At 44.6% G+C, this 69,051-nt stretch overlaps 3 protein-coding genes across 6 annotated transcripts; 1 reads left to right on the forward strand and 2 right to left on the reverse strand.

The window, feature by feature from the left end:
* Positions 1–581: 581 nt before the first annotated feature.
* On the reverse strand, positions 582–8,842 carry CCND3 (cyclin D3). Of its 2 annotated transcripts, none has more exons than XM_033919248.1 (5): positions 8,594–8,842; positions 4,732–4,947; positions 4,314–4,473; positions 3,916–4,016; positions 582–1,710 (listed from the first exon to the last, which is right to left on the reverse strand). In XM_033919248.1, exons 1-5 carry the CDS (start codon positions 8,789–8,791, stop codon positions 1,540–1,542), a joined length of 846 nt encoding a protein of 281 aa, XP_033775139.1. In that variant the 5' UTR covers positions 8,792–8,842; the 3' UTR covers positions 582–1,539. The 2 variants fall into 2 exon arrangements, with proteins under 2 accessions (XP_033775139.1, XP_033775138.1); XM_033919247.1 differs by having other exon boundaries at positions 584–1,710; positions 3,916–4,058.
* A 14,173-nt stretch (positions 8,843–23,015) lies between these two features.
* On the forward strand, positions 23,016–37,392 carry TAF8 (TATA-box binding protein associated factor 8). 3 transcript variants are annotated; one of them, XM_033917285.1, is made up of 8 exons: positions 23,016–23,171; positions 27,428–27,581; positions 28,055–28,153; positions 28,358–28,420; positions 28,808–28,932; positions 29,364–29,511; positions 32,977–33,119; positions 36,820–37,392. In XM_033917285.1, the coding sequence occupies exons 1-8, from the start codon at positions 23,085–23,087 to the stop codon at positions 36,961–36,963; spliced, it is 963 nt and encodes a 320-aa protein (XP_033773176.1). In that variant the 5' UTR covers positions 23,016–23,084; the 3' UTR covers positions 36,964–37,392. The 3 variants fall into 3 exon arrangements, with proteins under 3 accessions (XP_033773176.1, XP_033773178.1, XP_033773177.1); XM_033917286.1 differs by lacking the exon at positions 23,016–23,171 and adding an exon at positions 23,434–23,670; XM_033917287.1 differs by lacking the exon at positions 28,358–28,420.
* A 3,534-nt stretch (positions 37,393–40,926) lies between these two features.
* Positions 40,927–57,602, reverse strand: PIFO (primary cilia formation). The gene is made up of 6 exons (XM_033919111.1): positions 57,521–57,602; positions 51,053–51,195; positions 48,841–48,939; positions 46,347–46,480; positions 45,201–45,318; positions 40,927–41,763 (listed from the first exon to the last, which is right to left on the reverse strand). Exons 1-6 carry the CDS (start codon positions 57,540–57,542, stop codon positions 41,695–41,697), a joined length of 585 nt encoding a protein of 194 aa, XP_033775002.1. The 5' UTR covers positions 57,543–57,602; the 3' UTR covers positions 40,927–41,694.
* Positions 57,603–69,051: the final 11,449 nt, after the last annotated feature.

Below are 69,051 nucleotides of genomic sequence, written 5' to 3' on the forward strand. Positions count from 1 at the left end.
TGTCCTCCACATTTCCTTGTAGGTAACACTTGAGGACAGATGACAGTCTTTATGACTGTAGATGTCGTCATAAGGGTTGCCTGGTTCAGGGCAGAGAAGCTGGGAACTGTGAGGCATTTGGCTAACACTGCAGTCTTTCAAAAAGACCCTTATACATCTCCCTAACTCTATTCCTCAGATAAGCTGCTTTTATCTGTACCCTTCTCCACTGCCACTTCCAGACTTTGTTCCTTCAGCTAGCTGCTCTCCACCCCCCCTCCAAATGCCTGGAATAAACTACCTGAGTCTGTCCATCACACCCCCTCCCTTGCTTAAAAAGACAGAAAAATCCACCTTTTTGATATAGCCTTCAATCATAACCTTGCGCCCCAGCCTCGCTAACAGATTAACCATCTCCCTTACCTGTATCTCCCACCCTGGTATCCTGTTTCTTTGTCTTGTTTGTTTGACTGTAAGCTCTTTTGCACAGGGACTGCCTCGTGTGACTGTACAGTCTGGTAACACTCTAGGAATAGTACATCTTTATGATATAGCAATAGAATTTAAAAAAGAAGAAGACACCTCAAAATAGAAGATTGTTTCCAGAAGCTTTTATTAAAATTCAGTCCAGCAGTTCCAAGAGTGCCAGATTCCTGGATACCTTTCCCTGCCCCCACCTACCCAAAACAAACATTTTGTTGCACAGGTTGCAGGTTTGATTGCTTTTCCTTGAAGCCCAGAACCCACTCAACCACCCCTGTAGAAGGAACAAGCAGCTGTGAGGAAGCACCAGAACCACCACCTAGCTGAGTTACTATGATTATGGCTCTAAAATACTTTTCCCCCCCCTAATATGTAAACAAACATTAGGGGAAAGAAATAGTGCTTGCAAAGTTCTGTTACAATTTGCCTTCACCAGTTCATCAAGTATGTGAACGGGGCTGTACGATGCAGCCTGCGCAGGCGTGGCTAAGAACAGCCCTGATAACGCAACGCTACAGTCATCAGATGAAGCTCTTTGCTCTGCCATCCAGCATCTCCGGAAGAACATGCCTTCAGGTTCAAGGAGAGGAGGCTGAGCTGATCTGGTCTGGTCTTATCACTATGCAGAACAGGCAAGGGCATGGAGACCCACTACTCTTCCATCCATGATTGAAACCAACCAGCCCAAAGGACTTCAAGAGGGGACCTTTCTGAGGCTGAATCTCCCCCCCCCCCCCTTTCATTCCAGCAGATTGTGCCAAAAGCATTAAATCCCACATACATCATGGGTGAACACTGGTCAGGAGTTCCAGACTGCTGCTCCTTCACCTCCTGAAGACAAAACTCTCACCAAGAGGCTAAAACATTTAGACGTCATGTCCGAGCAGTCATGCTGAAGAGGAAAGGAGCAAAGTTTTACAATCAGAATTCCAGACCCAGTTGCAGCTTTTTCATTCTCATCACAACAGGTTAGAAATGGCCCTACCACATAAAGAGGGCCAGCTAATCTACCTACCTGTCACCCCCATTGCCCCTTTAGTATTTTTGTCTGTCACTACACAGATCTGGGTTTATTTATTACAACATGACCTTGGTGACATCTGTTGGTGTTTTCGTCAGTGGTAGCTTGTGGTCCAAATGGCATCCTGCAGCTTTTGAAGCGAGGACCTGCTGCTGGGACTGGGAAACGCGTCTCAGGTTCTCCGCTAAGGCAACCTCAATCTTTTCCTGACAGGCAATCAGAAGCTCCTGTAGAAAGAGAACTAGGGTTAGCAAAGGCCTCCCGACTCCTTCTGAAGGGAAAAGCTGTTAACATGGGGGTGAGGCAGGAGCAGGGCACTGACTCAGAACCACAGCTGCAATGTGTAAGTGCTGTATGATTATATTATGCTGAGATTCTTAACCAAAGTTTTACAAAATTTGTAGAAAAGGGCAGAGGAAGTGTGTCATAAAACTAGAATCCTTTCCAAGTTCCTGTAAAGTCACTAAGAGCAGCTAGTCAGATAATATCAGCTGCAGATTTAAAAAAAAAGGCTCCAGGACCAGTGAATCCCTTCCAGAGTCAGGTGAGAGCTCAGGAATCAGTAGTAGGGTTACCAGACACCTGGATTTACCCAGACATATGCCCAGGTGTCAGGATGGCTTTCCGCTGAAATTCAATCTTCAGGCTGGCCAATAGTAGCAGAGAGGCGAGCCTGCTGCCATCAGCCTGCCCTGGAAATCGCTTCTCTGGATCGACTTCCTGTTTATGGACACTCAAGAAAGAAAGCTTCTGGGGCAGGCCGACGGCAGTAGGCTTACCTTGCTGCCGGGTCCAAAGATTGCATTTTGGCAAGGAGGTTGATGGGGGAGAGCCATAGAAAGAGAGAAACAGCATTCCCTCGAAGGGAAGGAGAAAGAGAGAGAAGCAAGCACCCGCAGGGGGGGAAAGAGAGAGGAAAGCAAGCACTAAAAGGGTACAGAAGAAGGGGGAGGTGGGGCAGGGTCATACGCTCTTTTTTTTTTTTTTTACTTCTCAAATTATCGTAACCAGTAATACTGGAGTGGGATGGTCCAGTGACTAACAGAGTGGAGGCATTGAGATTTACACACCCACCATTTGTGCAGTAGAAGCAGAAATGGGGAAAAGATTAAAAGTTAAGGTTTTGCGAAAGATTGTGTTTCTCTCTTCAAATTTTCCGCAAAACCTTAAAAATCACTGTTTCATTGCCTTTTAGGTTATAGCTCCAATGAATGTGATAAGACCGAATCGAGCTCCTATTTTTAGGAGATGATTCAATATGTAAGACTAAGAGATTAGATTAAACAAAAATCACTAGGACCTTTCCTGGCCACAAGGGGCTGCTATTAAAACAACCAGATCCTCAGCTCATCTCCCACTCAAGCAACTTGTCACCAGGCCCTGAACTATAGTTTTGGAGGAATCCAACACCATCTTACAGTGCCTCAATCCCCCTAACACCTGGCTCCCAAAATAGAAACAGTACAGCCAGCCCAGAGCACAGGACGACAGCTTTCTTCCCTGCAAATAGAATTTAGACAGTGTAAGTAAGGGACAGCGCAAGAGAAATGAGCTCCACTGTCTCTTCCTAATAGAGAAAAAAAGGTCTACAAAATCCTAAGTGGTATGAATCAACCATTCACTCTCAAAGTATAAAATCCAGGGGGCACAATACAATTACATGGAAGTACTTTTAAAACAAAAAGGGGGAAATATTTTGTCACTCAAAGAATAGTTAAGATCTTTGCAGAGGATGTAGTAACAGCAGTTAGTGTAGCTGGGTTTAAGGAGAGTTTGGTCAAGTTCTTGGAGGAAAAGTCCATAGTCTATTGAGACATACATAGGGGAAGCCACTGCTTGCCCTGGCTTGGTGGCATGGAATGATTTTTGCCAGTATTGACCACTGTTGGAAACAGGAAACTGAGCTACATGGACTACTATTGGTCTGACCCAATATGGCTGGTTTTATGAGTGAGCTCTACTGTCTTTTCCTAAACCTCATTGCTAGAGTGTAAAACTGGGAGCTTTGTGCGTTAGGGTCATTGAAAAACACAGAAAAAAGTATGTGACGGTGCTCTAGAGCATCAATCTCTGAACCAGAAAATCCAGGGTTCAAATCCTGCTTCGCCTACTGACCCGTGGAAATCATTTCCCCTTTTGTTGCCTCAGGGGAAAAGTCTAGCTGCTACCTTAAGCATGGGTTTGGAGAAAACTGGGTGTGAGGAAACGAGATGAGAATTGATAAGCCACCTTTCTGTGGTTACAATCAAAGCAGCTTATATATATTTTGCACCTGGGACAACGGAGAGTTAAGTGACTTGCCCAGAATCACAAGGAGCTGCAGTGAGAATCGAACCCAGTTAGGTGATGCCTCCACTCCAAGGGCTGTGCCAGGGCTATAGCTTTGAGAGGAGAGTTCTGCTTGACAGTTTTCCCCACCCTGTAATACTCACCACTTCTGTGCCCGTAACTCCTGCCAGCAGCTCTGCCAATGTCTCACCAGACTTGCTGTTTGTGAAAATACCCAGGCCTTGCACTGCTGCACCGACACTGCCTGTAGCAATCATAGATGGAGGGTAAATACTGAAAGTAAAGTCTGCAAGGGAGAGAAACAAGAGCATAAGAAAAGTCAGACTGATGGTCCTTCATCTAACAGGGTCAAGTCCAGGTCATAGACTCCCAAAGAGTCACAAGAATCCATCAAAGTCTGCAGCAGGAGAGGATGGGACCCGATTCTAGAGAGACCGATTCTTGCTATAATCCCATCAGTGACAATACAGGAAAGAAGCTGAAAGACTAGATTACAGGCAGAGACAGATAAACAGGAAGAGGGTGGCTGATGAATTCATACCTACAGTGCAGAGTATGATGAAGGATTCAGCGTGTTTCTTCACCAGCTCACTCTCGTGGGTAGGAAGCAAGAGGTACTGAATGATGTGCTCCAGGAAGTCATGTGGCACCACAGCTGCAAGGTCCCACTTCAGCTTCCCCAGGACTATAACCTCCCAATCCTGCCACAATACAAAAATGCATTAGCAAGACATAGGTCCTCAGAAAGACAGTAGATGCTCTTGTGTCCCTCACTCCAAACTGTAGCTGGAATGAGAACATTCAAATGACATATGGACTGTCCAAGCCCCCAAAAACTAGTGAAGAGTTCACACCCTTCGTTCCAAATGTTCTTACCCCCCTCCACCCTTGGGATGGGGATGAGGGTGACAGGCAATTGCTGAAAGAGGGGAGGGGTAGGGGAGAAGAGAATCAGATACCCTCAGCTCATGCGGCCAAATGGTGTAATCGGTGTAAATGCTGATATTCTTGACGATCAGGGGGCTGGTTTCTTTCATCTTGGAGGCCAGCAACATACACACAGCACCCAAGAGCTGGAGATGGCACTTTCGGGTGGGCACTGAGGACAGATAGCGGTCGAGATAGTTCATGGCCAGTGAGAAGACTTCTTTTTCACATTTCTCCTCTTCACATACCTAGCAGAGTAGAGAGAGAGAAGAGAGTCTCACGGACTGACATAAGGTTCTTAGAACGAAGGCTGTGGAGTCTGTTAAAATGTACCAACTCTGATTCCAGAGTCCAAGTATTTGCTTATTTCTGATCTGAAGAAGAAAGGTTACCTTCAAAAGCTCGTCATAAAATGCACTGAGTTAGTCCTTTGGTTTTGGTTTTATTTCTATATATTACCTTGGAAAGTGGACTAACGCGGCCACCTCAGCTTCAGAATAAAAACTTAGATCATTGTGTACATAAATACTGTATGTCCATATCTGTCCTGGATCTAAAGTTCTATTTATCAGTACAAAATTTTAAAGACTAATTTCAGTAGGAGTCGGAGTTTAGCATTTGTCCCACAGGGGTCCTTAGGGATTTGAGTCCCCTCCACCCCACTTTAGGCTCAGGTCCCCTCTGGCAGAGATGCAAAAGTCTCATCAGGGGGAGATATGGCGAGAGAAATGTGTTAACCCTCTATGTCCTGACCTGGGTGCCCCCAAAGTTGGAGGGCTGGCTAGACCCCTAACATATACATTTGAGAAAAAAAACCTGATGAAAGGGGAACTGGGCACCCTAGGTAAGTCTTCACCGCTTCCCCAAATTAACTTTCAGGCCTCTAATGCATCCTCCACCGAAAGAAATCATTCTTTTAAATATTAAACTGGGGGGGGGGGGGGTTATATCGCATACTCACACAAATTAGGTTAATTTGAGGTCCTCGCCTCAAAAGCTGCAGGATGCCATTTGGACCACAAGCTACCACTGACGAAAACACCAACAGATGTCACCAAGGTCATGTTGTAATAAATAAACCCAGATCTGTGTAGTGACAGACAAAAATACTAAAGGGGCAATGGGGGTGACAGGTAGGTAGATTAGCTGGCCCCCTTTATGTGGTAGGGCCATTTCTAACCTGTTGTGATGAGAATGAAAAAGCTGCAACTGGGTCTGGAATTCTGATTGTAAAACTTTGCTCCTTAAATGGGCTGTTTGACAATTACCTACCTTCTGCAGGTGAAAGTAGAGGTTTCAACACTCCCAGTGCTGCTGCTGTAGGTAATGGTTGGGTCAGCCCTATTGAGAGAACGAGTAAGATCCCCTTGTGCTAGTTTTCCATCCTGTGATATATCCACTCCTACTCTAGCTGAGATTTTCTTTCATCATGTGCAATTTTTCCTTAAAGTAAAATAACGGGAGTTTGACAGAAAAAAGGGTGATTATCTTATCTGTCTATCTAGCCAGACGCCCAATTTTGGGTGGGCACAAGAAGCACACCCCCTGTCCTCTCTTAACTCCACTCTCCCACCTCCTTGGTACTTAGTAAGTCCTTCACTGGCAGCGAGGAGCAGCTCATACTTGCTCCAACCCTGAGTCTACCCTCTGATGCAATTTCCTGCTCCCACAAAGAGGAAGCTGGGTCAGAGAAAAGACGAGGGCTTGGCGCAAGCAGAGGATACAAGTTGCTACTCTGATTCCTATCAGTTTTTCCAGCTCTGGACCTTGTGTGATGTTTGCATGTAGATGTGGGTGGATGGTGGTTTTTCACCTTCTGCAAATGGGATGGGTGGGGGGGAGGGAATTTCATTTTTTAATATCCTTTCTGTTAATAGTGTTATGAGCAATTTGTTGAATATGTTTCTCCTGCTTATTGTATGTTACTATATAATATTTCAATAAAATTTTGGAACTAAAGAAAAAAGAGATACACTGTGGTTTTCTTTCCTTTGAACTGCAGTAGATTTTCCCTGGATGTTTTAAGGGAAGAGGCAGTCTTCTTAAGAGATTATTTTGGGGTTGTAGCCTTTCAGTTTGAAGGATTCTGGGCCAGATTCTTTAATATTGCCGGTGAAATATCGGCACATGCGCAGAATAGTCCACAGAAAAAGGCATGGGTGGATAGGAGGGGAAGAGAACTACCAGCAAACGCTATGTCATTGTGTCAATCATAGGCACACCAGCACTACTGGAAGGGAGGGGAGGTGCCATCGTCAGCTTTCAACAAGTGCGTATAAGGTACGCCCTTAATATGTGCTCGAGACGCATGCTTTTGATGGTTTTTTCCCCCAGCACTATATTACTATATTTAATGTGAATAGTGTGGGGTGGTTGTTTTTTTCTCATGAGCCACAGCCAGAAATATACGCCTGAAATGTTCTTTTCACAGTGCCACCCCCAAACCAGCTGGTAACTTTTGGCTTTTGCTTCAGGAAATTGGACTTCTGTCAGACTTACGTGATTTTGTTTCTTTCCAGTTTATGAATTATTTAAAATTTTATTCCATTGTTTTTACCCCTATTCTTTTTATTTTATTAACTGAATTCTATTGTGTAACAGTTCCTCCCTTCTATTCCTTTTTACATAGTCCTTTAATTCATTTACAAAGATGGTGCTCCAATCTGTAAAGTTAGGAATTTCTATGAACTATTTGACATGCTTCTCCTCTCCACGCCTTCCTGCCCTCCATAGTCCTCCCTACCTTCTTCTAACCCCTTCCTCTGTAATGTTGCCTAGAGCTTGTATAGTTATGTGCAAATTGAAGAAATAAAATCAATAAAAGCTGATGCTTCATTGTAATGATAGAGAATCGCCCAATATTCATGAGCCCATTTTACTACGTTTTGAATAATAATGACCTCGTTGTACTACATTTCCACAGCAGAATCAGAGGCTGCTAAGGAGCGTGGAAAATACCACAGTGAGCCTTTCTGGAATCAGGCGGTAAAATGCTGGAACCGGTTTTGCGCCCATCGTTAAAGGCACGGTAAGTTTTGAGAATCCGGCCCTTAGGATTTTGCTGTGTTTCTCTCTTGGGTCAGAGTATATGTGATGCACTTGTTGGTTTTTTAATTGTGTACAGTAAGGGCTCCTTAGCGTTTTTAACATGCGCGCGCTAGCCAAAAATCTACTGCCTGCTCAAAAGAAGGCGGTGGCAGCTAGCGCACTATTCCGTGCTTTAAGACCCTGGCACGGCTTTGTAAAAGGAGCCCAGAGGCAACGAGCCCTGCCACTAGGTGCATTAGATGTATGCTGAAGCCTGCATCCTTTGATGGGGTGATGCCACAGTTCTCGTCAGACCTGCTCCCCCTCCTTTCCCGAAGTTAAACAGGATTGAGCACTGCAAGGCCCTGTAAGCACAGCCCTGTTCCTCCACAGTGCTTACTTATCCTATCCCTCCCCCCCTCCCCCGCAGATTTCCTGTCAGAAGGGGGCAGGACACTGTGGTTGCAGCACTCGGTCATCAGGCAGGGTTGGCAGCACCCCAGAAGCAGTGATGAGGTGCTGAGCAACAGGGTCAGGGAGGTTAGAGAGGAAGAAAAGATGCTGGCAACCTGGGGGTGGGGTGAGATCTTAAGTTACCCCTGAGGGTATGTCATATTTCAAGGATCTGATCTATGTGTTTAAAAACCCCCAAAACATCTCACTAGAATTTCGCAGCTAAGGTGGAGCCCATGGGGCATATCAGCCTATTATCCTCTAACAACCCCCCCCCCCCCCTAAAAGAGCACCGAGGCTTCGGGGAGAGGGCGAAGCTGCCCAGGAAAGCAGCAATTTCCTTCCTCATGCATCAGAGGCGCGTTCACCGCTATGCCCCTGCCCCGGAGAGCTGCCTCCCACGCCCGGTCCTACCTCCAGGATCCAGACAGCCAGTGTCCTGCGCATGGAGGGCTTGATCTCCTGCTGCACGCACTGGAAGTAGGTGGTGCGCGGGCTGCAGCGATCCTCCTGCACCAGCAGGTTCTGCAGCACCCTGCGGTCCCGTAGTAAGTGGGGATCTGGATCGGCACGCGGGACCCGAACCGGTTCCTCGGCACACAGCAGCTCCATAGAGCGGACCCTGCAGAGAGCACAAAACCAACCGCACCCAGCTGCAGCCGGCAAAAGAGAAAAACCCGCGCTGCGAGGGAGGCGGGGCCGCACGTGCTCCGCCCACCCAGGTGACGCAGAGCGGGGCGGAAGGCCGCGGCCATGTTTATGAGGGGCGGACCCTCAACAAATCCTGCCCATTGTGAGCTTAATCCAGATCCATCCCCTAGCAGGGCTCCTGGAGCAGATGACATCACCCAAGCTGGGTGTGACGTCATAGGGCTGGCGTCACAGGAAGCAGTTGTGCTTATAATTCAGATTGTGCAGTGAGAGCAACCAATAGGCTTTTTCCTGTATTTGCCTCATAAGTGAGACCAGAAATTGCCCCTCCTCTTTCTTTTCAGAAAAACATCAGGAGTCCAAAAAGCTGCTTAAGCCTGTTTTATAAAGGCCCTTGTTTACAAATGGCAGTGCACAAATTTATATTTGGTCTGAAGCATATGTTCTATGTGCATGCACATAAATATTTTGTAACATAAATGTGTACTTCGCAACTCCACTCAAATTACACTCAAAGAACATTTTATAGCATCCCTCTCACCTGTTAAAGGGCACCAAGGCAAGAGGGAGCATTATAGGAAAACCTGGTATATATCCTGGCATGATGGTAATATAAAATGAAATTCTTTCGGAATAAGGGAGCAGATCAGAGACATTTACTATAACTCACTGACTCTCCATGTTTTGCCATATTGTGAGTGCCTTACTGGGTCAGACCAATGGTCCATCAAGCCCGGTCCCTAGTACCTGGCCAAAACCCAAAGAGCAGCAACATTCCATGCTACCGATCCAGGCAAGAAGTGGCTTCCCCCATGTCTTTCTCAATATCAGAGTACTACTATTTATTATATCTATAGCACTGAATGTCGTATGCAAAGCTATACATTTAACATACAATAGACAGTCCCTGCTCAGAAGAGCTAACAATCTAATTAGACAGACAGGACATGGACTATGGACTTTTTCTCCAGGAACTTGTTCAAACCTTTCTTAAAACCAGCTACGTTATCCACTCTTACCACATCCTCTGGCAACGCATTCCAGGGCTTAACTGTTCTCCGAGTGAAAAAAAATTTCCTCCTATTGGTTTTAAAAGTATTTCCCTGTAACTTCATCGAGTGTCCCCTAGTCTTTCTAATTTTTGACGGTGAAAAATCGATCCACCTGTACCCATTCTACTCCACTCAGGATTTTGTAGACTTCAATTCTATCTCCCCTCAGCCAAGCTGAAGAGCCCTAACCTTTTTAGTCTTTCCTCATATGAGAGGAGTTCCATCCCCTTTATCATCTTGGTTACTCTTTGAACCTTTTCCAGCGCCACTATATCTTTCTTAAGGAGACCAGAATTGAACGCAATACTCCAGATGAGGTTCCACCATGGGGCTGGATAGGATATATTTGAGGGTATTAAGGGAATTTAGAAAAGTTTCAGTAGTTCTTAGGGTTACCAAATGTCTGGATGTACCTGTCCTCTTTTTAAAGTACTGTCTGGTTGTTCGGACGGTGTTTTCCCCTGTCCAGTGTATACTTCCCTGTCCCCCACTTCTCTCCAACTCTGCTGAAATTTCATCTTTGGGTTGACCAACAGCAACAGCAAGATGAGTCTGCTGTCGTTGGCCTGCCCCAGAAGCCTTCTCTCTGGAGTGACTTCCTGTTCCTGTATAGGTGGGACACTCTAGAGAAATGTTTTCTGAGGCAGGCCAATGACAGCAGGCTTACCTTGCTGCTGCTGCTGTCGGCCAGCCTGATGATTACATTTTGGCGAGGAGGAGGTGGGGGACGGGGAAAGCCTTAGGGATAGAACCAAGCACTGTCATAAGAACATAAGAATTGCTGCTTCTGTGCCCAGCAGTCCGCTCACGCGGCGGCCCCCCAGGTCAAAGAGCAGTGCTCTAAATGAGTCCAACCTCACCTGCATACATTCCAGTTGAGCAGGAACTTGTCCAACTTTGTCTTGAATCCCTGGAGGGGACACCAAAACATCACTCTGCATCAATAAATTGAGTTACCCTATTCAATCTACTATGAAGATATTGGGTGTAACATTGGATCAGAGCCTAACCATGAAAGACCAAGTTGACTCCTTCATCAGAAAGAGTTTTTTCACTCTATGGAAGCTTCAGTCCATTAGAGCATATTTTGACATGTCAGCTTTAAGAATTCTGGTACAATCCCTCGTTTTAAGTCAACTTGATTACTGTAATATCGCCTATTTGGCAACTGCCCAAAAGAATATGTGACAATTACAACTGGTGCAAAATGCAGCGATTAAACTGATCTTCGGACTGAAGAAGTCCGATCATGTAACACCTTACTACCGACTACTGCATTGGCTGCCGATGGAGGCGCCTGTGAAGTTTAAGTTTGGTTGTTTTTGCTTTAAGGCACTATTCGGTCTAGCCCCTAAATATATAACTGACCTTTTCTCTTTCTCAGCCATAAGAGAAGCTCACACTTGAACTTTGTTTCCCCTCCAGTTAGAGGATGTAAACTTAAAAGACATCATCAACACCTTCTCTCACATCAGGCAGCACTATGGGGTAAAGATCTAGGGAAAATGCTTGAGTACCTGATTGTAAAACTGCTTAGAAAACCTTAATAGGCGATATATAAAATCCTAATAAACTTAAACTTATCAATTGCTTACGCCTACTATGTATGGGGAATTTAGGAAACGCCTAAAAACATATCTGTTCCTGAAGTATTTAGGCAGCTGACCTGTACAATTCTTACTCCAAAATAACTGTTAATCTATACCTATTAATCACTAGCTCTTAACTCTGTTTATTCCACTCAAGTTATAACATTTTGTAATCATTGTAAACCGCATAGAATTTCACGGTCCTGCGGTATATAAACTGTTATTATTATTTTCCCCTATAACAGACTCTGAAAGAGGGTTCCAGTTTTCTACCACTCTGGGTGAAGAAGAACTTCCTTACGTTTGTACGGAATCTATCAACTTTTAACTTTAGAGAGTGCCCTGTGAGGGGGGGGGGGGCGAATGATAGCAGAGATAAAGAGAGAGAGAGAGAGAAGCACCTGCAGAGGAGGGGGTTATTGGAGGGAGTGCGAGAGAGAGAGAATAAGAGAATCCATGGGATGTTGAAGGGAGGAAAAGGGTGGAGCGCCAATGCCAGCCCCATCTACAATGAATATGCATAGCACAGATTAGCATGTATGGTTTCAATGGCATACAGTGCCATCTCATGTACATTCATTGTGGATAACCTGTAAACCAGATTGGCCAGGTGTGACCTGAGGACTGGGTTGAGAAACCAGTGCTGTGAAGAAGCACAGTGCTCAGGATGTATCCCCGAGACAGAGATTTCTGTTCAAACATAGAAACCTGATGGCAGATAAAGGCCAAATGGCCCATCCAGTCTCCCCATCTGCATCATCCACTGTCTCCTCCTTTCTTGAAATTAGACACAGTCTCTTTCTCCACCATTTCTTCCGGGAGACTGTTCCACGCATCTACCACTCTTTCTCTAAAAAAATTATTTCCTTAAATTACTGCAGAGCCTATCACCTCTTAACAATCTGGAACTTCTCAAATCTATCTTTAGATCAAATCCAGAATCCAGTGGGATGCAAGAAAGCTCTGGTCATTCAGGTCCTTAAGTGACAGCAAACGCAGATCTCTGCAAATTATGTCACTATTAGTGGGGGAGGCTGATGGTATAGATGAAAGAGTCTCTTCTTCAGCTTACACAGAAGTCTACATGCTGAACTGTAAGGATTGCAGTGCTCTGGCAGGGAGAGAAGAAAAGCTGGTTTGACTTGGCCACTCTCTGGCACAAAGAGAAAGCAAGAGCACAAGGAATGGCAACTCAAATACAAGTTGCAAATAAGGAAGGCAAAGAGAAACCTTGAAAAGAAGATTGTGCTGGAAGCTAAAACATACAGTAAAAACTTCCTTAGGTATATTAAAAGACACTAGGAAAAGAATTGGTTAGACCGCTAGACAATCGAGGAATAAAAGGGGCTCTCAGGGAAGACAAAGCCATAGCAGAGAGATTAAATGAATTATTTGCCTCAGTCTTAACACCGAGGAAGATGTGAGGGAGTTACCGGTGCCTAAAATGGTATTTAATTCTGATGAATCAGAGAAACTCAAACAAATCTCTGTAACACTGGAAGATGTAATGGGTCAATTTAACAAATTGAACAGTAGCAAATCACTTGGACTGGATGGTATACATCCCAGAGAATTAACTTGCAAAGCTATTGTTAGTAATATTCTATTATGGATTAAGAACTGGTTGAAAGAAAACAGAGTAGGTTTAAATGGTTAATATTCTCAAAAGAGAAGGGTAAATAGAAGGGGTTCCCAAGAGTTTTGTGCTGGAATTGCTGCTTTTTAACATATTTATCAATGATCTAGAGATGAGAATAACTAGTAGGATAATTACATTTTCTGATGACACAAAGTTATTTAAAGTTGTAAAATTGCAAGAGGACCTTGAGAAACTGGGTGTCAAAATGGCATATAACGTTTAATGTGAGCAAGAGCAAAGTGATGCTTTTGGGAAAGAGGAACCTGAACTATAGCTATGTGATGCTGGGTTCTACATTAGGAGGCACTGCCTAGGAAAAGGATCTAGGTGTCATTGTTGAGGATACTTTTAAACCTTCAGCTTAATGTGCGGCGGCAGCTAAGAAGGCAAATAGAGGTAGGTTATAGGGATAGGATTAGAGAATTAGTCAGGGGCACTGTTCAGGCAATTGGGCCACCGTGGGTGCGGACCGCTGGGCAAGATGGACCTCTGGTCTGCCTCAGCGGAGGCAACTTCTTATGTTCTTAATGTTAGGAAAGGAATGGAAAATGTTATCATGCCCTTGTATCACTCTATGGTATGGCCACATCTTGAATACTGTGTGCAATTCTGGTCGACATATCTCAAAAAAGATCTAGTGGAATTAGAAAAGGTAGAGAAAAGGACGCTGAAAATGATCAAAGGGACGGGATGACTTTCCTTTGAGGAAAGGCTAAAGCGGCAGAAGCGATGTCTCAGGGGTGATATGATAGAGGGAGTGGAAAGGGTAGAAGTGAATTGCTTATTCACTCTTTCTAAAAATACGAGGACTAGAGGGCATGCGATGAAGCTACTAAGTAGTAGATTTGAAACAAACTGGAGAAAATATTTCTTCACAACATGTAATTAAACTAAAAGCAGCATAAAATCCGTTTTATTACTTGAGGCCTGAGTTGGTCACTGTTGGAAACAGGATACTGGGCTTGATGGACCTTCAATTCTTATGTTCTTAAGAGCAAACGCTTATTACGAAGAGAGGCCAAAACAGGGATGATACTGGCTAAGTACAGCTGAGGAGCCCTGATAAGCTCTGCTCATAGCTGCTCCCCACCCTATCCTTACCCTCTAGCTCCAACCTCACCCATCTGAACCCCTATCTTTGCTCTCACTGTATTATGTACTATTCTCATATCAATTGCTTATCTACTACTATTCATTATTTCTATAGCACTACTAGATGTACAGTTACAAAGAAGAAGACAGTCCCTGCTCCAAAGAGCTTACAATCTACAGTTAAGGGGAAGGGTTGGAGGGCAGAGGGGAGCACAGGACAATCAAGCCAAGGTGACATCACTGATGAGGTTGGCTCTTATTGGTGGAATGAGGCATTATGACATCACAAGCTCAGCTCTGCTTCCCAAAGACTGAAACTCTTCACACTACTACCGTGAATGATTTCTATAGCGCTACCAGACATACACAGAGCTGTTCAGAGTCACGAAGGAAACAGTTCCCTGCTCGAAAGAACTTACAATCTAAGCAGACAAGACAGACAAACAGGATGTCATATATACAGTTAAGGGGAACGGTTAATCAGCTGGCTGGGTTGGAGGGCAGAGGAGTAGGGTTAAGGATTGAAGGCTGCCTCTCTTTTGGTTTTCTAGTTTCCATTCTCTTCTTTTTTTCTCTCTGTTGTTCTTCTTTCACTGCTCCAGGTTCCTAAGGGCAAGGCTTCCCACAATTACCCTCACAGTCAGGCTAATTGGGCTTTCTGGATAGGCATGACATAGATACTGGAGACCAACTGGCTATAAGGTCTTTAGGCCCAGTTTGGGAACCCTATGTGCCCAGTTCTTTCTGCTTCACAGTGGGGATGAAAAGTGGCAGGAAGGGGATTTAAGGGCATTAAAGTTTGGGGTGCCACACTGGAATGACTGAAAAGTGTAATCTCTAAAAACAAACACTGCAGGACCTTCCTATGGGCTTTACAAGGGTTCAGAATGAAAGGCCTTTGAAGCACTACTACTAAGCGTTTCTATAGTGCTACTAGATGTACACAGCACTGTACACATTATATTCAGGTTCTTTGTCCCTAGTGGAGGCAGGGGGCCCCTCACACTCTCCTGGGGTCTGACATGTTTGTCTTACAGAATGCAGCACTGGAACCCCTTGAATTTGACGTAAATTGTTCTGACCTTCCTTCACCAAAGAGCTTACATTGAGACATAGAAATTGGTCTTTAGAGTAGTGCAATAGCAAGGACAGATAGGGATTGTGACTTATTTTTTCTTTCTTTCTGGCACCTGAAATTAAGTTTGCTATAAATGTCAGGAAATTTCCTGTGCTTGAATTAAAAGTAGTTTATTATTGGTTTTACTTCAGAAAACAAATCTAATTGCCCCATGTGGATAAAAACAGTCTTTTAAAAATAGACGAGTAATATTTTTAACGGTGGTTTGCATATCAGGGTAAAGTCAATCAAGGTGTGGCTTTTCAAGCTGACATGCTGGTTTCTTTCGCCTCCGGAGGGAGGGAAGGTTTTGATCTCTCTCTTCCTTTGCACCAGTCACTGGTGCAACTGATGCTGCTTTAGAAACTTTGCAGTAAACCTACATGTAAACTATAAAACCCCAAATCTTTATCAATAGCAGTGAGGACTGTAAGAGCATAGAAATAAGCCAGATCTATTCACCCAGCTCACTAATTCAACAAACCACACACAGATATGCAAACAAACATGTCCACATAGGCACATATGCTGGCCCACGCACACACTGGCTATACATACATTGCCTGGAGTGTGTTTTTATGTTATTAAGGAATTCTAATCAATGCATATGTTCAACAGAAGAGACTGGGGAGCTTTTAGCACACTCTTAGTCTAAACAGGTGCAGCCCACTGCCTTCACGTTCAGTTAAACCTTCTGCCAACTCAAGAGACCATAAGCTGCCAGGCTGTTGTGGTTACATACAGCCAAAAACAACAGGTGTCTGTACACAGCCCTCAGTCAGATGTTCACACAGCAGGTGATAGACAGAGGAAGCAGACCTCCTGCCAACTTACCCGCCAGCGAGCAGAGAGACCCCTCTCTTCAAGCCCAGATAAGCCAGTTTCAACCATCTATTAAAACTACATTCAGATTTTTCAAAGCATCATTCAATTACTTTTTTCTATATGGGAGGGAAGTGTGGGGTTTATACAGGATGGTAGAGAGCCCTAGTAGAAACCAATTACCTCAAGCTGTGTAGACATACCCTGTGTCCACAGCAATAGATGTAAAGCAGAACCACTGTGGGAAGGTTCCCCTTATTAGTCAGCATGCAAAAATCAAAACAATTCTAATTCTGGAGTCATCACTACCAAAGAACATTAAACTGGGTCTGCTTTGTGTTTTGCTTGTTTGCAGATCATGACCTCTTGCTGTGCTTCATCCTCAGATGTCCATCTCATACTGCTTAAGGGCCAGTCTTGCTTTTGCTCTGTTCCTTCTCAAACTCCAGGAACTCATTCATATATCATAAAAAAATAAGCTCTTAGGTGTGTATATTCACAGGAAATTTTAAGCATGTTTCCAACTGCACAAAATGCTCAGGTGCTTACAAAATTTCTCCCAAAGTTGTTCAAAGAAGAAAGAGCAACCCCCCCCCCCAAAAAAAAACCCCAAACCCCCAAACTAAAACTCCAACAACAAACAAACATGACAACTAACATAACAGTACAGAAAAAGCAATCGGCTGGTTCCCAGTTTCTAATCTAATGAGGTATGATGGGATATAAATAAAGCTATTATTATTATCTGCACAGGTCCCATGCCTGCAACATATTTTGCTGTTATTTCTCTTCTATCCCTCAGGATTATACAAAATTTGCCCCCCTTTTTTGGGAGGGGGGAGGTAATTGACCTGTTAGTTCTGGGAATTGTGTATCTCTGATATTTTGTATTTGACACGGTGCACTTGGAAATGCATTTCTCTAGTGTTATATTGCATGCAGAGTCTTGGGATCTTTCTATTTCTAATTAGAATTTCCTTAGTCTGTGTATGGTGATTGTTTTGTATGTGAGATCAAGATGAAGACTGTGTTACGTCTATAGGTTCTCTGTAAGGAAGAATTACAGGTCAACTCCTGCCTGGGCAAATCACTTAACCTCCATTGCCCTAAGTACCTGAACTACAGAAAGGCGGTATATTAAGTCCCATCCCCTTTCCAATCTGCACCTCCTAGAAGGAGGTGCATTATTGTTCTATGGCCCAGTGAAATATCAGCAGCCTTTTCAGGGGAAGGGTTACTGCCATTATGCTATGACAGGATTGCTGTATATATGCTGAGGTGGGTTTTTTTGTTTGCGGGGTTATAAAGTACCTGGTGATGGACGATGTTTGTGTTTCTGTTGATAAGATGATATCACTTTACCAACTCCTGTTAAATCCAGCAAAAATTACTTTAAACATCAGTCTAAGACATCTCACAGCTATGGCTATGGCACACTAGAGCAGTGAACATCTGATGGAAGTGAAACGTGGACAAGCCTAAACTGTTATGGTTAGGAAAATTGCATGTCTGAAATTTTGGAAAAAGTGATATAAATAAATAAATCTTGCCAGGTATTTGTGAGCTGGGTTGGCCACTGTTGGAAACAGGATACTAGGCTTAATGGAACTTTGGTCTGTCCCAGTGTGGTTATACTTATGTTCTTATATGCATGAAGGAAATAAGGTGACTAACTTAATGCAATTTTTTATTAGCTTTCAAAGGTAACCTTTCTTCCTCAGATCAAAAATAAGCAAATGTTGGCAACAAATCGCAAAGCGACGGTCCTACTCCCACTTCATACCGAGCCACTGGAATCGACTGTCCCCGCAGATCGGATCCCTTGAAGGACTCCTCAGCTTCAGAAAAGCAATAAAAACAGACCTCTTCACCTAAACCCCTACCCTTGTATATTGGTACCAGAACAAGTATGTGTCACATAAGGATAACTTTTTGTGTGTCAAATTATGATATAACATGTACCGAAAACCTTCCACTGTAAAGATAACTATAGCAAACTGTATATTATGGGGCTCATAATCGAAACAAAAATACATCTAAAAACCTGCCCAAATTGCCACTTAGACGATCTAAAAGACAGGTTGTCCAAGTGCCAATATTGAAACGGATTTTTAGATGCATCCAAAGACTTTTAAGGCCTCTGAATCCCGCTGTGTGCCCAGAGCAGAAAGGGGTGTTTTTGGAGGAGTGGTTAGGGTGGGATGTAGGCAGGATGTGGGCTGACCTAGACTCAGTCATCCTGCAGGAATAATCGAAGGTTTGACGAGACTGATTAGATGGAACATTGTGACTTAGGCGATCTAAAAACAGGTATAAGTGCCCAAAAGTTATCCAAAGTGACCAGATAACCACTGCAAGGACAAAGTACAGACCCCCACACACTCCCCCCGTGTTCACTGACCCCCTCACACTGCCACAAAAATCAGAATAAAAACGTACATACCTGCCTAATAGAGCTGCCCAGAGGTAGCTTAAGTAGTCGGGGGGGGGGGGGGGGCTAGTGAACCATAGAGAGGAGGACCCAGGCCCATAAGCCATTCTAACCACTACGTTCAAGGTGGAAAATGTGAGCCCACCAAAACCCTCCAAAATCTCACTCTACTGCCATATAGGTGCCACCTGCAGCCATAAGGGCTATTGGGGTTGTAGATAGGTGGGTATAGTGGGTTTGGGGGGGCTCACTATAAGGGAGTTGTTGTGAGATGTTTATGTGGCACCTTTTTTGTGAAGTTCATAGCAGTGTCCTCTAAGGTGCCCCATTGCTCTGTTGCCATGTCTGGTGGCCAGTCCATCACAATGCTGGCCCCTTCCATGTCCAAAAGGTCTTGTTTTGGGCGTTTGGGACTTGGACAGATTTTGGGTTGAGAATGTGGTATAAAGATAGACGTAGTGGCAGTCTGGACGATCAAATGCATGGATGTACAGAGACGATTAAAAAAAAAAAAAATCTTTTAGACTGGACCTTTTAAAGCTGCCGACTTTGGGCGACTAGCATCCCATGTCCAAATCGGACTTGGACGTTTCTTTAGATTATGCCCCTCCATGTATATCAGTATTAGACCCTAGTATGCATCAAGTTAGGATAAAAACTTGTACGGAAATTATGTATGTTAAACCTGTAACCCGTTCTGAGCTCTTTGGGGCCAATGGGATAGAAAATTAATTTTAAAAATAAACAACTATCAGTCTATATAAGTGAAACATGAAAGCATTCCAATGGCAGTTCTGACAGGAAGAAGGAAGTCAGGGAATAGTGATATATCCTGTGGATTTACATATAAACCCAATTGATAAAATGATTTTTTTTAAACTGCGTCAGTTATGACATATAACAAAATATTTTATTTCTGAGCACTTTAAAATTTAAAAAGTACTTGTTCTATTCAGGTTGTTTAGATAGACAGCTACAATTCATTAATTTTCTCTAGAATATGATGCTAAGTTGCTTTTTAATGCAAAATAATTCAATCATGCAACATCTTTTTTTGGGTCAACTTGCGTTGGCTATCAATTGCAGCTTGTAGTCAGTTGAAGTTTTATATGCTAGGATCATAAGACCTTATTTGGAAAAGCTCCACAATATATGTCTTAATTGATTTATATAAGCAATCTCGCTCTCTCCATTGTGAAAAACACAAAATACAGTTGTGCTTTTACTTCCTCTTTTTCCACATAAGCTTCAGAAAATAAATAAAAACCCTGTCATTCAAGAAATCCATCAAAACAAATTAACACCGCAGGAAGCACAGAAGTAACCCGTTCAACTCTGTAACTCTTCTGGAAATGTCCAGATAACCTCTTATGTAATCCGCCTTGAACTGCAAGGTAATGGCGGAATAAAAGTCACTAATGTAATGCAATGTAATTAGATGTGAATTGAACTAAAAGGTGTCTTGTCATCAGTTAAAACCTTTTTTTTTTCTTCAAATTTTATAAGATCAAATTGATTTTTATTAGATCTGCAAAACTTAATGAATGGAGACATCTCAGAAATGACTGTTAAACTCTTAGGGCCAGATTTTGCAACCAGTATTGGCCAGTGCCTCCAAAACCGGTGCTGGTCGTATGTCAGTCATGTACAGGTGCCGGTTACAGAATCGCAACCATGTCTAGACACAGGAAATGTAGGCCAGGGTTACTGCCACCTAACGTTGGGCATACCTATGAATATTAGGGCTTCATTGTAAATCCCCGATGAGCCGATAATGTGGTGTTTGCAGCCTCGAAGAATGTTAAGAGACAGCCTCATAATTCTGCTGTGCATGTGGTTTTGGGGATGTTCCTGCAGACATCACCACTGAGTGCATTTTTCCTGCTTTCAGTCCCTACTAGTTTTGGCAAATGAGATCCAACAAAGAGTACCTACTTATAACAAAATAATAAGGGAAAAATGAAAAGATAAACAATATCAAATAAGAAAGACAAAAGTAAAATGCTTAAAGAAATTTGCAAATGAACAGTCAGCCCCACAATGAGTTCCTGGGAGGAATTTCATAGCTCTGTTCCTGCTCTACTTAAACTATTACCCTCGAGCTGGACAGATTTAAGCTCCTGGGAGTGTGCTTGTGAGATGCATACATATTTAATAAAGTATGTATGTACGCAAGTAAGGATATTTGCTTAGATTAACACCTGCCCCATCAATTTACCATGAAGGATCAGATTATAGTACGTTAGTCATCAACTTATAGCTTGTTTTTTTGTTGTTTTATTATTACTGGTTCACTTTACCAATTGTTAACTGAGTTGAGCTATAAATTTAAGGTTTAGTTTAGTTTATCAAACACACTCAGGCAAAAGTAACATAGTAAATGACGGCGGATAAAGACCCGAATGGTCCATCCAGTCTGCCCAACCCTACATGCTCCATAAAAATCAATAATTTAATTAAAATTGTCCTTTTCTTTAGATATTTCTGGGCCAGAGACCCAGAGCCCTGCCTGCTAGTGTGCTTAGGTTCTATCTACTGGAGTTTCCATCACAGCTCACCCCAACCCATCTTAACCATTTCAGCCCTCAAAGCCCTCCCCAGCCCGTCCTCAACTGAATGCCCACATATGGGACACACCATACTAGACTGCCCAGTACCAGCCCTAGTTCCTTCAATATATACCTATTATTTTCTGATTACAGATCCTCTGTGTTCATCCCACGCTCGTTTGTACTCTGTCACTGTTTTCTTCTCCACCATTTCCCTCGGGAGAACATTCCACAGATCAACCATATTCTGTATATGGTGCTAAAAAAACTGCTGACTATAACGGCGCTTAGTATGCTTCTACGAGCTTTGTTAAGAACATACGAATAGCCTTACTGGGTCAGACCAATGGTCCATCAAGCCCAGTAGCCCATTCTCACGGTGGCCAATCCAGGTCACTAGTACCACTAGTACCTGGCCAAAACCAAAGTAGCAACATTCCATGCCATTGATCCAGGGCAAGCAATTCTTCCCCCATGTCTTTCTCAATAACAGATTATGGACTTTTCACAATCCGCATGCATTTTAACAGCTTTAAACAGTTTAGTGTCATCTACAAATTTAATCACCTCACTCGTTCCAGTTTCCAGATCATTTATAAATAAGTTAAATAGCACCAGCCCCAGTACAGATCCTGCGGCACTCCACTGTTTACTCTCTCTGTTTTCTATCTGATAACCACAACTGAACTTTGCCACCTATCCTATGACACTTTAATTTTCTCAGGAACCTCTTGTTAGGAAATTTATCAAAAGATTTCTGAAAATCTAGAGGGGCCTTAAACAAGCTGGGCCAATCAGAGCCTCAGGCCCCTCCACAGATGCACCAGGAAGGGTCCTAAGGCTCTGATTGACCTTGTCACCTAAGGCCACTCAAGATGCCCCGGTAAGGGAAAGGCTCATTTTAGACGATGCAGCAGCTGGGAAGAGGGTGTCCACGTCCTCCCTTTTTAGGTAAGGGGGAAGGGTGCGGTGGAGACGGATGAGGGGGTAACTTGAAACGGGAGAAAGTGGGCATCTCTCCCGCTGTGGGGGGGGAAGGGGGTTGTCGGGTCGCAGGGGAGGGATTTTGGGGCAGCAGGAGAGAGTGGGCCTCTCTCCTGCTGCAATGGCTGGGTCGGTGGGGATTTAGGATAGGAGAGAGTGGGCATCTCTCCTGCTGCAGGGAGTGGGGTGTTGCTGCTGTTCCTGGGGGGGGGGGGGAGATTGAGTTTGCTGCCGCTGCAGGGAAGGAGTGTTGTGATGCAGTGGAGAGAATGGGCATCTCTCCCACTGCATCACAACACAGGGCTTTTTAACAGTCTCTGACACTGACTGGTACCCCTGGACTACTCGCTTATTTTTGTTACCAAAGCCCATGCCGCTTTTTGAAAATGGCTCAGCATTTTTTAAGAAATCATTGGAGGGCTAATTTTATTGTTAAAGAGCCCAGTTTCATGTCAGTGTCGGAGACACTAAAGACAGAGATAATCCCTTTTGATAATCTGCTGCTAAACTGTGTACAGGCTAAACCTTTAGTGAGGGCGTTAAACTTTGGAGAATCTTGCCCTGCAAGGCCATTAAATTCTGGTGGGGGGAAAGTGCTTTATGTATTACTAGATTACTTCTGTTTCTTTTCAAGTTCTGCTTCCTATTGTATTGCTCCTCTCTTTGGATTTCCTACTTCCAACCCTTTTGTTCCATCCAGTTAGTCTCATGTAAAACCGGTTTATCAAATTGTTATTAAAGTTGAAACAAGGGGAATTTTTTTTTTTTCTTTCAAATACTGCTTTGTTTTGAGGTCATGGATAAAGTTTGAAGGCCCTTTTTAAATGGATAAATCTGTAATTGATGGAAGCTGGTTTCTCCCTGGCCCTGAGTTTTGAACAGCCATTTATCACATAAAAGTCCCGGATGCATTTGGCCTCTCTTGGCTTCTTTGCAAGGAAGAAGCGCGCGATCTCTGGAGGGGCGGACTACATGACCCATGACGCTCCAGGCTCGACGCATGCGCAGCCCCTCACCACACAACAAGATGGCGGAGGCTCCAGCGTCCAGCAGCGTCTCGAGCTCGGTAAGCCCCGCGCCGCTCAGGGAAAGGACGCCAATGACATCCCAGGCGGATTTTCCCGCCTTCCCTCGTCGCATTTATTGACACTGCGACCGTGGAGGTGGTGGGGGAGGGGGGGAAACAAAGCCCGCATCCCATTGGCTGGATTGCCTCAGTGCGGGCATGCGCGTGCCTAATCGCTTACGGGCTTTGCCAATGAGCAAGTCGTGACGTACGAGAATTCTACCGGGCGTGTGTGGAGAAGGACGCGTTCTTATTGGATGGATTAGGTCACGTGAGGAGCTTGGCTGCTGGGGCCTCCATCTTGTCCTTTGAGCAACACCTGATCCCACCTCCCATGAGCCATGCTCTCTGACCTCCACTGGGGGGCCATTGCATGAAGATGATGATGACCCAACCCCACCTTGGGTGAAGCTCTTCATGGAGGGGATTAAGAAATCCCTTGAGCCCTCAGTCATGGGAGCCAATGTTGAGAAAACTCATTGACTATGTCCAGGGAGGGGTAATTTCCAATCATTTTCAAAAGTTGGCTCCTGGAAAACACTTTATGCTACATATTTAATAATAAATGTATTCTTGTATACCTCCCAACCACGAAGTTCCAGGCGGTTAACAACAAAGAAGAGCTGTACAATCAGTGATAGGTACAACAGGTTAATAAAAATAAATGACAAGGAGAAAATGACATAGTTATTTAACAAACTTATCAAACAAGTGTGTTTATAAAAATTGTCTAAAAACGTTATAAGAATCTGTTTGACAGATAAGAGTTCAATTTGCCTAGCTGAAAGGCAAATGCCCTATTCAAAAATGTATTGTAAGGACTGAAGTATACATGAACGTTAACTTATTTCAAGTGGTTTTTGAAGTATAAAAATTAAATTGAGAGGCTAGATATTCCGGAGCCAAACCAAAAAGAGATTTAAAACAAAGACAACCAAATTTAAAAAGAATACATGCCTCAAAAGGCGATTTCTATCCCTTGTCCCCCAGGAGCTCAGGTTTAACATACATAATTCCTGTAAAAGTTGACAATACAAGTTGGTATCCATGACATCCTGTTTAGATTGTAAGCTCTTTCGAGCAGGGACTATTTTCTTGCTCTTTGTGACTATAGCGCTGCATGCATCTGTTAGAAATAATTAATAGTAGTAGTAGTTTTTATTTTAATGATACATACTAGGGTCTAATATTAATATGCATAATATGCAGGCAAATACATGGGCAGAACTCCTTTCAAGGATAGAAAAGAAAATAATTAAAAGACGAGGGTTTTTTTTTTTCAAAGCATAGATATTGAGATCTTTAAGTCTGTCCCTTTATGCTTTATGATGAAGACCACTGACCATTTTAGGAACCACCTTCTGGACCAATTTCACCCTGTTTGTCTTTTTGAAGGTGCAGTACTCCAAATGAAGACTCACTAGACACATACAGGCATTCGCACTTCCTTTTTATTTCCTGCACTCAAAAAAGATTCATTATCAAGCTGCCACCGAAGACCCAGAACTGAGTCAACTGGTCAAAAGCATCAGCCTCCTACATGCACTTCAGGAAGCTCCTAAAAACATACCTTTTCCCCCAAATTCAGCAGCCCTTTTTAGATCCTCTCAGAAGCTACCTCAAACGCTCATAGCTCACTGACACTGGTCTACTATATGCCTCCCTCTAAACCTTACAGTTTACTGCTGTTGTCAAATTAAACGACAGCCCCTTGTCACCAATATTTCTACCACTTTGTAAATATATACTGTCACCATCTTTGTAATTCCGCTGCTGATCTTCTCGAGTCTTCTTGTAGCTCACTGACACTGATGAGTTTGTCTCTTTGTAAACTGCACAGAACCACAAGGCTTATGCAATATATAAATCAAAACTGATGTTATGTTATGGCTGTTCCTTTCCCTAAGAGCCAAGCATCCTTCTAGCTTTTGCCATTGCCTTTTCTACTTTAAGATCATCAGATATAGTCAACCCCCAGGCCCCCCTCCCCACTCTTCTTTTGCACACAGAAGTACTTCTTTCACTATACTGCACTGCAATGACAGAAGGAAGTTCACTTATGTTCAAAAAAGTTAGGTGCCTATCTGTAATCTAGAAAATACGTTCAACCATAGTGCATATTGGATTTCTCCATAGGATCCCCAATATTTCAGAGGAAAAGGCAATAGATTCACTGCAGAGAAATGAAGCAAACCATTTTTCTTCTGTTTTACCCGTGCGCATTTGACTTACTTCCTTCTGCCACTGCAGAACATTATATTGTATTGCTGTCTTAGTTTTTTGCAACTCATATTCATAACTCTGTATTTTCTATCGGTAAATCTTTGCTACCAAATTCTACACCATTCTTCAAGCTTAGCTGGATCCCTTCTCATATTATCCACACTTTCCAAGATGACTTCCCTATTGTAGATTTTGGTATCCTATGCAAAGAGGCAAACCTTACTTGAAGGTCCTTCTGCAATATTGTTCACAAAAATAGTAAAAAATCTGGACTGAGGATTGTTCTCAAACGCTATTTTCCATCTTCCATTCAACCAGTTTATAGCCCTGCCAGTCATTTTCGGGCCTGTATCAAGGGCTTTTAGGGCCATATTCTATAAATGGCACTATAAGTTAGGTGAAAAGCAAAAATGGGAAGACCCAATGTTCCACAGAAAAAGGAGCAATCCGACAACAAAACAAACTGTGGTCGGAACACAGTGTTCTTGACCCTTTATTTCTTCAATCGATGTTAAGAAAAATATCCATATCAACTGTATTGAAAACTAAGTTAGCTGGTAGTAGGAGCCCTACCGCTGCCTAAGTTAATTGTTTTAATTGACCTTAATTGGCATGATAATTGACCGCAACATTTAAAACTGATTAAAACCTGTTAAAAAAAAGTCGGTGCTGGGAGGTGTCCAGAGGGTACACCGTCAATAACGCGCAGGACATTGGCGTACTGACAATTCCGCTCGGTCAAATGCGCGCAGTGACAAGTGTGCGCATGAAGGGGGGGATTGTCGAGGTGTAAGTGTAGTGGGGGGTGGCAGCAGTGTTGTAATTCAGAGTGTGTCGGCATTGAACCCCCCCCCCCCGAGTGCGTCATTGTAAAGGTTCCCCCCCGGAGCGAGTTGTAAGTGTAGTGGGGGAGTTCCTCCCCTCAACGAGAGCGTGAGTATGTTGGAGGGATTCCCCCCTCAGAGTGCAAATGGGAAGGCATAGGGCAGTGTGCATTTGTCCTGTGCGCAAATGTTGGGGCGGAATTGTCGGCGTGCCAGTGTTCTCCATGCATTTGACGGGTCACCATCCAGAGTGCAGGTGCTGTAATTGTGTCTACACCAGGACGACTAAGTCTAGGTTGGCCTCTATCACGCCCCAACCACTTCTCCAAATATGCCCCTTTCAGCTCTTGGTGCACAGCAGGATTTAGAGGCCTAAAAAGTCTCGTGACATGTCCAGAAAATCGGATTGATTATTGGCACTTTGACAACCTGTCTTTTAGGTCATCCAAGTGCTGTCTTGGGCGGGTTTTTAGACGTGTTTAAGTTTTGATTATGAGCCCCGTAGTGTCTTCCAAAAACATCTAACTAGCTAAAAGTGAAACGCCAAAATGTGGAGTTTATAAGCACCTGGAATGTAGAGTATATAGTACATATATTTATTAACATAATGTGCTTGAGCGATTATGAAGAAATCTGATACTCAAAAATTATTTATATGAAGAGCAATTCAGCAAAAATGACAAGGCATGAGATACACTTACGTCAAATGCGTCACACGTGGAGAGGCATAAAATTGGCACAGTCTAGGCTTCTTTTCTACACAAAATGGGAGAAAACCTTTAGTAAACAGACCACTTATTTGTATATTAATTTTCATTAGTATGCAAAAGCTATACAAGAAAAATAATGGCCCTCCTCTTCTTTCAGTTGCATCTTTTTATTATGGCTGGGAGTCTTGAAAGATGGATGTGGCTGGTCCTCTGTGGACCTCTGAGAGGGTCTGCCTGTCCTTGAGAGTTATGATGAAGGAAAGCTGATGTTAGCAGCATTTCTGCAGTTTGCATCAGGCCTCGTCACAGCGGGATCTGCAACTGTTCTTTCTTGCGCTGCATCCAGCTTTTAACTGTCCTGCTGGCCTGAGAACTGGGGTTGCTAGTGCCCTCTGTCTTTTGTATCTAGTCTGTGATGTGGATTGATGAGGATAGCAGTGGAAGATGAAAATAAACCACAGTAACCTCTGATCTGGCATTTTTTCCCCCCATTTTACAGAGATCTGGAAAACACTCGTCCAATCCAACAGATAATTATTCCCTGGCTCGGAGGCGAACTCTGCAAGTGGTGGTCAGCTCCCTCCTGACAGAGGCAGGCTTTGAGAGTGCAGAAAAGGCTGCAGTTGAGACTCTGACTGAAATGCTACAAAGCTGTGAGTTGTTGGTTGGGTTGGAAGAAAAGGCAGCTAGAGGGGGCAGGGTGTTGCACTGGGGAGACACATTGGCCTTCAGGGCAAAGCCTAGTGTCTAGGCTCTGAAGCACAGTTGTTATGTGGAGCTTATGTGTTGTTAGGCAGTGTTAGAAGTATGTAAGAGCAGGCTGCTGTGCTTGAATGGGGAAATGACTTCCCCACAGAGCTCCGTCCGATTGGGAGCTCACTCTTACCCCAGTATGGTCCTGATGAGCTCTGCCCCTCTCTGGGCCTTTCAGTGTTTCTTCTCTGTTCTAGAACCTGACAGGATCAGTTCATGGTAAGTGATAACAGAAAAAGGTGCAAGAAGCTGCTCAATTACTTCTGTCTCTATATGAGCCTATGTGCACACAAGTTTCTTTTTTTCAGCACTCCATAGACCCAGGGCACACTGAGTGTTACAAGCACCAATGGAAATTTTGTGTTTTTTCCAGACCTTTCTGAAATTGGCCGGAGTTCCAAGTCTTACTGTGAGCACACGGCCAGGACGCAGCCAACGCTCTCAGATATTGTGGTGACCCTGGTGGAAATGGGTAAGCACAGCTGTTCCCCCTTAGAAATCTCTGCTGGTATTAAATTTGATGCTTGAACTTTCACTCCATGTTCACTGTCCTTAAAAGCAAGATTTAGACATTCAGGCATCTTCACACCTCCCCTCTCCCACGCAAGGTCCACATCTGGCACATGGCTAGGGGAGGGCCCAGCTTCTGGCAGCTCATAGATTCCTTCTTTTTCAGGCTTCAACGTGGAAACACTTCCTTCTTATGCAAAACGCTCCCAGCGAATGGTCATCACTGCACGTATGCTGAGTGCTTGTTTGCTGTCTGAGTATTGGGTACTGGGGGGCCATTAACGTGCTGCCTGGGTCTGGGCTAGGATGAGGGGACCTAAGGTGCTGTCTGATCTTTGTTTTTAGGGTGGATCATCCTTATACCATTGGGTGCTGGGGGAGTATTGGGGTGTTGGTTCTTGGGTGGATCACCTATATGCTTTGGTGGGGATGGGGGGAAGAAATAATAGTGTAATGTCTGATTGTTGGTTTTAGGGTGCTGGGGGGTATCGGAGTAGTGTCTGGGTGTTGATTTTAGGGTGGATCACCCTTATGCTGGGTTGGGGAGAAGATGGTAGTGTGCTGTAAGGGTTTTGTATAGTGACTGTTGACCCTAAGATTTCTCTTTATCTCACAGCACCTGTGACAAATCAACCAATGACCCCCAAAGCCCTGAGTGCTGGACAGAGTAAGCAGCATCCCGCCCACATACCCAGCCACTTCCCAGAGTTCCCTGATCCACACACTTATATCAAAACACCGGTGAGTGAGGAAACTGACCTAACATTCTGTCTTGATCTCGCAATAACAGCAAAGCGGTTTACAATTTTAAACTCCAAGAAATGGAGCGAATCATACCTAAGTCTCGTATCTGGGGCTGCCTGCAAAATTCACCTCATTGTTGGAGCACATGTAGAGATGTGTAAGGCAGTGGAGGGATGTTTCTGTGTCACTTTATTTAGGAGCAGGTGGGCTTTCCTCTTTGCCCACATGCAGGGGAGAAGGCAGAATCCTCTGTGTCCATATGCAAGGGAGGAGGGCAGCTTTTTTTCTGTGTCCAAGTGTAGGGGAGAGGCAGCCTTTTTCTCTAATATATGCTTTTTTGAATTTGGGATTGTGTTTGTAGTCACTTTACATATTCCAGCTGTAAAAAAGGAATCGGCTGTGACCAGTGTTTCATTTCAACCCTTCAGACATACCGGGAGCCTGTCTCTGATTACCAGACCCTGCGGGAAAAGGTGGCTTCGCAGAGACGGGATGTGGAGAGAGCGCTCACTCGTTTCATGGCCAAGACTGGTGAAACGCAGAGTCTCTTCAAGGATGACATCAGCACATTTCCATGTAAGAACTCTTAGCATTCACAGACTTCTTCACCCACCCCAGTTCTATCAGAATGGGAACAGATGTGAGGATAACGCTGGCTTGGAAAATGAAGGCACAGTGGCACTTAAGCCTTGCACTGGCTAAGGGTAAATCCCAGCTGAGTCTCAGTGTGTGGGGCTGGGATCCTCCTGGGCCCAGGAGAAATGCTGCTATTGCTACCTCTGTGTATCACTTCTATAGTGCCACTAAACATGCGCAAGGCTGTACACAAACACCTAAGAGTCGGTCCCAATCTCTTTAAGATAGACAAACAGGACAAATAATTAATTAAGGAGTTTCATTTATAAAGGCCTGCCTGACCCATCCATTCTGTCCAGCAGTCGGAATCATTATGAAATCATTATTGAATCAACAAATCCAATAGTATTATTACAATGTTTATACGTTAAGTTCCACTTTACAGCATCATCTCCTCCCCTACTGAAATCCACATTCATAGCATATGATATGAAGGTGGTATAAAAAATACACATACTTGACCCTGATCCGTCCTTGCTGTTTTCAGGGCTCAGACCTTAAAAAGTCTCTCCTGCACTGGCCCTACTTCCCGGGTACTGGAGTTGCCATTGGAACCCAGTCCAGCCCATCCAAGACCTTAGAAGTCCAACTCCCAGCGAAGGTTCAAAATGGATAATACAAATAGAAAATAAAGAACCTTTAAAATAAGAGAAGAGCCATAACAAATACTTTTAATTCTTTATTTATCACATTTCTTATTTACAGTCAAGTATAATAATTATAACTTGAATCAGATCCATCATTTCCAAGAAAAAAGAAAGAAAGGGAAAAAGAAATATCTATTCATTTATATAGACCACAATAATTTGAGAGAGGACAACAGGAAATAAAAAAGAATTAAAAGGAGAATATAATAATCAAACAAGAGAACAGCAATACCCCATCAATTCTACAGCCAGTATTATGATAAGTTCCATATCTTAAGTTACAGATGCTGCATTCTCCCTAGATTCTACAAATTCTAACAGCTGTTTAGACTTTTAAAACCAATAGGAGGAAATTTTTTTTCACTCGGAGAATAGTTAAGCTCTGGAACGCTTTGCCAGAGGTTGTGGTAAGCGCGGATAGCGTAGCTGGTTTTAAGAAAGGTTTGGACAAGTTCCTGGAGGAAAAGTCCATATTCTGCTGTTGAGACAGACATGGGGATCAGTAGCATGGAATCTTGTTACTCTTTTGGGATTCTATTTAAAATGTTTCTACTCCTTGGGTTTTGGCCAGGTACTAGTGACCTGGATTGGCCACCATGATAACGGGCTACTGGACTTGATGGACCATTGGTCTAATCCAGTAAGGCTATTTATTATGTTCTTAAACAAATTAGGTCTTTCTGAAAGGAACAATTAGAATTCGAAATTTCCAGATGTCTTGGCAGAGAATATCAAATTTGAGCAGCTTGGTAGCATATTGAGCCGTGCACTGAAAATGATGGCAAATAAATGAGAATCGCTTGATCTAGATCAGTGGTCTCAAACTCAAACCCTTTGCAGGGCCACATTTTGGATTTGTAGGAACTTGGAGGGCCTCAGAAAAATAGTTCATGTCTTATTAAAGAGTTTGAGGGGAAGGGTTAATCTGCTGGCTGGGTTGGAGGGCAGAGGGGAGAACAGGACAATCAAGCCATTGTGACATCACTGAGGAGGTTGACTCTTATTGGTGGAATGAGGCATTATGACATCACAATCTCAGCTCTGATTCCCAAAGACAAGCAGAATGTCATGGATACAGTGGTCTCAAACTCAAACCCTTTGCAGGGCCACATTTTGGATTTGTAGGAACTTGGAGGGCCTCAGAAAAAAAGAGTTCATGTCTTATTAAAGAAATGGCAATTTTGCAGGAGGTAAAACTCTTTAAGAATATAAGAATTGCCACTGCTGGGTCAGACCAGTGGTCCATCATGCCCAGCAGTCCGCTCCCGTGGCGGTCTCCAGGTCAAAGACCAGTGCCCTAACTGAGACCAGCCCTACCTGCGTGCTTTCCGATTCAGCAGGAACTTGTCTAATGTCTTGAATCCCTGGAGTGTGTTTTCCCCTATAACAGACTCCAGAAGAGCGTTCCAGTTTTCCACCACTCTCTGGGTGAAGAAGAACTTCCTTACGTTTGTACGGAATCTATTCCCTTTTAACTTTAGGGAGTGCCCTCTCGTTCTCTTCACAATCTCTCTTTCTCTACTAAATCAGTTCCCTTCATTATCTTGAATGTTTCAATCATGTCCCCTCTCAGTCTCCTCTTTTCAAAGGAGAAGAGGCCAAGTTTCTCCAATCTCTCGCTGTACGGCAACTTCTCCAGCCCTTTAACCATTTTAATCGCTCTTCTCTGGACCCTTTCAAGTAGTACATGTCCTTCTTCATGTACAGCGACCAGTGCTGGATGCAGTATTCCAGGTGAGGGCGTACCATGGCCCGGTACAGCGGCATGATAACCCTCTCCAATCGGTTCGTGATCCCCTTCTTAATCATTCCTAGCATTCTGTTTACCCTTTATGCCGCCGCGCATTGTGTGGACAGCTTCATCAACTTGTCTCTTTCCTGGGGGGTCTCTCCAAGTACCGCCCCGGACATCATGTATTCGTCTATAAGATTTTTGTTACTTTACACTTATCCACATTGAACCTCATTTGCCATGTCATTTTTCGAGCATGTTTATGTCACGTTGCAGGTCTTCTCAATCCTCCTGCGTCTTCAGTACTCTGAATAACTTCGTATCATCTGCAAATTTAATCACCTCACTCGTCTTACCAATTTCCAGATTGTTTATAAATATGTTGAAGAGCACGGGTCCATCTTTCCTTTTGGCCAAGTCTTAATAATAATATTGTAATTTATAGCTAAAGAGACATATTACATTACATTACATTAGTGATTTCTATTCCGCCAATGCCTTGCTGTTCAAGGCGGATTACATCAAAGTTATCAAGAATTACATAAAAGTTTACAGGAATAGCATATGCAATGTCATAATAGCTACTTAAGAAGTACCAGAGAGTTGTCGAGATCTTAAGGTGATAAATGTTGGGTAATAAGAATTACCAAAGAGTTGTCGAGATCTTAGGTGATAAATGTTGGGTAATTAGAAGCATTTTAGATTTCGTTGGGTAGTTAGAAGCAAATTAGAGTGTATTAAGGGTATAGAGAGGGTAGGTGGGGTTTGGGTAGGGACTGGTCGTGCTAGATGGGTTTGAGACCACTGATCTAGATGATGTAGAGCCAGTTGGAAAGGAAATGAAAACAGAGGGGTGTGTGGGGGGGTGCATATTGAGTCTCAGTGCCTGGGGATGAGATCCTCCATTGGTGCAGGATAAATCCCTGCAGAGTTAGTGCCTGGGGCTTACTTTTTGGCTCATCACTGATACGGAAACTCTTGCATGGTGCTGGCTTCTAATTTTTTTTTCCCTTCTCTCACTTCCAGTGATCGCTGCTCGGCCGTTCTCCATTCCATACCTGAATGCGCTGCTCCCTTCTGAGCTGGAGATGCAGCAGATGGAGGAAACAGATTCTTCAGAGCAGGAGGAGCAGACAGATACAGAGATGCTCTCCATGCACATGCATGCGGTATAAACAACTCACCTTCTCTCAGATTTCTACTTTCCTTTCTGTTGCCTTCACTCTACCTTTTCAGCCTCTGCCATCTAACCATTCTCTGCAGTTTGTGCTGTTTCATCACTCTCAGACATTCTCAGTGACAACGCATGATGGTGGTGCCAAAATCACTTTAAATATTGAATAATAATAATAATAACAACAGTTTATATACCGCAATACCGTTAAGTTCTATGCGGTTTACAATAGATTAAGCGAGGTACAAATTGATTGAATTTAAGAGGGGGGGGAAGAGGAGAGTTAATAGGACCAGAAATGCGTTGTTGAGGAGAAAGTGATTAATAGGAAAGAGGAATCACATGGAGGAGAAAGAAGATGAGGGGTCAATTGTCTAGATACTTTAGGAACAGTTGAGTTTTTAGACGTTTTCTGAATTCCTCATAAGTAGTGGGCGAAAGCAGTTGATCTAGGTCTTTACCCCACAATGCTGCTTGATGTGAAAGAAGGTGTTCATGGTGTTTTTTCAGTTTACAACCTCTAACTGGGGGGAAACGAAGTAGGAATAAGAGCTTCTCTTGTGTATGTTGGCAGAGAAGGAGAAAAGGTCAATTATGTATTTAGGGGCAAGTCCGTTTAGTGCTTTAAAGCAGAAGCAGGCGAATTTAAACTTTATGCGTGCTTCCATTGGTAGCCAATGTAACTGCCGGTAGTAGGGTGATACATGATCGAATTTCTTTAGTCCGAAGATTAATCTGACCGCTGCATTTTGCATTAGTTGTAAACGTCGCATATTTCTTGGGGAAATGGCTAAGTAGGCGATGTTACAGTAGTCAAGTTGACTTAGTACGAGGGATTGGACCAGGGTTCTGAATGCCGACGTATCGAAATAAGCTTTAATGGATCTGAGTTTCCAGAGAGTGAAGAAACCCTTTCTGATTAAGGAGTCCACCTAGTCTTTCATAGTTAGGCATTGATCTAGTTATGCCTAGTAACTTTATGGTGGGCTGGATGGGGTGATTAAGTTCATTGATGCATAGAGGTGTTTTGGTGTCAAACGGATGTGGTGAAGCAATGAAGAATTTTGTTTTTTCTGAATTAAGTTTGAGCTTGAAGTTTGTCATCTATTGCTCCATCATGTTTATGGCTTCTGAAGCCTTGGGAATAGTTTCCGAGATAGAGTCAGCAAATAGGATTATAACCGTGAACTCATCTGCATAACTGAATAGTTTTATCCCCAGCTGAGTTAATTGCAAGCTCAGTGAGGACATGTAGACGCTAAATAGCAGTGGAGACAATGGTGACCTTTGTGGCACACCGGATGGATTGCTCCAGGTATCGAAAAGCTCATAATTGAAGCGTACCTGATAGGTGCGGATGTAAGGAAGCCACGAAACCAGTTCAGCACCTCGTCTTTGATACCAATGGCGTCTAGGCATTGTAGCATTTTCTTGTGGTCTACCAGGTCAAAGGCTGAACTCATATCGAATTGCATAACCAATGCATTGAGGCCTCTGCTAAACAGTAGGCGCAGGTTGTCTAAAATAGCTGCAATTACTGTCTCCGTACTGAATAAAGGTCTGAAACCGGATTGGGTTTCGTGTAGTGATTAAGATAGTCCATCAGTTGGGTATGTACTAGTCTCTCCATGATTTTTACAATAAACGAAATGGATGCTACTGGTCTGTAGTTGGTTATTAGGGCTGAGGGTTCTTTGTGATTTTTTAGAATTGGGGTTATTATTATGTGACCGTTATTAGAGAGGAACTTCCCATTTTTTAAGTTGTGGGCCATGTATTGTAGCTGTGATAGTTTGAATTGTAATGGTGCCGCTTTCATAATTTCTGGGGGGCATGAGTCCAGAACGCAATAAGTTTTAGAGTATTTGTTGTAATCACTCCATTTTAGGTCTTGAAAGGAGCTCCAGATCATGTCTGCTAGTATGTCATTTCCTTGGGTGTTAGCTATTTGATGATCATTAGAGTCGTTTGTTGAGCACTGGTTTCTAAGGTTTTTAATTTTTGAATCAAAGTGCAGTGCTAAGTTATTCGCAGAGGGTAACTTAGTGTTGTGTGTGGGTATGGTGTATCGAGTGGTGTTGAATAAATTGACTTCCTCATATTGAGTTCTTACTTCCTTACTGCCTGGGAGGGGCTCCAGCCCTCTTAAACCATGTTCAGTGAGTGGGCTGGCCACTAGAAATTTAGGCAGCATTTGGGCCATTACAGGCGGCAGTATTCAACAATAGTTAAGTGGGTAGATAACGTGGAATCCTAACCATGCCTGCTTAGCTGTGTGGGTGCCAGCGCTGAATATTTGGGTACAAGCAAACCCTACCCTGGTGGTTTTGATGGCAAAATGGTTAATATGACCTCTTGTGGTAGTCTCATGATATTACCGCTAAAGGTTGGGGGCAGCCATTTTGCACTGGAATCAATAAGGGCTGGTGGTGAGTGGGATTTGCTCCTACCCTGATCTGGCTGGTATTGAACATCTGGAGCTAACTTATCCGGCCACAGGTAACGCTTAAAAAATTGCTGACTGCCACCAGCTGAGTATTGACTGTGATGTGTTCAGCAGGTTCACTCTGAGAGGTAATGCTTTCTTTCTGGGATAGGCACGTGGGATCTCTCGGAGAGAGAACGAGATAATGGTTACTGGGGATGGGCAGACTAGATGGGCCATTTGGCCTTTATCTGCCTCATGGCACCTCCAGATCTGTTCACTGCAAGGCATGGGAGCAGGGCTGAACTGTGAGCAGTTATTGTCATTAGCATACCATCAAACCAGCCTTGAAAATCACCTGACGAGCTGAGGACTGTTAAAATATCTTGCCATTACCTAGAGACAATAAGGCCTGGATTCACTAACCTGCCCAATTGGGCCGATCGGGGTCCGATCTGGGCAGGTCTGATGAATTCAGGAACAAAAAATATGCAGATGGGGGCGATCAGAGGAACCCCCCATCTGCTTGCACGGATCACTCTATAGCAATCCCCGCGCATGCCCATCTGAGACGCGACCTTTTTTTTTTTTTTTAACTTAAAACTTTAGTTTTTAGCCCTGCGAGCCTGTGGTTTTAACCCACTTTAAAACCACAGGTTAAAACCACAGGCTCGCTGGGCGGGGAAGGGCAGGAGAACGGCGATGTGGCAGGAGAGATTTGGGGAAGATCAAGGCAGAGCAGGGCAACATGAGTGCAAGCAGCAGAGATAAGAAGCAGGGCAGAGCAGGGCAGCATTCGGGGAGAGCAGGCAGGAGAGATTGCAGGGCAGAGAGCAGGGCTTCCAGTCGGAAAGACGTTTTCGACTGGTCCCCAGCAGTCGCTTCTTCAGGTGATCGGCCAGCCCAGTCGGATCGGAAATTTGGTGTAGTGAATCAGGTCGCTGTCCAATTTGCATGCGTTTCATCTCATTTGCATGCACGGATTCAAAGCGGATCGCAGGAGAGGTAAGGCTGGATGGAAATTTGATAGTAAAGGGGTCATAAACCGATCAGTATACGATTGGTTTGCTTTGTGAATCTAGCCCTTAGTTGGTTGGTAATGAGAGATCAGTTTTATTTTTGTTTGGATTTGGGGTTCATGGATATGGCAGCTCCATATAGCTAAGTCTAGTGATCTACTTTATTCTGTGCTGTATTTTTCCTCTCCCACCAGCTTTGCAGAGTTCTTGCTTCAGACACATCCAACTGGTCTCTACTTTTTATGTCACAGGATGATTCCGGAGCAGAGAAGGAAAATATGTCAGTTCTGCAACAGAACACTGCACTGCAAGCGGGCAGAAATGGGGAAGAAAATATGATAGATAACCCTTACCTGCGCCCTGTCAAAAAACCCAAGCCACGAAGGAAGAAGTGAAGGAGGGGGTAAGGGTGTTGGCACAGTGAGCTTTCCACAGCAGCAAAAGACGTAAGAGGGGTGAGTCCTTGTCGGAGCTGGAAAGGAGACCAGGATCCTGCTGCCACGATGGAGTATAGTCCCTACAACCATTCTTTTCTGTAGGCATCGCAGCTTAGTTTTGTAAATATGGATTGCACATTTTATAAACACACAGTAAACAAAAATGCCAATCTTAAGCAGAGCTTGTAAGGTGCAGAATGAACTAAGAAGCTTGTGGATACTGTGGATTCATTGTATAACTGATACCAAACTCCTGTGAAATTCCTCTGTGTCTTATCTCTGTTCTGTACCTTATTTATTACATTTAGTTGGATATTCAGAAAGAAATACCATGAAGACAAACCATAAGCCAAATACCTGAACATTAAAAATCAAATCATAATACAACCCTGCATGAAAAATCAAATTTAATATATTGCTCCAAATGAACAGTTAAAAAGTGATCTAAGCAGTGTGTCGGCTCAATTGTCAGGAATTTTGAAATGCCTGATGCAGCTATTTCCAGTTCTTCCAGTATGTACAGCTGATGCCTCTGAATCTACTGGAACTAGGTAAAGGTTTAATTGTACAGATCAGGTCGTCTTACACAGAGAAGACCACGTTTGGCTCAGACCGAAGACTGGAATGGACTCTTCGGCTCTTTATGAACAGCAGAGTTTTTCTGGAGTTTCAGCCACAAGGTGTCGTAGGCCAGGTTCATGAAGACTAACACCTGGGCCAACTGCATGGATGCTCTTTACCAGGGTAAGAGGCTTTGTATGTGAGCTGATGCCCAGAATCTAATGCTGCTGCTAGAGCTAATTAGTGCTGCACTAGCATTGGCTTTTATCTGCGCACCCTAAAAATTCAACACTGTGCTATAAACCACATCCCGCGTCAGTTGTAGAATACAAATAGCACCCATCCGCCTGACTAAAATTTAGGTACGGCCATTTACTCCAAGAAAAAACCCGCATCAGTGTCTGGGCCTAAGTTGTACATGGATCAGGCGTATTTTGTAACTGTGCGTCTAACTTCTAGGAGCGCCCAGCCCAAGCCCCTCCCCTGGCCACACCTCCTTTTCAGATCTACCCAATAGAATTTACATGCAGCACTTAGAATGTTGTGTGGGTGAATTCTAATTAGCCAATAATTGCTTGTTAACTAATCAGAATACGCACATATGTGTGCATGCAACTTTAGAATCTGGGGAAAAGTATTTAAATACTATCCAATGGATGGTAATGAGGTCATTTCCTCTTCCCTCTCAATGTTCAAAGAACAGCGGACAAAACAAAGTTGCCCTTACCACTTCAGAGCTGGCATTAGGGTGTTAGAAGAGAGGATTTCTTATGAATTTGGAAGCAGAAGGAAGCCCAGAATAGGGTTGCGAACTCCCTAGACTCGCCCCCTGCTCTTTTTGGGAAATCCACACATGCACTGGGATTGGCCTGATTCCAATTGGCCAGATCCCTTAGGCCACCCCCTTGGGGTGGCAGTTGAAGGAATGCGTGCTGGCTTCTGCATTAATGATGCAGCGCAAGGAGGAGAGGAGCGGCTCAGGCAGCCACGACCTCGGCATCCCCTTCAGTAAAGGTATGTTTAGCATTCAAGGGGGAGAGGGGGAGAAATGTCTTGCCTCCCTAGTCCACCCAAATTGGAAGGCTGGCAATACCCCTGTTGCTAGTATGGAGGGGTTTATGAATCAGGGTTAAAACTTTATGTTGAAGAAAAATGGGGCCGGTGGTGGGGTCATAAGGTGAAAATGGCGGGCAGAAGGGAGAAGCCAATTGATAATGTTTTGGACAGTTTCTGTATTTTATAAGTACACATAGGCATAGAAGATCACTTTTCTGATTGCATTAACTCTCAGGGAAATCACATCCACCAGCTCTTTAAGGCAGAGTCCTGTCTTACAAACGAAAAAACAGGTTCCACACACAACTGTGAATATATTTAAACAAGAGGAAAAGACCTCAGAAGCCTGCACCATGTAGAATAAGAAATTCACAATGTGGTTATTTGCAGGACAGGTTCTCTATCATCGGTCAATAAAAACTTGAACTCTCCCTGCAGAAAAAACTTTGCTTCTATTGTTTTAAAAATCATTAAAGACATATATGCTGAGATTGAGGCAAAGGCGCCCTCTTGTGGCATCATTAATTAAATTAAATTGGTTCGATAGCTCTAAATGAAATCTCCCCATGTACCTTTTCAAATATTAAGCTCATCAGCAGGCCTGCGTCCTGTTCAGTTGGCTAGAGCTCAGCTCTCAAACTCTTTCCCTTTAACCATGACATGGTGAACTCAAGTCAGTAACAGAGGCAGTTCCCAAAGGTTTGGAAAAAAGGATTTGTCCTTTGTTCAAATAACCCAAACTTGACCCTGCAATCTGCTTACGCTCTTGGCCAGTGTCCAGCTTGGGCCATTTATTGAGTGCTGCCCCTTTGATCTTATTAACCTTGTAGTTGTGCCATCGACTTGCGTTCGAGTCCTAGTGACTTGATGAACTGCATCAAGTTTTTGTGGCAGAATACAGAAATGGATTGCTGGGCCTTTCTTTGTTGTCCCATTGCCACATCAAACGTAATCCTCCGATTCCACCACTGCCCGTCTGCTGCCCAGATGGGTTGTACATCGTTACTCTGACATCTCTGCTGAAACCTGCCCGCCTTGGGGACACTGCTGGTAGTGAAACTACTGATGGCATACGTTTCAGCTTCACAGATGTGTGCAAGCCCCAGTGGCACGACAAGCCCATGTACCATGACTGAAATTGGCTCCCTTAAGATCATCCAATATGGCTGTCCTCAGATCTCATGCCTCCTGTCACTAACCCCAGTGTCTAAAGCAGTGTTTCTCAAATTGGTCCTGTGGAGTCCCCCCTTGTCAGGATATCCACAGTGAGTATGCTTAAATCAGCTTGATTTGCATACACAGCCTCCTGCGTGTACTCCAGGACTGAGTTGGGAAACACTGATCTAAAGCAAGTCCCGTCTCCTTTCCAACCATTTGCACCTTCACTCTCGTGACTATCGTTCCAGAGTCACTGACCGCTCGGCCTGATCACACTGTTATAGCACTCTGGTTTTTAGTGTACATTCAGTATTAAAATCAAATCAGGTGGTTGGCAGCTGCCTAAGAACGGGTGCAAAGGCCACTCAGAAATGGCAGCTTTTATAGAGAGGTGTACTAGCAACTTTTCCAGCCATGGCAGACTAAACCATCTCTCTCTCAACTATCGCACCCATTACAAGTTCTGGAAGCAGTGGAGGAGGAGGAGGCTACTGTGATGGGATTTGTGCTGACACTGAAGACAGCACCAAGTTTTACATCTGTGCTGGAGGCAGCACATTCCCCATGCAGTGTTCAGACAGTCTGGTGTTCAATCCTAGCTGCAATGCAGTAACTGGCCATGAAATTAGACTCAGTGCTGAGAGAGACCATTAGCGCAATGGTCTCTCTCAGCACCCCCTCCAAAAGAATGAAAATGGATGGTTTCAATTTTCTGAGGGACTTTTATGGAACAACGCCTCCTTTGAAGGCTATTGTTGATGAACTGGATGGTTAGTTATGTTCGAGTGACACAAATGCTTAGGTTCTGTTAATCAGGTTTTCTATTCTGCCTTTACCTATTTAGTTCAAGGTCGGATTATATTATAAGAGGTTGGGTCAGTTACCCAGGAAATGGACAGATTGACACGGACATTCAATAGAGTTGCTGGTACAGGTAGATCAGTACAACAATTAATACAGTTAGGTCATAGTTAGTATAAGTAGGTCATCATTGGCTCTTCAATTTGCCCCAGGAATTGCATTAGACAGTTTAAAAAAGGGCTTTTACAATTACAACTTAAGTTACTTCAGGGTTGGCGCCCTGTCTTGGCACAGAAATGCTTTTAAAAGTTTTCTGAACCTGAGACAGTGGTTGCAAGATCATAGTGTAAGTGGTAGTTGATTCCAGCATTTTGCTAATTGATATTGGATGGATAATGTTTTGATTTTTTTGGGAAAACCAAGCAAAAACGCTGGCAAAACTTGCACTGGGGTTCCCGCGCATTCCTGCTACTCTGAGAGGCCATTTTCTATTGCATGAAGGACTGTAGAAAAAAGGAGAGCATGCAATGAAGTGACTAAGTAGTAAATTTAAAACAAACTAGAGAAAATATTTCTTCCCTCAGTGTGTAATTGAACTCTGGAATTCATTGTCAGACAAGGTGCTGAAAGCCTTTGATGGTCCCAGAAACTTTCCCTTTGCTTCAGGACACTGCAGAGGAAAAGCTTCTGGGACTGCCTGATGCTGCTGGTGTCCCGAAGAGACTGGAGCACCCCCTTATGAGTTACCCCTCCCTCCTTGGTATACCACTGTAGCAGGATTTAAAAAAGGTGTGGATAATTTCCTACAACAAAAATCCATTATTAAGATGGACTTGGAAAACCCACTGCTTATGCCAACTGAACACAGAGAAAGAACTCAGGTGGTACATTTTTATTGAATTAACTCAATATATTTTTAGACCACCTTTAAGATACATTAATACAACACATGAAGAGCTGAGACATTTTTCTAAAGCCACATGATTATTTCTAAGTATTGAGTCCATGACCAGCCTTTAGGTACAAAAAGAGGTGATTGAGTCCAGTCTGGGACTTTGCAACAGCTGAAGTCAAGTCTTTCCCGGGCACGCAGCATATGTGCTCTGGCTGCACTCAGCTGTAATACAAGCTCAAATAGGCCACCCGGTTTCGGTTCTTTCGGAATTCTTTGTCTGTTACCAGCTGAAATTAAAAAGAGAATGGATATACTGATAAAAAAGAAACCACCTCAGCCAGTTTCTTACTTTTGTCACTTACTCTGCACAAGTTCAAACACACTTTCTTCCTTCACCAGTGAATTGGAAATGTGTAATTAGAGCTAAATGAATTCTAGAATTCATTCCGACATGGGCAGACACAAAGACAAGGAAAGAAGATGAGCAAAGGCTGAGGATGACCTGTGGCTCATAGCACTAGGCAAACCAGGCAGCCGCCTACAGCTGCTCAATTTAGAGGAGGGTGCTAGTCTATTCTATTCTGACATTTTATAACCCATCAAGGGTTCAAGGCGGCCTGAAATAGGAAAGATCATCTTAGTCAGCTGTGAACTACAATAATCACTTATTTGAGCAAGAATTTCTGGAACAAATAACTCTTTCAATTCTTTTGATCGACAGGTTACAAGTGACTTTATTTCATATACCACTTGTCTTACAGTACAGTAAATGAAGCGGTTTACAAGAAAACATTTTAAAAAGAACTCCATAATTTTCAAATAGAAGCTCCCACCCAAGGTCATTTCAAGAGTAAATAACATTCCACTTCTTGCTTGCCTGAACTCTACAGGAACTTTCCCAAAGCCATTTAAAATGAACCTGCTTAATAGAAGGGGTGGTTTAGCACAAATAAGGCTCTCAATGAGTTTCTTCTCACAGGATATAAAATCAAACTGAGGCTGTGTAAATGATATTTTGAATTCAGCTCAAGCTTGTAGTGTTGTAACTGTTATATGTTTGCAAGACAAGGATTAATTCTGTCACAACTGAAGCTTATGAAAAATTTTGAAGAAATACCTCAATAAAGCAGATTACAATTAAGTTACTTGAAAAGAAAACCTTACAGATCGTAACTGCCTCAGATTAAGAGAGGATTTTCCTGGCCAAGTTATTTACCTGTAGCTAAAATGATTAGCAAAGATTAAGAATCACACCCAAAGCTTAAGCAGAATTTTCAACTGCAATAAACTCCCCTAGATCCAGTGCTCTATAGATCTGCCGGGTCTCCTGCACCGGGTGCAAATCTTCTGCTGTTCTCTCCTAATTTAAGAGGTTTCCACCCTGTGATTCAACCCAGCAGTGTAGGAGGGGAGGGGGGATACCTTGCCAGCAGGAAAATCAAGTATTTATTTATTTATTTAAAAAAATTCTATACCATTTACAACTAAACGGTTAACTGGATATACATACATAATCTTTAAAACATAGTAAAATAAACATACAAAGCCTTAAAATTCATATCTAAAAAATACTAACATAGTTTTGCATAGAAACAGAGTTTTAAAAACATAGTGCTAAACATAGCATTTGAAGGGCAGAGGTGTAGACAAAGCCAGGGTTCAAATCCCACCGCTGCTCCTTGTGACATTGGGCAAATCACTTAACTCCCACTAGAGGTTACAGAAGCCATTTTCTACAGGCAGCCACTAGGGGCAGGAGCGACTGCACCATCAAAGGACTTCAGGTAGGCTGAAGGAGGGGATGAGAGGAGGGTCTTGCCCCACCAGGGGGAAGAAGGGAGGCACCTCTTCAGTAGTGGCGTAGCGAGGGTAATAGGTGCCTGGGGCATTAGTGCCCCTTCCCTTCTCCCTTACCTCTTTAACATTCCCAGAGTGAGCAGCAACCTCAACCAGCTGCTCGTGCCAGTGTCGGCTCTTTCTCTGACTTCACGTCCTAGGTGCAGGTCCAGGAAGTGACATCAGAGAGAAGCAAGTTAGGGTTGCTGCTCGTGCCAGGAAAGTGAAAGAGATACGGGGATAGGAAGGGGCATGGGTGCGGTAGTGGGTGGATGGAGAGGAAGACCGGTGCTGGCGCCCGGAGAGGACCGCTCCCTTCCCCTTATCACACCACTGCTCTTCAGTGTTATGCGGGTTCTATTATATCCAGCCAGGGACTGCATACGCTCTGGCGACCAGCACAACTACATTTGACCCTGGACATTCACTGCTGGGGTCTGGATGTGGCCTGGGAGTGAATCTCCTGGGTTAATTCTACCCATGGACTAACTATTAACCGATAAACTCCTAACTGTAGAGACATAAAAACGAGCAGATTTCTGACAGGGGAAGATATTAGATGCTTAGCACTGATTTTTAACATGAGACTCCTAAATTAGGTTCATAAATCTAATGCAACTGAATGGCAGATCTAAATTTGTAAGCATAACTTTTAAACTCCTACATTAAGATGAATTTTCAGCTGAACACTTAGGCACTTAAGCCAGGCTGAAGACAGAGCACACAATGAGGAGCTTAATTTTGAAGCTCAGCTTTTCTCAATATCAAGCGTAAGGTGTATGAATAAAGTTGGCTTCTCAGTTCCCTAGTTGGCTCGTGTATCCCTTTTTAAGAGCTGTAGATGTTCTGTCCCGGCAGCCTTGCACTAGTTTAAAATGTGTTTAAAGTATTCCTTCTCTCCATGGGACTTTATGCTGCATTATGGGTAATGTAGTTTACATACTTCAGCCGCCTCTGCTTACTGTACAAGCTGTGTTTTTAGTGGCCCTTCTCCTAAGACCCCCCTTCCATTGTCCTCTCATCTAAGCTTGGGTCTTTGTCTCTCTGCACTACATCCTGGTCACTTTACAACCTTTGCTCTAATGGTTCAGCAAAGGTATGAGCTCGCTCTCTTACCTGTTGCCAAGCTCTATCCCTATTGGTTCCTTCCCCTGATTTCTGGCTACTCCCTGAGATTCTTTTGTTTCCACTCCAGTCACACTTCTGGCTCCACCTTGAACACATGGCTCTATCCCCAGAAAAAAACACCAGTATTTCACCTTAAGTAGGGTTACCAGATTTTTCCATGGCCCCGCTCTGTTCTGCCTCCAGCCCCGCCCCCACAAAGCCTCATCTTTCTTTTCTGACCTCCAGGCTGTGTCTGGAGGGCTTCCGAGCATATAGGCTGCATGTGAAGTCATCTGTGCATGCTCAGAGGCCCTCCAGACATGGCTGGGAGGTTGGGGCTCTCCAAAACCCAGAAAAACTACATCGTTTTGGAAAGTCTGTCCGGGTTTTCTCGGATGTGTGGTAACTCTAACCTTAAGCTACCCAGCCACATGCAAGAATAATTCAGCATTTCAAACCTAAAACTTGGAACACTTTTCTGCCTAACCTTTACCTCATCTCAGCCCTTCCTTCATCCTTCAAGTCTACATCTATTTTATTTACTCAATAAAATATATTTTAAAAAAGGATGAGGACTTGCCTGCGTGTGCATTAGAAATGCTAAGGTTTAACTATCTGCATAATTTAGCTTATAGGACAGGAAGTTAAATCAGATCAGAACAGGGTATCGTGTGTCCACATTGCACTTTTTTCATATTTTACATCTGAATCTAATCACAAATTGACCTCTGAGGACCTGTTCTGGGAAAATCTTTTAACAAATGAAATACTAAGTCTTTACCTCTGACTTTAAGCTCCTCTTCTCCAGTGATGGCACCAGAGACCAGTCTGGAGAGCCAAACTTCATTGGCCACGAGACCTTCTTTTTCTCATAGCGTTCGTGGCTGTAGGTTCCGGGGCTAAAGGCAAACAAACCCCAGAGGACTAGTAAAGCAACAGGGAATCACAGTGTCAGAATCAAAAACGAAAATGTCTAATCGATGGAATAATCAAAGCCCTTTTCCTGTACATCTAGCAAGACGTTTCTCCACTCTGCATTCAGAGTTCTAGTAGGGGGGTGTTGGGAGGAGTGTTATGGATGGGCTTTGGGCATGCTTAACTTGGATGTCTTGAAGCAATAAGAGAACCTTTTCCAAGACATCACACAGGGGTCTTAAGTAACCTTGGGGAGTCCCATTAGCCATTCCAACCACTATATTTAAGGTGGAAAGTGTGAGCCCACCAAAACCCTACTCTATTGCTATATAGGTGTCACCTGTAGCCATGAGGGCTTTTGGGGTTGTAGCCAGGTGGGTCTAGTAGGTTTTGAGGGAGTTTTGGAGGACTCAGCATAAATTATAAGGGGTATATGGTGAGATGTACTTCTGGCACTTTAGTGTCCACTGGTCTGTTGTCATGACTGTGTGGCCAGTCCATCACAAATGCTGGCCCCTCCCACATTCACATGGTCTGGATTTGGACGTTTTCAACTTGGGCATTTCTTTGGTCAAAAATGGGGTATAAAGTTCAGTGTCCTAAAGGTTGGATGTCCTGTGGCCTAGATATCTGACGATTTTCAAAAAAATCTTTTTGGATGTCTAGTGGTTCAGCTTTCAAAAGTGGACATTTCTGTGCATCTGACTTTGGACATTTAGCAGGAAATGTCCAAATCACACTTGGATGTCCTTTTTGAAAATGGCCCTCAACATCGATTTCCACCAAGACGGTGACCTAAGAGGCAGAGCAACCAGGCCATGACAAAATCAGCACCGGCAGAGAGAGCACTCAACCTGATTGCAAACGTTAAAACCTCCCTTGCTCTTTCAATCTGTTTGATATGTGTCTACTGTCCAGGTGTCCATCCCAGTTCGTCAGTTATCTAGTGGCCTTCCCGCTGGCAAAAGAGGCATTTTCTGTCTCTTTCATGAAAAGTTACGACCTGACTTACCCAGGGAATAATATGCTGTCTGATATCCTTTTCTCAAACCGGTCTACTTTGACAGAAAATGGAGCAAAATTTTGTGTAAATACTCTCTCCTTCATCCAGAACGACTGGTATTCTGAGGGTGATGGAAAATTCCCCTAGTTCAGAAATGTCAAGAATTAAAACATGACTTGTAGCAATGAAAATGCAAAGAAAGAAACTATAATGACCTTTTGCAAACAAGTGATGTTCCGAGCTCTGAGAGTATTTTGAAATGCTGAGGACAATAGGTTTCCTGCCTAAAGCTGAATCCACAGGCAAAAAACAAAAGGAATTGACCCCAAGATATCCACAGCTGAATCCACTCCTGATGCACAGAGCTGAATGCATGGAAGATACCTGAAAAGGTTCTGACACAAATTCAGTGACATCACTCAGCGCTTCCCTGCACTGCACTGTGTCGGAGCTCCCTGCAGACACACAACCCATCCCTCCCTTACAATCATAGGACATAACTCCGGTGCTGCCAAGTTACCCATTCCAGGAGGGAAATTTTTTGGCCAGTCCTGGATTTCTGTCAACCTCATCCTAGTGCATTATGGGACCTGAGGCACTGATTTCAATGGATAATATCATGGGACCACACTGCTTTGGGATGTAAGTTTAAAACCAGCACCGCCTAAAACGTCTCCCTCCTGCAATGGGCAAGTTGACAATTCTTTTCCCAGCTCTCCTGGAGGACTGCCATTGATTGATTGATTTGTTCAGTTATGGGTTCCTGAGGAAGGGACGTGTTCCCGAAACCAGGCTGCTTGAACCTGGTCTTCTGGCGTTCCATCTGCCCTGTCTCACTTCCCTTGGACATTGGATGAAAATCTACTGAAGCTAAGTTTTACTGTTTTTCAATTTTTGGGAGTTGGCTGGGGGGTTCCCTGAGTGGTTGTTGTAACAGTGTCCACTTGTGTTTATTTTGCACTGCTTTAATGGTGATAGTGTTATTTTGATTTAAAACACACACTCAGGTACCTTATGATGGTGTGTAGGTGATCGCCTTCCAGGCGCCACTTTGATGTGTGAAGCGTTGGAGCTACGCTCCCATCGCTGCCCCTTTGCACTGAGGGTACCTAAGTCTTATAAAATTCTGGGGTCACTGTTTTACCACCACTCTTGGGAACCTTTGACCTTTTTTGCCTTTTTGTGGGTCTCTAGGTCAAAATGGCCACATGTGTGGCACTGGGTTAGAGCTCCAGCCTCAGCACCCGGAGGTTGTGGGTTCAAACCCACACTGTTCCTTGTGACCCTGGGTAAGTCACTTAATTCCCCATTGCTCCAGGTACATTAGATGGATTGTGAGCCCACCAAGACAGAGAGGGAAAATGCTTGAGTACCTGAATAAACCACATGAAGAGGCATAATCAAAGGAAACGTCTAAGTCCGTTTTGGGCCTAAGTCAGACACGGGAAAAGGTCCATTTTCAAAAAATACATCCAGCATATTTTTTTTTTCCAAAAATCATCCAACTGTACGTCCGGCCGTCTAATCGTCCAGACCGCTAAGTCATCCATCTTTATACCCCATTTTCATCCAAAAATTCGTCCAAGTCACAAATGCCTAGAAAAAGACTTTTTGGGCACGGGAGGGGCCAGAAAAGTGATGGATTGGACACCCAGACATGGCACCAGAGTGGTGGGGTACCTTACAGGGCACTGCTGTAAACTTCACAAAAAGGGTCCCACATACATAACTTATTACAGCTCCCTTATAGGTCATGGTGAGCCCCCCCAAAAAAACACTCCCAGAATCTACTAGACCCACCTGTCTACCACCCCAATAGCCCTTATGGCTGCAGGAACCACTTATATGGCAGTACAAAAGGGTTTTGAGGGGTGCACATTTTTCACCATGAATGCAGAAATTAGAGTGGCTTATGGGCCTGGGTCCTCCTCTCCATGGTTCACTAACCCACCCCAAGACCACTTAAGTCACCTCTGTGCAGCTCTACTAGGCTTTCCTATCCCAGGCTTCCAGGTGCTGATGTTCTGGAGACAGATGTGTAAAGTTGGTATTACGATTTTTATGGGGGTGGGGGCAGTGATGACTGGGGCAGCGTGTGGGGATCTGTACTTTGTGTCTGCAGTGCTTATCTGATCACTTTGGATACCTTTTGTGGACTTAGACCTGGCTTAATTGGCCTAAGTCACAACGTCCAAGTTCCATCTTGGCAGTCAGACTAAGTCTAGGACGGCCCAAATCCCGCCTGCGACACTCCTCCTGACACGCTCTTTTTAGCTCTAGTCATTCAGCAGCACTGTAAAGGCCTAGGTCGTTTTTAAATACGTCTAAAACCCGGTTCGATTATCGCCACTTGGACGACTTGTGTTTTAGATCGTCCAAGTGCCGATTTAGGCCAGTTTCTAGTCGTTTTTCTGTTTCGATTATGAGCCCCTTAGGCTATAAGTGGTATATAAATCTTACAGGAACTTTATGAAAGCAAAATGCTGAAGCTTTCTCTATTTACCTTCCAGTCTGGGAGAAACCTCCGTGCTGTTCGTGCACCCAGCATGTAACCCTTTAGGCTCTGTGGTTTTGTATTCAGGTAATACATCATTCCCGTCACCTGGGATTGCAAAGCAAAAACACAAGAACTTCAGTGCAGGTTTGTTAAATCAGCTCACATAAGAGAATCTTTCTGCCTATTTCCCAAAATAATGGAACACATTGGGGGGGGGGAATCCTTTAACACAGGTAATAAGAATTATACACTGACTGTGTGGTAAATGGCAAGTATGCCTATCTGGTTTGTAAATGGCCGCATAACTTATGCAGCGTGAAATTGCAAGTGGGCGTACACAGGGGCGGTGCTCAGATGCACGTAACCTATAGAAATCTATAAGTTATGTGCATATCTGCAGCACTTAGATGCTAATATGTTCATGCCTAATTGTTAAGTGCGCATACACCTGATTAGGCTCGTAGTCAATAAATGAAAATAGGCATCTGCGATCCTTTATAGAACAGGCTCCTAACGGGCACCATTTAATAGCCCTGTACCAAGCATGGCTAATAGGGCAAGAGGGCACTAAGGGGGAAATTCTGTAACCAGTGCCTGAATTTAGGCATCGGTAGGCACCCTGATGATGCCAAAGCAATTGAAAAATGTAGTCAGAAATGACAGGGTTGAAGCCCCTACCAATGCCTAAATAAAAGGCAAGTGAAATGGCCGATGGAATCAGGGCTAGGTAGTCGCTTTCGGCTGCGGAATGCCAAAGTGGCGTTAGGCAGGCTAAAGTGGCTACCCAGCCGCAAATCACGCTAAGATAGCGTGGAAAACCCTGGCCTACATTTCAGCCATCTATCTTTGCCGCTAGACCACAGCAGTCAATTGTGGCAGGGAAATTCCCCCCCCCCCCCCAATCAGCTGAGCAGTAGGGACTCCCAAAGCCACAAATCTGTAACCGGATTTTACAGGTGGGGGGAGACCAGGGCATGCAGGGAAACCTCCCAAAACCCCGATTTGAGAACCCCCCCAAATCGGCAAAGTCTGTCTCACAGACATGTGCTGCAATGCATTTCAATGGCAACCAGCAATACACAGTACAGGCATAGGGAGATCATTACCTCAGGAGCTGATTAAACTGGATATTTCAGATCTTCTGGCTGCCTCAACTTCCGTCACCTCAGATCACGACCACTAGGACCCCTCAGAGAAATCAGGGAAGACACGCGGCGCGGTTCCGATCCCGGCATACCTCCTCAGAACTGCAGCAGCCTGCGTTCTATCCCTTTGCGGACAAACCAGGGGAGAGATGGCTTCTGAACCTGGAGACCCAATTCAATCTGCAGGCTGTCCAGAGGGCTTACTGCAGTTTCAGGCTTACAGAGCACCCTCCAGAAGCAGACAAACTTAAAAATGCCTGCGATCTCTTGCCGAAGGATCACTCACACAGAGTTGATCCGCAGCACGAGGGCAAACCCGTGATACCGAAGAAAATAAAAGACTAAGAATTGAGAAATAAAATCACGAGAAGAAAACTAGAGTTCTCAGCAAGGCTGGAATGGATGCCTTAGCCGATAGTTCAGGCTCCAGAGGGATTGTACAAGAAATGCATCCAATTACATGACAAATCACATAGTAATTTATCCCACTTAAAAGCAATGTCAGAAAACTCAGGGAGTCCACATTAACTATACACATTAAGTAAAGTGCAGTTAACAAAATTCAGAATTCTTCTTAGAAATGCCTACTATTAACCAATGCAATTTCAAAGAAAGGCTTCCACAAACAACTGCGTCTTTTTAAACTGTAAAACGATAAGGGCAGATCCTCAGATTCCATGGAGGGAAATATGTTGAGCATTTCAGACCCTGATGTGCCTTTAACCATCGATGCTAAACCAGTTTTAGTATCAAAGTATTTTAGCCTCCAATGCACATAATGGCTCTGCGGTGTTTTCCATGCTTCATAGCAGCCTCCAATGATAGAATGTAAATGGAATACAACGAGGTCATTAATATTAAAATGAGCACTCAGGGCGATGCTCAGTACAAAATGGTCTGGAGATGCTGGTAGTGTGTTTAAAGCGCATCAGGTAAACACTTGGGGAAACCCTGAGAGATTGGGACTGTACCCTAAGAGTCATTACTGTCATGATACTGCCCATTCTTTGATTCATTTTTGACACTGATCATTTGAAACCACTACCCAGATACCAACAGAGACTGCCGCTTACCTTATCAACTTCGTAGGTGTCTGGTGAAATGTGGGGGAGCCCCCGGATGGGTACCAGTTCATTTGCCAGGCGGTCGTGGGCACAGTCGTAGGGGAATTGCTTCCGATCCTTGGTGGTTCCAAAGGCGATCCGTTTCAGCCTCCCTGTGAGGACATAAGCACAATAAAAAGAGCATGATAAAGAGCTCCACCCGGTGAAACTATATTCAGAGGAAAACTTTCCATCTCTCTTTAGAGGAGGAGAAGTGACATCATTTCTTAAAACTATGCAGCTCATTCTCAAATAGACAATCTTTTTTTTTTAAATTTTCTGGGATTTCTTAACTACCTTTACAAAGAGAATCACTTAAAGCTATGTACAGTAGGCATGGTTTGTCGTAAAACTGGAAATCTTGTTTTCAGCGTAACAATAGTAAAATGACCACGTATAAACAAATACGATCAATGAGATAAACTTGGAAACTGAACCTACTAAACAATCATTGCACCTACATATGATGAATGATATCATGATAGACAGCATGGAGGAAGAGTCAAAGATCAGTGCAATAGAAGAGGCATTAGAACATTCAGATAAGAAGTCTGAAGCTAATGCAATACGATGGGTAGATGAGGCAAAAATACAGCTGAGACACCTGCAGGGCCATTTTCACAAAGGGTGTCTAAGTCCGACTTGGATGTTTCCAGGAAGATGTCCAAATTTGGAGGTGCAGAACCATGGCGTAGCAAGGCTGAGTGGCGCTTCTTTCCCGCCCCTTCCATTCCCCTGTACCGTTTTAATTTTCTCAGCACGAGCAACATCACAAACTTGCTGCCTGTATCAGTGTTGGCTCTACCTCTGATGTCACTTCCTGGACTCACACCTAGGAAGTTGTGATTCAGAGGTGATGGGCTCCGGAGTAATCGGAGGAAATACGTTTTTACAGAAAGGGTGGTAGATGCGTGGAACAGTCTCCCGGAAGAGGTGGTGGGATTTCTTAGGAAGAGGAGGAGATAGTGGATGCTGTGGATGGGCAGACTGGGTGGGCCATTTGGCCTTTATCTGCCATCATGTTTCTATTAGCCCATCCACCAAGCTACTTAAGACACCTGTGTGATGCTCTACTAACCTGAGATAGGTAAGTAACTGCTTTATTCATATTTTTTTTAGGGGGGGGTCATAACTTAAACCCTCCAGTAGTCATCTGGTCAGTTTGGGTACATTTTTTGGCACTTAGATGCTTTAAAAACAGGATGTCCAAGTCTAAGCACACCCCAAACCCACCCATAATATGCCTCCTAATGCCCCCTGGATCACTGGGTGCACAGCAGCTAGAACGCCTTGCAAGCGATCCAGAAAGACGGTTTCAAAAATTGGCACTTGGATGTCCCAGTGAATAGGATGTTCAAATGCTGACTTATGATGTCTTTATTTAAATGAGCCCCTTAGACATGACAAACTGAAGGCAAATGACATGTCCAGTTCCATTGTTTTGTTTCACTTGTGAATTGTGCTATAGCCACGTTCAGTCAATCATTCACTAGTGCTGTATATGTCTAAAACCACTGAAAACTCAATAATAGTTTCCTGCCATGTGATTAGTCCTGCAGGGTTCAGTCTTCTGGATTTGTAAAAGTAGACATTTAATTAAAGCTGGGGCTATAGTCTCCATCTGCCATACCAGAATGAGCTTGACATGCGTGTTGGATCTCCTTCTCCTTCAGGATGTGTGAAATGCAGAGCAAATATGCACGCTACGTGGAATCTGTGGCAACGACTGTTTTCACTTGCCAGGCTAGATCCTAAATATGTTTAGGAATGTAAGAATCTCATTGTCAGCAAAAACAAAGCTGAAACCTTCCAAAATGATGGTCCCAAATTCAGTGGGTTGGCGGCAGAAACATGTGTAACTCTATCACTAGCAGGCTTACATGTGCGCACGTAAATATGGGACCCACTCATGCTTCTTGCATGAATGTGCATTTGTTCTAGAATGCCGCTAAGGACACGGATGTCACGCTAGGAGACCTGTGATACAAGGAGGGTAAACTGGAACCCTGGGGAAAGAGCCAGAGCTGAGGGCTGCGCTCCAGGCTATGTTATTTTCTCCCATTTTTAATCCTGTACATCGCTTAGAAATTGTAATAAGCAATTAATTGATTGATAAGAGGAACATCAAGATATGAGCACATGACGCCATATCTTTGACAACGTCACTGGTTGCCAGTTGCATTTAGAATCCAATACAAAGCAATTATGGCTTCATTCCAGAATTCTTTAAGAGTAAGATGTCTAGTTATCAACCAACAAGATCACTGCGTTCGGAAAATTCTGCATTGTTGAAAACAAATGTCAACCCGAAATATGCGGAAACCAATGCAATGACCTTTTCATGTGCAGGGGTAAATCTATGGAATGCCCTTGTTGGCCAAATTCGGAAATGCAGTGACAGGACGTCATTTAGAAAATTGTTAAAAGCACAATTATTTCTTGATGCATTTTTCTGAGTATTGACTGTTGTTAGAATTAATGCTGTCTGTTTCTACTTGTCCTGATTTGTTTTAACATTTTATGTATGTAATCATCATCTATATCAGGGGTCTCAAAGTCCCTCCTTGAGGGCCGCAATCCAGTCGGGTTTTCAGGATTTCCCCAATGAATATGCATGACATCTATTTGCATGCACTGCTTTCAATGCATATTCATTGGGGAAATCCTGAAAACCCAACTGGATTGCGGCCCTCAAGGAGGGACTTTGAGATCCCTGATCTATATAATAAAATGCTAAGCGTGCATGCACACTCTTACCGCGTGTTTCCCTGATCCCTGATCTGTCGAGCTGTGGCGGCAAGAGTGCGCATGCGCTACTCCAGGACGCCTTCGGTTCTGCGGTGGCAGGGATGGCGGAAATGTTAGAGAGGTGGCTGTCAGCTGTCAGTTTCAGGCGCGCACAGCGGTGCGGAGCGGCGGCTGCCAGTAGTAGGGCTTCATGGAGTGGCACTGGCGACGGCTGCCTGGTGGAGAGCTTTGAGGCAAGGCGACTGTCGACTTCAGGCACGCGCGGCGGCTGTCAGCGCCTGCAGGCCGCGGCGGCTGTTGGTGCCTGCAGGCCTTGACGGCTTGAGGCGGCTTTTGGCGGAGGGCAGACACAAGAGGAGGTAAGGGGTGCTGCTGGACAGGGAAAGAGGTACTGATGACAGGGGGGACAGAAAAAGGAAGGGAGGCGTACTGCTGGACAGGGGGAGCAGGAAAGAGGTGTTGATGGACAGGGGAATAGGTGCTGATGGACAGGGGGGGGGAAGAAAAAGGATGGGAGGCCTACTGCTGGACAGGGGGAGCAGGAAAGAGATGCTGATGGACAGGGGGGGAAGAAAAAGGAAGGGAGGCCTACTGCTGGACAGGGGGAGCAGGAAAGAGGTGCTGCTGGACAGGGGGGAGGTAAAACAAAGGGAGAAGGGCTGCTGCTGGATAAGGGGAGCAGTGAAGGGGTGGTGGTGGACACAGGGGAGGTAAAAGGAAGGGAGAATGGACAGGGGGAGCAGGCAAGGGGTGGTGGTGGACAGCCAAGGAAAAAGAAAGACAGAAAGAAAGAAAGACAGAAATACAGAAAGTGGCTAAGGAGAGAGAGAGAGAGAGAGAGAGAAAGAAATAAAGACAGACAGACACACATATATTCTAGCACCCATTAATGTAACGGGCTATAAGACTAGTTCTGATATAAAATGGTAGTGAAATTTTTTAAATAAATAAATAAAACATGAAAACTTGAAACTATATTGAGCCTTCAACTCTCCAGAGCCTGCTGAAAAGCCTCCTCCTCACGGCTAAAGCTCTTAAAAGCCAACAGAGAGAGGGAGACCATAAGCGCCCTTACAGTTTCCACCTGAGGTAATGGAGGGTTCAAGAGGAAATTCTAAAACTCAGCGCCCTGATACTGTACGCTAAGCAACATTCCTATAACAGCATCTGTGCGCCAAGATGTCATTATAAAATGCTACCATAAACTAACTGGCACAACTAAATTTAGGCCAATAGCCGGTGTTAATGGGTGTGTTAAGTGCGCCATGCACACACTAATGCACTTAACCTTGTTTTCCATAGCAGCACGTAACCGCAGGTGCCCACTACCACCAGAACTATTTATCACTTCTATAGCGCTGAAAGGTGTACACAGTGTTGAACATTTTGATATTTAATAGACAGTCCCTGCTCAGAAGAGCTTACAGTCTAACCTGGACAGACAGATATGACCTACAGGGTTGGGGATGCACCCAGTTACAGAATTTAAGACTTAGGTGCCTATAGTCTCGTAGGCGTCTTTACAAAATCGCCTCTTACAGCCACCCCATATGTCAAAGGATGTGATCTTGGATCTAGCTGGGTACTTGGCACCTGGGTTGGCCACTGTTGCAAATAGGACACTGGGCTTGGTGGACCTTTGGTCTGTCCCTGTAGGGCAACTCCTATGTTCTCTGCCCAGACTCTCTTTCCTCCTTCCTACCCCTCTCCCCTTCTGGTCCTTTTCCCTTTCCTCCCCTTGTCCCCCATCCCCCACTCCTCTCCCTCTCCCTTCTGGTCCTTTTCCTCCCCTTGACCCCATCTCCCTCCCCTCCCCCTTCTGGTCCTTTTCCTCCCCTTGTCCCCATCTGCCTCCCCTCCCCCTTCTGGTCCTTTTCCTCCCCTTGTCCCCCATCTGCCTCCCCTCCCCCTTCTGGTTCTTTTCCTTCCCTTGTCCCCCGCCTCCCCTCCCCCTTCTGGTCCTTTTCCTCCCCTTGCCCCCATCACCCACTCCTCCCTCTCTCCCTTCTGGTCCTTTTCCTCCCCTTGCCCCCATCTCCCACTCCTTTCCCTCTCCCTTCTGGTCCTTTTCCTCCCCTTGTCCCCATCTCCCACTCCTCTCCCTCTCCCTTCTGGTCCTTTTCCTCTCCTTGTCCCCCATCTCCCTCCCCTCCCCCTTCTGGTTGTTTTCCTCCCCTTGTCCCCCATCTCCCACTCCTCTCCCTCTCCCTTCTGGTCCTTTTCCTCCCCTTGTCCCCCATCTCCCTCCCCTCCCCCTTCTGGTCCTTTTCCTCCCCTTGTCCACATCTCCCTCCCCTCCCCCTTCTGGTCCTTTTCCTCCCCTTGTCCCCCATCTGCCTCCCCTCCCCCTTCTGGTCCTTTTCCTCCCCTTGCCCCCATCACCCACTCCTCCCTCTCTCCCTTCTGGTCCTTTTCCTCCCCTTGCCACCATCTCCCACTCCTCCCTCTCTCCCTTCTGGTCCTTCTCCTCCCCTTGTCCCCCATCTCCCACTCCTCTCCCTCTCCCTTCTGGTCCTTTTCCTCCCCTTGCCCCCATCTCCCACTCCTCCCTCTCTCCCTTCTGGTCCTTTTCCTCTCCTTGTCCCCCATCTCCCTCCCCTCCCCCTTCTGGTCCTTTTCCTCCCCTTGTCCCCCATCTGCCTCCCCTCCCCCTTTTGGTCCTTTTCCTCCCCTTGCCCCCATCTCCCACTCCTCCCTCTCTCCCTTCTGGTCCTTTTCCTCTCCTTGTCCCCCATCTCCCTCCCCTCCCCTTCTGGTTGTTTTCTTCCCCTTGTCCCCCATCTCCCACTCCTCTCCCTCTCCCTTCTGGTCCTTTTCCTCCCCTTGTCCCCCATCACCCACTCCTCCCTCTCTCCCTTCTGGTCCTTTTCCTTCCCTTGTCCCCCATCTCCCACTCCTCTCCCTCTCCCTTCTGGTCCTTTTCCTCCCCTTGTCCCCCATCTCCCTCCCCTCCCCCTTCTGGTCCTTTTCCTCTCCTTGTCCCCCATCTCCCTCCCCTCCCCCTTCTGGTTGTTTTCCTCCCCTTGTCCCCCATCTCCCACTCCTCTCCCTCTCCCTTCTTGTCCTTTTCCTCCCCTTGTCCCCCATCTCCCTCCCCTCCCCCTTCTGGTCCTTTTCCTCCCCTTGTCCACATCTCCCTCCCCTCCCCCTTCTGGTCCTTTTCCTCCCCTTGTCCCCCATCTGCCTCCCCTCCCCCTTCTGGTCCTTTTCCTCCCCTTGCCCCCATCACCCACTCCTCCCTCTCTCCCTTCTGGTCCTTTTCCTCCCCTTGCCACCATCTCCCACTCCTCCCTCTCTCCCTTCTGGTCCTTCTCCTCCCCTTGTCCCCCATCTCCCACTCCTCTCCCTCTCCCTTCTGGTCCTTTTCCTCCCCTTGCCCCCATCTCCCACTCCTCCCTCTCTCCCTTCTGGTCCTTTTCCTCTCCTTGTCCCCCATCTCCCTCCCCTCCCCCTTCTGGTCCTTTTCCTCCCCTTGTCCCCCATCTGCCTCCCCTCCCCCTTTTGGTCCTTTTCCTCCCCTTGCCCCCATCTCCCACTCCTCCCTCTCTCCCTTCTGGTCCTTTTCCTCTCCTTGTCCCCCATCTCCCTCCCCTCCCCCTTCTGGTTGTTTTCCTCCCCTTGTCCCACATCTCCCACTCCTCTCCCTCTCCCTCTCCCTTCTGGTCCTCCCCATTTCCCTCCCCTCCTCACCCAGGTCCTGCTCCTGCTCCATTACAGCTGGTTGTCGGCGTTCTGTTGCTAAGGTGACGGCGCTGTGTGTTACGTCATAAGCACGGAGTGTCGCTGGGGGAGGCGCGTTCGGCCGGAAGAGCTGAGAAGGCGGGGTTTAGGGTCAGGTGGTGGGGGCGGGGCTGCAGAGCCTTGCGCTTCCTGGAACGCCACGTGGCTGGGCTTTTAACTCGGCCGCTCTTGGCTCCCTCTCTACACCGCTTTGCTTTATAAAAAGAGAGGAGTTCAAATCCCAGAACTAAGACTAGGAGCCAAACAATTCGAAGTGGATTTTTCTTGGGTTGTTGGTTTCCTAGAATTTGGGAGGGATCTCTTTCCTGAAATTTCAGCCTTGTGGCATTTCTTGTTATCTTGAGAGAACTTACAGGGGAGAGGGAAACACTTTTTCTATATTGGCCCCTCTGAAAAAATTCAAAATCTGCCTGAAGAGAAGTTCATTATGCAGAGAAGTGAAAGACACATTAAAAGCAAACCTGCAGTGGCTCTATTAGATAGTTGGGGGGGGGGGGGGAGTTTCATAGTATGAATAAGGGATGACAGACACTTCACTAGTCTTGCAGGACACACAAAGTGAGTAGCCCCACAGTTGCGGGGTTTTGGGCGTTTCTCATTGTCCACAAAGTACTAATGAAAGCTGCATAAGAAGCTGGAGTCAGGAGAGAGCATTTATATGGTATGGGGCTCATAACTAAAATATGTCTAAAAACCCGCCTAAGTTGGCACTTGCAAGACCTAAAAGTCAGGTCGTCCAAGTGCCAATAATCAAACCTATCTTTTGGACGTAAATGGACTTTTTAGGCCTCTGAATGCAGCTATGCGCCCAGAGCTAAAAGTGGCATATCTGCAGGAGTGGTTAGGGCGGGATGTGGGCTGACCCAGACTTAAGTCATCCTGCGGGGATAATCAAATGTTTCACGAGACTTCCTGGACAGAACTTATACATTGTGACCTAGACTATGCAAAAACAGGCCTAAGTACCCAAAAGGTATCCAAAGTGACCCGATAACCACTGCACAGACAAAGTAAAGACCCACACACACTCCCCCAGTGTTCACTGGCCCCCTCACACTCCAACAAAGAGCAGAATACAAACGTACATACCTGTCTTCAGAACATCAGCACTTGGTATAAGAAAGCCTAGTAGAGCTGCATACAGGAGGACCCAGGCCCATAAGCCACTCTTAACTACTACATTTATGGTGGAGAATGTGCACCCCCCCAAAACCCTACTCTACTGTCATATAGGTGGCACATGCAGCTATAAGGGCTATTAGGGTTGTAGACAGGTAGGTATAGTGGTTTGGGAGGTGTTTTGGGGGGTCTTGTAAGATGTTTATGTGGCACCCTTTTTGTGGTGTTCACAGCAGTGCCCTGTAAGGTGCCCCACTGCTCTGTTGCCTTGTCTGGGTGGCCAGTCCATCACAAGATTGGCTCTTTCCACGTCCAAAAGGTCTTGTTCCGGGCATTTGGGACTTGGATGAAATTTTGGTAGAGAATGTGGTTTAAAGATAGTTGTAGTGGCGGTTTGGATGATCAAACGACTGGTAGTACAGATAGACAAAGTACTTGGTACACCTGGAAGAAAATAAGAAAGAACAGAAAAATCCTACCAAAGCAATGGCCCTGTTCCTGGTTGGCTGAAGAGCCCATAAATCAAGAAGCTCCACTTTGGGGTAGGCAGGACAGAGACTTTCCTCAACAGCTATCTTATGCCCTGAAATGCATCCTAAAATATTGCTCTAGGCTAAAACACTCTTTTGTATTAAACTCTAATAGAGACTCTAAAGGCTACACTATTGCCTAACTGATTTTGCTGAGCTAAAAAAGAGAACTACAGTGAAATAACCATCCCACAGTCCCTCCCTCCCAGATTTGCTAGTAGGAGATGCGCTTTACATTTTCACTGTGATGGCAGTTTAGAAATTATGTCCTAAGCTGCTTTTTTATGAACTTTTAGCTGAATAGCTCAGAATTTCTGAGTTGCCTTTTCCATGCATCCAGCTGTGTCCTAAAACTCAAAGTCAAAGTGTTGCACAGGGTTTTGCGGAAGGAAAAACAAAGTTTGGTCTGGCAGTGCTCCCATATTCTGAGGGAGGCGATCGATGGGTCTTAGATAAACGATTCCATTTATTTGCTGGGTAATTTTAGACTCTCGGCTCTGTTTAAGTAGTTTATCTGGAGCTGAAAAAATAAAGTAAAATTAACCTTGGCAGACATGAGTTTCAATATCACCTTCAATGAGTGCTTCATTTGTTTTTCATATAACTACCCGATATGTTCTTATATATTCATAACATGTTATTTGCCCTAGACTCCCATTCTTCCTGATTTAAGTTGAGGTTCAGATTAATGTTGCAATAAAAACCATCAGAGAGAAAAAATGCCTCTACATGTTGTTGAAATTAATCTACATGGTTGCTTTGAATAATTTGATCAAAAGAGATAAACTGGCTAAAGGATGATAGTTTGAGCATCATTCCTTGCATACTTTAAATTAATCTTGCGTTTATAAAACCCCTTATCACAAGGAATCTCAGCACATGCAAACAAATAAAAAAATATAACCACAAGTACAATTGAAATAATAAAGGGCCCCATTTATCAAGCTGTGTTAGAGGCTTATAGCATCAGCCAGTGCTGTAAATTCTCCAAAACCCATGGAATTCCTGAGCGTCGCAGCACTTAACTTGTTGGTCCTACTAAAATCCTGTAGCACAACTTGATAAAAGTGTGGGGGTTGGGGGGGGGAAGTAAGATATAAAAATACAAATTACAATTTAAAGGACCTGATATTTAGCCCGTGGCGGTTGGCGGCTTGTAAGACACTAAGGAGTAAATTCTCTATTAGTACGTTTAACTTAGGCGTGCTTTGGACGTCCGGTAAACGTAAATACCAATTAACTATATTTAGGCGTGAGATAGACGTCCCGCAAAATAGACGTGCGCAAAATAGACGTCCCTCGTCGCCCAAAATAGACGTGCTCAAAATAGACGTCCCTCGTCGCCCAAAATAGACGTGCTCAAAATAGACGCAGGTTTATGAAACGTCTCCAATGGACCCGTGATAGACGTGAGTACGGGTTTTTTTTTTCTTATTTGTTTTTTTTGTTATTATACTTTATATATACTCTTTATTATCACACATTCAAGCATTGATAAGTATAGGATGATGAAAAACATAACTAAAACACAGTATCAGAATGTTATGTTTCAAAGGAAAACTAGAAAATGAAACGTACCGAGTGGGTGTTGAACTTACATTATCAGTATGGAAGGTGGGAACCGGTAGATGTGTGCTACACAGAAAGCTGTACAGGAATGTCATACTCACCTCCTATTAGAAGTGGAAAGGATAGGACTTTGAACACCATATAGACTTTTTATAAACATCGTTTAACTTCCACAAAGACTGGCAGGAAAGGCACCCTAAGTCATCCAATAAGCTTTCTCTCGATTTGCCAGAGACATTATTTCAGAGAGGATAGTTTAGAAGTGATATCTTGCTCGAAAGAACACTCTCCTGCTCTTAAAACATTGCAACAATCACCTCATTCTTCACAACAAGAAACAGAATCAAAACACAGATTAAACCTGAATGTGGCTTCCAGTTCACAGGAAGAGGAAATAGCAAGCAGCACAATGCTGATCTCATTGTGACATCATCAAGGTGCACCTGGAAGGTAGATATGCCACAAGTAAAAGACAAGCCGGGACTTGAACTCACAACCTACAGATGATCGATATAGTGCTTTTACTCACTGACCTACACCTGTGTCTCTAATTCCCCTGTCATAGCATACCTTAGTAATGTGCTAAAGTATACTCTACTTAGCTATCATATCACAGTCAGTTGAGGCAAAAGACTGGTAGCTCAATGGTGTAAAGCACTGTTGTCACGGATGCAACACCCATATTCTTAAGTATGGTTCAATAAATGTAATACAGAATCAAAATTATGCTGTTTATTTTATCAAACCCAAGCTCAACTTTGTAATGTATTGTGTATAGTCTTGCTAATGTGTTTGTGATGAAACTTAGATGCGATACGTGTATATATATAAACCCTAGCCACGCATGCGCACATACCTGCGTGCTTCTGTGATCTCTGCTCTGTGATCAGTAGGTCTGTGGCCAGCAGGAGTGCAGATGCAGCAGCCAGGTGACTCCCCCCCTCCCTCCCTCCCTCACCACCAAAATCACCACCGCCAAAGCTTCCTCCTTCTGGCCAGCCGGGAGGAGGGCTCTGAGTCGCTGAAGACTGTCCCAGATCGCTCAAAAATTAACCTTTTCATCTGAGGTGCGAGGCTGCGGGGACCTTCCTCCCCGGCTCACTAAGGTTTCATCTTAAGAAATTCAAATGCATTGTAGAAAATGCAAGTGACTATTCTCTGTCATCCTATACACCCCTGCAACACCCCAACAACACACTCCTGCAGCATAAACCCCTCATGTTATAATCAAGTAAAAGACAAGCTGGGAGTTGAACTCACAACTTATGGATAACTGGTACAGCATGTTTACTAACTGAGCTACCGAGCTACTTAACTGTAGCCCTAACCCTAACCATAAAGTAGCATCTGACATTATAGAAGCCGTTAGAATTTTAAAATCGTTTTGGATGTTCATTGGGTGTTCTCAGATCAAATACACCTGTAGATACTTGCAATGATTACCCCTTGTCAAATCTTGTACCTAAAGCCATTTCTGGAGACTTCCATTCCCAAGTCCCCAACATAGCTCAGTGCTTAAAAGCACTGCATGTATGTTGCAAAGGTCAGGGGTTCAAGTCCTGACTAAGGTTACCAAAGGCATAATATTTTTTTTTTCCACCCACCCAAACATGCATAGCTAATCATGTGAACCTCTTCATTTATTTAATTTATAACGTCATTGTGTTTGGGGGGGGAGGTGAAGTTTCATTAGGTTTACATGGTAAGCTTCTAAGCTTGTACCTAAAGCCATTTCTGGAGACTCCCATTCCCAAGTCCCCAACATAGCTCAGTGCTTAAAAGCACTGCATGTATGTTGCAAAGGTCAGGGGTTCAAGTCCTGACTAAGGTTACCAAATACATAATATTGTTTGTTTCCACCCACCCAAACATGCATTATTTAATTTATAACGTCATTGTGTTTGGGCCAGGAGAAGTTTCAATAGGTTTACATGGTAAGCTTCTAAGCGTTCTGCTGTACATTTTTGTATAACAGCGATATCGGCGTCATTGCGCATGTAATGAACAGTATTGATGTAGAGTGGAGTAGCTGCCTCACGTACGCCCATGAGGCACAAATACGTCATTGTGTTTTTGGTTTTTTTTAATACTGATCATAGAATCGCTTGTTCTTCATATGCAGTTATTTCCTATAAAATGGCAGCCAGGACACAGCTAAACCAGGCTCTTCCTACCAAACGAGCATCACTACTTTGTAGTGCCTGGCCATCACAGGTCATATCTGCAATTCAGAAACTCCTGCATTTGCCTGACCTGGCGGTATAACAGAAGAGCCTCATGTCCCAGGGAAGTGGAAATAATAGGACTTTGAACACCATATAGACTTCATAGAAACTTCGTTTAAGTTCCACAAAGACTGGCAGAAAAGGCACCTAAGTCATGCAATAAGCTTTCTTTCGATTTGCCAGAGACATTATTTCAGAGAGGATAGTTTAGAAATGATATCTTGCTCGAAAGAAGACTCTCCTGGTCTTAAAACATTGCAACAATCAGCTCATTCTTCACAACAAGAAACAGAATCAAAACACAGATTAAACCTGAATGTGGCTTCCAGTTCACAGGAAGAGGAAGTAGCAAGCAGCACAATGCTGATCTCATTGTGACATCATCAAGGTGCACCTGGAAGGTAGATATGCCACAAGTAAAAGACCAGCCGGGACTTGAACTCACAACCTACAGATGATCGATATAGTGCTTTTACTCACTGACCTACACCTGTGTCTCTGGTTCCCCTGTCATAGCATACCTTAGTGATGTGCCAAGGTATAATCAGCTTAGCTGACACAAAAAAGTGGTAGCTCAATGGTTTAAAGCACTGCTTTCACTGACTCGAAATCCATATTCTCAAGTATGGTTGAATACATAGTTCAAAAGTGCTGTCTTGATCACACACAAATTCAACTTTTCAAATGTTTTGTATCTGGTATTGCTAATGTGCTGTTTCAGATGAAAATGAGATGTGATTGGTCTGTATCTTGTAATTTTATTCAAATGAGTATTGTGTCAGCTGAAGGAGTTGAGGGTGTTAAAACCGAACTGTACTACTGAATGAATCTATTCCGTTTAGGCGCTTAACATTCGCCGTCCTATATGCTACAATAATGGCATTCCTTTGATAAGTAATCACAACATCCTTAAGTGGTTTAAGATTTTTATTGTAGAATATTATGTCATTTCATTGACACTCAAAAGTCCAGAAAAGCGGTGTGAAATTGTAACACATGCAACTGCAGTTTGCTGAGATGGATCACAGCTACACCGGTATACAGAGTAAGCCACTCCTAGGTCCAAATCAACTCCCAGCCTACAGGAGGAAAGGGTACAATGTCAGTGCCTGTGAAATATTAAGATTTCCTCATCGTAAGGTAAGGCAGGATGTAGGAAAAAGACAGGAAAGTAAGGAGGTCAGAGAATAAAGGCCAGAGGTTTATGCCAGAGAAGCAAGGGAAATAAAAGCCATCCTCCTTGTTACAGAGTCCATATGTGAGCTAATAACCTACACACACTGGTTGGAATGTTGAAGGTTAGTAGAAGTGAGCACAAATGTCTCATACCTACCTATGCACAAGTATCAGGAATACGTCACAGGATCCGCCTGTATCACAGGAACAGCTTCACGATGAGATGCTAGCCACATGAGGAGGAGGAGGAGATCAGCTGGGCCCGAACACCTGCAAAGAGGGGAAGCATGTTAATACATTGGAAAAGTCCCCCACCTCAAACTGTCACAATACCTACAGTTACCCTATAGCTTCAGTTGAACTTGAAGTACCAGCATGGAGAAGGGAGGGGGGGGGGTGCTAGTCTTATGCTACACAGAAACATGTAGACCCATACCATCATTAACTCCTACAAGGTGTGGAAAGCTGAGCAGCATATAGGCTTCTGATAGCCATAGTTTTAACATTTTAGCAGTATAACTCATCCAATCTGCTTTCTCTGAGCTCCCAATATAGATGTCATTTATACCTAAAACTAAGGGGGTGTTCAATCAACACACATGCTAACCTAACACCAGCATGTGTCGATATACAATTTGTTGTTAGTAAAACAACAAAAAACCAAGAGGTCCTAAACTGCTAGCTCATACCAGGCCATCGAGAAGCACATTACGATGCCCTTGTATGGTGACGATGAAAGTCTTGGACATCCAACCTGCAACAAGAGTATGAAAGCTGTTAGCTATTTGACATGTGGGCAATTCATCATAAAGCCTGCTAATGGAATGATATACAGGAGCAACATAGTGAATGAGGCCAAAAACAAAGAGAGTTTACCTATTATTCTACCTTTAATACTTGAGCTGCTACCAATAACTTCTTGCTTTGCTGGTCAGGGACATCTGAACTTTAACTTCAGCCTAGAGAAAGAGGCATCATCACATTCACTCACATGAGACAGAGACAGACAGAGAGAGAGAGAGAGAAGCTGTTTGGGGTTCACATAAATATACTCACCATTATCCCAAGAAATGGGCTCTTATTAGGTTGTCCCTGACCACCTGCCCTCTCCTACGCTCTTCTTGCTCAGGTAGAGGCCTGCGTCTAGCTTGGATGTCCTCATCATTGTCACTGTCTTGGAGCGGCTCAGGAGGGTCTGGCATCCGTCTTCTCAGTGCTAGGTTATGTAGCATGCAGCAGGCAACAAACATCCTGGACACCTTGTCGGGCCTGTACAGCAGTTGCCCTCCTGAGCGGTGTAGACATCTAAAGCGGGACTTGAGCAACCCAAACGCACGTTCCACGATGGTCCTTGTGGTGTTCAGGGCCCGGTTATATCGCTCCTCCTCTGGCTGTTGGGGACGCACAATTGGGGTCATCAACCACGTCCTCAGGGGATAGGCACGATCACCTGCAAGGAGAAACAATATTAGAAAAGGGGCACATATCTGTTGTCCATTGTTCTGCATCACCTCCAAAGTTAGCCATGACCCTGTGGTAAAATGAGAGAAAGGCGGTTAATGTAACAAAGCTTTATCTGCAGTAGTACGTTAACTCACCAACCAGCCATCCACCTTGGATTTCACCCCTCTGGAACCTGCCACCTAGGCCGGAGTGGGCCAGGATATAAGCGTCGTGGCAGGACCCTGGGAAGCTGGCACACACATCTGTCACCTCCATGGTAGCACTACAGACCACCTGCATGTTCATGGAATGATATGCCCTCCGGTTCCTAAATTGCCTTTCAGTTTCAGCAGGTGGTCTGAGTGCTACGTGTGTGCAGTCTATAGCTCCCAGGACAGAGGGGAAATGTGCCAGTTGAGCAAAACCCCTCATTGTGCGTCGCCGCTCTGCCTCACTCATCGGAAACTGGATATACATAGCAATACGCCTTAAAAAGACATCCAAAAACTTATTGATTATCCTGGATACAGACGGTTGACTGATGCCAGCCCCAGCTCCCAGGGGCCTTTGGAAGGTTCCTGTAGCCAAAAACCCCAGGGCTGTAGTTACTTGTACATAAACTGGAAGGGAATGTCCCCTAAGAGTGGTGCGCTCCAAATCCACCTGCAGTTGCTCACAGAGATGAACGATGGTCTCCCGATTAAATCTAAAGAGACCAATACACCGCTCATCTGTCATATCAAGGAAGTTTGCCCTGGGCCTATATACCCTGGGGGCCTGGCGTCGGCGTCGGCCTGGGCCTCTGCCTCCAACCTGGCCACGCCCCAGGGCCACAGCCGGACCTCTTCCTCTACCTCTAACCTGCCCACGCCCCGGGGCCGGGGCCAGGGCCGGGGCTGGGGCCGGCGCCGCCACCAGACCCCTTCCTCTGCGCAGCAATCTATCATGGGCCACCACATGTAAGACAAACTCAAAGTCATCAATCATCTCTCAAACCAATACCAGACCAAAGACACAACTGACAAGTACACAACAAAAGGGAGAAGATGGGGGAAAGGAGAAACAATACAATCACAGTACAAAGTCACACTATCACAAATCAACCACCAGAAGCACGAACGCACGGGAGTCTAAAGGAGACAAAATAATGGTTTTTTAAAGATCCTTATATACTCTCGACGCCGATGTAGCGTCTGACGTCATAACCGTTAGAATTTTGAAATCTGTTTGCACAGTCATTGGGTGTGCATAGATCAAATACACCTGTAGATACTTGCAATAATTACCCCTTGTCAAAGCTTGTACGTATAGCCATTTCTGGAGACTCCCATTCCCAAGTCCCCAACATAGCTCAGTGCTTAAAAGCACTTGCATGTATATTCCAAAGCTGAAGGGTTCAAGTCCTGACTAAGGTTACCAAAGACATAATATTCTTTTTTTTTTCCACCCACCCAAACATGCATAGGTAAGCTCAAATATGTGAACCCAATCTTCATTTCTTTAATTTGTCATTGTGTTTGGTGGACGTAAGCTTTTAAGCGTTCTGCTGTACTTTTTTATATAACAGCGATATCGGCGTACTGTACAGTATTTCTGTAGCGCGGAGCGGCTGCTGCAAGCACGCCCAAGCGGCACAAATACGTCATCGCGTTTTTTTGCGTTGTGACGTCATAGAATCGTCCGTTCTTCATACGCAGTTATTTCTCATAAAATGGCTGCCAGAAGACAGCCAAATTTTACCACACAGGACACCAGGCTGCTAGCCAGGCTGTTTCTCTCCCGGGAGCACCACTATTTTGTAGTGCCTGGCCATCGCAGGTCATACCTGCAATTCAGGGAGTCATGGAGCCGCCTGACCCGGCGGTACAATCGCAGAGCCTCCTGTCCCAGGGAAGTAAGTATTCCAAGTCAGGCCCTCACAAATAATCATGTAAAATGTAATGATGGAAACCTGTCTCAATCAAATTGTTCATGTTTTGTGTGTAAATTTTGATTCCTTTTAAAAACTACAATTGTGCATAATAAATCTTTTACATTGAATACTGAAATTAAAGCACATCCCAACGGAGCAGTAGTAGGATTTCAAATGACAAATTCAGCTCCTAGAAGGCATCTATTCCATTCACAACATGCACACAACTAATTTTTGGGTCACAAGCTTCGCATTTGTAATAGAAACATCTTGAAATCAACTTTGCCAAAGGAAAACAAATACCTTCACCTTTCCTGTATCAATCTGGTGGTCTAGGGAGATAGTGGCATGACGTTTAAAGTGACAGCATCAGTACCCTGACATCAGGGGTTTCAAGCCACGCTGCTCCTTCTGACCAAACTATTTTATTGCCCCTGCTGCATGATTGTAAGCTCACCAGGACATGCTGTAATGTGGGGCAGTGCTGATAGGCTACAGCCTCAGCACCCTGGGGTTGTGAGTTCAATCCCACACTCCTCCTTGTGATGCTGTCCATGTCACCTCACCCCCCCCCCCCCCCCACTGTCCCAGGTACAGTAGAGAGATAGCGATGCCTCCAGCACAGAAAGGTGAAAATGCTGGAGTACGTGAATACATTCATGTAAAACATGTGGCAGAAGGGGGTGGAGGCAGACAGCAAAGCGGATAGGGGCTCTTGGAGGGCAGCGTACTCCATTTTTATGTGCTTATAGAGGTCAAGACTTAAATAAACATGTTATGCCATAGTGCTAGATGGCACTCATCATATCCCTCCCTCTCTGTTCTTTCTCTCTCTCTCTCTATTATCCAGGTTGAGGATCTCAGGAAAAGGGGGCGGCTGCTGAGGCGCCAGGAGCGGGCCTTCCTTGAGGGGGTGAGGGAGGAATTGCGCGCTGAAGCCGGTGAGTAATGAGTCCAGCGTGTGTTTCTTTGTGATCAGCCTACCAGAATAAATAGATGAAAATGCTTGAGTAGCTGTCAACCATTCTTAATCATAAAATCTGCAGTAAAGCTGCTATTGTGATATCATGTCACAATGGCGTTATGGTGTTCTACTTGCCTCACTTACTTACGCTACATTTTGATGTTTACAGTGGAGTAGGTGCTTTGCATCCTGTTATTAGCATTTGAAGAAAATAACGTAGTAAATGTCATGTTCAAAAGTGTTGTGGACATATCTGACTGTATCCTATTTCTCTCTTGTCAAGCAGCAGCACAGGCACCCCCTCAGGAGGTGGCACCCATGACCCCACCCTGGGCCCCGGAGGTGAGGGAGGGGGCTCTGCCCTGGTCATCGGCGGAGGAGGAGGAGGAGGGGGAAGAAGAGGAAGATTCCCCGTGGCAGCTTGCTGAGCCACCCACACCGCCTGCCCCACCACTGCCCCCTGGACCACCACCGCCTGCCCCACCACTGCCCCCTGGACTGCCTGCCCCACCACTGCCCCCTGGACCCCCACCACCTGCCCC

The sequence above is a fragment of the Geotrypetes seraphini genome, chromosome 13, assembly GCF_902459505.1.
Source record: "Geotrypetes seraphini chromosome 13, aGeoSer1.1, whole genome shotgun sequence".
Lineage (NCBI taxonomy): Eukaryota > Metazoa > Chordata > Amphibia > Gymnophiona > Dermophiidae > Geotrypetes > Geotrypetes seraphini.

Bases quoted from the DNA above. Each gene is read 5' to 3' on its own strand.
- PIFO (XM_033919111.1), bottom strand. From the start codon at position 57,542: ATGGAGCAGGAGCAGGACCTGG. The intron at 48,940-51,052 runs GTAAGCGGCAGT...TTGCAATCCCAG, and splicing joins ACACCTACGAAGTTGATAAG to GTGACGGGAATGATGTATTA. The intron at 41,764-45,200 runs GTAAAGACTTAG...TTTTAATTTCAG, and splicing joins AGAGGAGCTTAAAGTCAGAG to CTGGTAACAGACAAAGAATT.
- TAF8 (XM_033917285.1), top strand. From the start codon at position 23,085: ATGACGCTCCAGGCTCGACGCATGCGCAGCCCCTCACCACACAACAAG. The intron at 27,582-28,054 runs GTGAGTTGTTGG...TGTTTTTTCCAG, and splicing joins GACTGAAATGCTACAAAGCT to ACCTTTCTGAAATTGGCCGG. The intron at 28,421-28,807 runs GTATGCTGAGTG...TTTATCTCACAG, and splicing joins GCGAATGGTCATCACTGCAC to CACCTGTGACAAATCAACCA.
- CCND3 (XM_033919247.1), bottom strand. From the start codon at position 8,791: ATGGAGCTGCTGTGTGCCGAGGAACCGGTTCGGGTCCCGCGTGCCGAT. The intron at 4,474-4,731 runs GTATCTGATTCT...GTATTGTGGCAG, and splicing joins TTTGGCCGCATGAGCTGAGG to GATTGGGAGGTTATAGTCCT. The intron at 4,059-4,313 runs GTATGAATTCAT...TCTCCCTTGCAG, and splicing joins CATCATACTCTGCACTGTAG to ACTTTACTTTCAGTATTTAC.